Genomic DNA, 72,089 nt, shown 5'->3' with positions numbered 1-72,089 from the left:
CTCTCTTTTTTTTTTTCCCAACGTAAGGTATTCCTTGTGCACAGGCTACACAGCGCCACTGCAATCGCTCTAGATCTCCCTCGAGGGGCAGAAAGAGAGTTAGAAACGCATACCAGACGAGGGATATTGCCAAGTTAAAGGGCCAAATGACCCAGATACTCAAGCACTTACACTAGAACCGCCACGACAGGCATTTTGACGATTTTCACTTTTAAAATTTTAATTACTCTGCGTGTGTTAAAGATCTGCAGTTGTCTGTTCTTGGCTTTTCCTAAATACATGTATTAAATACCATGATGGCATTTTAAAGTCAGAATCACAAAAATAAAAAAAGTTATAAGCACTGCTACCTAGAACCGCCAAAAGTAGTCATTTTGACGGCTTGTTACAATACATGCTTTTATTGTTAATATAACCTACAATACACTATTTTTAATATTTACACAAGCCAGTTTGTTATCTCTACCTCCACTGAGTTTACAGCAGTATGCATTTGAATAGAATATTGCTCTTGACGTCTAGATATGTGCTAAGTGTTAAGCAGGCAGCAGGTCCCCCCTGCACCTGCCCCAGCTCCACTAGCGCCTGCCCCAGAGCATACCCCAGCTTTGACAGTGGTTGCTACAGAAGTTGAGCAACAGGACGTGGTGATGAGCAAGGAGGAACAAGATGCGCTCTCCCTAGCATTACACAGGGACTCATAATGCAAGGTTAACGTTTTTTCCCCGCGAATGAGTGAAAGGTCCCATTGAACATGCACTCATGAGGACGGAGACCCAGGACCCAGACCTCGCCTCGGAACCTGAGATTCCAGCGCCCTGAAACTCGGTCGGGCACTGATGGATGGGGCCGCCAACTTCCTCCAGGTATCCTGGAACACAATTTCTGAGCAGAGCAGGTCTGTTTTCAGACCAGCACAGACTTCGACTCCCCAGTCCTTTCCAGCGTTTCCGGACTTCCTGGAGGTCAAAACCTCTTGGCAACACCCGGCCTCAGTGCCCAGCCTGTCCAAGAACGCGGCTGCACTCGCCTCAATGGAGGGAGCAGAGGCAGTACGGCTGGCACAGTTCCCGCCGGTAGACTCGACCATAGTGGTCCTAGTGCGACCCCCCCCAGTAGGAGGTCTGTCCAAAGATCCTGTATGCCCTAACGGCCAATGCAGGATCAGGGAAGCCCACCTTAAGAAGGCTGAAGTGCAAGTAGCGTATCTGGCAAACACAGGAGGCCTCTTAATGGCCTACCTTGATGGTATGCAGCGCTCCTTAACCCTCCCCGAGCCGCTAGCTTTAGAGCTACGCGCGGTTTCCGGCACGCTACTACAAATCTGGCAGGTTTGATTGTGGCACGCACACAGCTCTGGCTGTCCCAAGCGAGGGTCCCAGATGCAGACAAGTCTGCATTATTAGATGCGCCTATCTCCCCTGGCCACACCTTTGGACAAGCAGTAGAGGAGATCTTACAATGCTCTCACAGAGAAAGAGAGGCGTCACGGCAGGTAGTTGCGATGCTAGCCTCCCATGCCTAGGCACAGGCAAGGGTGAGGTGTTGGCGGAACCGCTCCAGGTAGCCTCCACCCCAGCCTTAGCAGCCCTAGCAGGGGCCCTGAAGGCTCGTGATCTCAGACCCACCCGTTTGCACAACACCATCTGCACTACTGGCGCAGTTGCACACCGTACACACCGGCTACACACTGCATTTCCACTCGGGACCTCCTCCCTTTCACATCTGTGAATGACCAGGTCTTGGCTCTCAAGCAAGAGGTAGAAACACTACTTTGAAAACAAACTACCCATCTCATAGGACACATCTCTCAAAGACAGGCGTTCCACTCAGGGTATTTCTTGGTGCCAAAAAAGGACAGCGGCCTTCGCCCCATCCTAGACCTGAGACACCTCAACAGGTTCTTGAGGGAGAGGAGGTTCCAGATGGTCACACATCGCCACATGCTCCAGTCTATCCAGCCAGGCAACAGTGGTCCCAAAGGACGAGTATTTTCATGTTCCTATCCAGCCAGCGCACAGGAAATATCTCCACTTCGCCTTTCAGGGAAATGTCTTCAAGTTCTCTGTGCTCCATTTACTAACTTCCACTTTACATTGAGATGTTCCAGGCCGACCAAGCAGTCTGGATCATAGCTATTCTGTCAAAGGGATTTAAAGCAACTGCCTGGCCCTGTTTCAACTAGGGTCCACAGTGCAATTAGTGCTGTGTCAGAAACTACAGGGTACGATGGCTGCAGCGTCCTCAGCCATTCAACTGGGGTTTCTTCACATGTGCTAGCTTCAAGTGTGGCTCAATGCCTTTTGGCTATACCACAAGCGTGACAGACGCTGTCAACTGACAGTGTGTCGTCTGTGTTGGAAATGGCTACTCTGGTGGAGGCAAACCCCTCACCTGAGCGAAGGCATAAGGATGGGAGTCATTCGCAACCTTCAATTGGTGATGACAAGATGCATCCAACTCCAGTTGGGGAGCGGTCTGGGCAGGAAGAGGAGTCCGCAGATCCTCCTTGGACCGCTGGACATCCCTGCACATAAAAACGCTAGAGCTGAGAGCAGTCCACCTCACGCCCAAACATTTTCTCCTTGTGCTCCGCAACAAACGTGTCTTTGTCCGCATGGACAATGTGTCAGTGGTTGCGTTTGTGAACCACCAGGGAAGGCTTCGGTCTCCGGGGTTACACCACATGGTCTTTCGGCTACTGAACTGTACCCAGAGGCACTTCCTTTTCCTCCAGGCTGTACATCTCCCGGGAGTGGTGAACTGGGTGGCAGACCTCCTCACCTGTCAGAATGGCGACTGCACCCTCAGGTGGTGCAGCACATTTGGAATGCTTCAGGGAAGCCCAGGTTGATCTCTTTGCCACGGCAGAGACAGCTCATTGCCCCCTGTGGTTCTCCCTCCACAGCTGCCGAGGTCTACTAGGCATCGACACCCCAGACAACGAATGGCCCAAAGTGCTTTTATATGCTTCCCTGCCTATACCGTTGCTCCCTGCCTTCCTTGAGAAGGTCAGGAGAGAGAGAACAGCAGTCCTCTTGGTGGCCCCCAAATGGCCCAGGCAAACCTGGTTTTTGAACCTCTGCCAGCTGCTGCAAGGCCAGTCCTGGGAGATCCCGCTGTGCATGTCAGGCTAAAGGCACACTCTGGCGCCCAGAACCGGGCAGACTCCAACTGTGGGTGTATTTAAGTCATGGGCCCTCTTCAGAGGTGCCTTGTTGACTGATATGTGTACTGCGCTAGCTGGACTACCCCGCATACTTTTACCAGGTCCTACCAACTCAATGTCGTAGATCCCTCTATGCCTTTAATAGGCACTAGGGTTCTTGAGGTTGCAAACTCACACCACCAACACTAGATGGCGGTAGCGACATGTCCCTCAGATGCTGTCCACTCATTCTCCCTCGCGACGGCTCTGGTATACTTTCCCAAAAGTATTTGATTTGACGGTCATCTTTGAATTGAAAGGTAACAATAGGTTACGGATGTAACCCCGGTTCCCTGAAAGAGAAGATGACCGCCAACCTTGTGAGGTTGCATCACTAGCATTCACAGGTTCAATGCAAAAGAGACTGACGTCTCTGCATAATGACAATTTATTATGTCGGTGAGCAGGACCAAGGACATCACTCCGTGGAGGGGCCTACTGGCAGCTTTGATATAAAATGCTCAGTGAATACCTGACAAGCAGGCATATCCCAAAAGTATTCCATTTGGCTGTCATCTTCTCTTTCAGGGAACTAGGGTTACATCCGTAACCTATCATTTCTGATTCCAGGGAAGTGGCAAGCTGGCTTCCAGCAATTAAATTGCAGGGGAACTCCAGAAAACTCAAGAGAGAGGTGTTTCACACAGTCTCAATCACAGCAACTGGACAAGGGTGTCTAGCCTGGACTATGTGCAGTCACACAACCACGGCAGCGTGTCGCCTACAGAGCACAGTCTACAGGCAGAGGGCATTGAGGCACCGCGTGCACTGAGCACCCGAGGGTACTACGCGCACCGAGGTACTAGATACCTGTGTACTGAGCACCGTGTGCACCGCATTTGCACCAAGCACTACGAGCACCGAGAACCACTTGCACCAGGCACCGCATGCACCATCATATGCACACGCACCGAGCGCTGTGAGCAACGCGTGCACCAAGGCACTGTGCCACTTTTTTTTCTTTATAGTCCCGACACACCAGGATGGGCAGGCTGAGGTAGCTGGCGAGGTCTACTCAACAGCGGGGCAGGTTGGAACTGGTGGAGGAATTACATGGCTGACTGGCTGTTTTTTCTTTATATACTGCATTGCAGTAATAATTTTCAGTAACTCATTTTCACAGCACAACACAGGCAAATCAAGGTTGTGTGACAGGGTCAATTTCACGCATCAACAGTATAATAATTTAATATATATTTCACACAACTGCGCACACAGCAGTCGGCGAATCATTCAATGGCGGGGATACAGCAGAGCTCCCGCAGAGGAACTGTGTTCTCCCCAAGAATGTAGGCTGAAAAGACAACACACACTTTTAAATAATACTGCACAGGCAGTCGCTCACATACGACAAACAGTAAACAGTAAGACACCCTGCAACGCAAGCGAGGCAGGCTGTAAAAAAAGACACAGAAAGCACAAGAAGAGCTAGAATGGATCCGCTGATTCCAGAAAAGCCGCAAGCCAGCTTTCAGCACTAATGCAGGGGAGCTGCAGTCGACTCGGAAAAGCTCTTTCAAAATACGCTCAGTTAAACACAGATGTCTTACCTTACCATCTTGAGAAGCAAGAAGAGAAATGGCTTCCATGGGCTGACTATTTTGATCCCTCGGTAGGTGGAACCGAGGACGTTACCACAGGAAGGGGCCTATCAGCAGCTCTGATATAAAGAGTTCAGTGAATTCCTACCAATAGACAGGCATATCCCACAAGTATCCTGTTGGTTGTCTTCGAATTGAAAGGGAACGGAAATCAGCTCAGGCCTCATTAATGAGGTTTAAAATGTACAATACATAAAATGTCAAGCTCCATACCTCGCCTGAAATGCAAATCATGTCACTGGATGGGTGGAGTGATTGAAGGAAGTCTTTTCACTGCCACTAACCATATACAGGTAAGTAAATTACATTGAATTAATAATAATTTTCAAGAACATCACATAGAGGGGACATTAGCGAGAGCAGTAAAGAACAGAGTGTACAAACTCATTATAAAATATACAGGTAGCAACAAAGAGACGCATGAGTCCTTGGATAAAGTGGCAATTGAGTGGTAATGGAATACAAGTCAATGGTTTGCGTAATAGAGACACACAATCTGCTCCGATCTTGGGACCTTGTTTGAAGAACCAGAATCCTTCTTACAGTTTTTTTTTTTTTAAAATGTAAGCAGCAGAAGATCTTTTTGATGACTCATCTACAATACACATATTTAATTGTGTAGGAGAGGATACAGAGCCTTACAGTGTTACAGAACACCCTGCACATAGTTTACAAGGAACACAATACATTGCTGTCCCCCACAGCACAACATGAGATTTTCAACTGGGCAACACACTTCTCAACATTTACTCTGGAGCAGTTGCCCCAAGAAAAAAATAAGAAAGCCTTCTAAGGACAGCAGTGTATCCAAATCACGCTCCTTTCTGCAAAAATGCTGGTTTTCTGTTCCCACAATATGCCACTCATTTCAATCAGGACACCAGCTTTTGTTGCAGGAGGGAGCAATATCAGGATACACTGAATTATTATTATTATTTTTTTAAATTGTGATATAGACAACATGGAATACAGAAAAAAGTTACTTCATGTCTTTGTTGCAAACACTGCAGGGGGTTCTGCAATGCTTTAAGGAAGCATTCCAGTTGTCAAAGTGCTAACCCCAAGGCAATGACTGATTAACAGTGAAAAAGATTCCAATGATCTATGATGTGAACACAAATTGCAGGAATTAAGTTCAATACGTATTAGAATGTAACTTGTGTGTAGCAGCTCAGATATTTTGATTAGGCAAGAGAAACATGAAGTGATGCAATATGTGTGTATGTATTTATATATATGTATGTGTATATATATATATATATATATATATATATATATATATATATATATATATATATATATATATATATATATATATATATATGTGTGTATGTATATATATATATATATATATATATATATATATATATGTGACACACAGTCAGTCAAATGTCTTTTTTATTATTATTCAGTTTTACTGACATGGTAATGTGTGGAAGGTATGACAGTTGTCTTCTGGGACCCCCTTGCAAACAATATGGTCTGAATAGCTAAACCTTGGATCATAGTCTGTATATAGTAATGGGTTTTCAGTCGGCAAAGTGACAATTTTTGCACATCGTGCAAAACAATACCTCCTCATTTGATTTGGCTCCAATCTATCTTTTTTTCACTAGTGTCTTTAAAGAGTAAGTGGTGGGGTTAGAAAAATATAGCATTGCACATCCCCACGTGCTGCTACAACTGTTTAAATAACAGACCTGTCATTTTTATTTTCATTGGTAACATCCTGATAACTTTTTACACTTATAACTTTAAAGTCTGTTTCAAAGCTATTTTCAAAAGGGCTGCTCTAGTGCATGGATAGTGTAAGGATTACTGCCAACATTGTCAAACAGGTAACTCAGCAATAACGATCCACGATGTGGTACGGAACAGAAAAGCCAGAGCACTTCTTGTTATATTTTATTTATTTATTTTAATCGCTCTTCCTGCCCTGATTTAAAGGACAGATCTCAAACCCCAGTGCACTAAAGAGGCCATTTTGAAATGAGCCTTGAAACAGACTCACGTTATAAGTGTAAAAAGTTATCAGGATGTTAAAAATGAAAATAATTTTTACAGGTACATTATTTAAGCAGCTGTAGCAACACGTGGGCATTTAGAATGTGGCTTTTTAAAAAGTTAGGTTAACTCATATTTGTCATCTTTACATTCAGCCAGTTGTCTGAACAGATGCCTTGAATTAAAACAAAAAACAAAAAAGAAAGAATTGAGAGTGGCATTGAGCTCTAAACAAAGATATCTAACTCGTTGGTCTGCCTCATTACTAACAGCAGAAAACATTTGATGTTTCTTTTTTGTTCAGAGTGAATTGACTACCTCAAAGCACTCAGGGGGGGTGTAAAAGAGAAGGGGCAGTTGAAGGGGGGGGTTGTCATCCATTCAACATTTTGTGTCTTACAGACAGTATGTAGAAGAAGAAAAAGAAAATGCTTAAAAAATACTGCCTTTATGCTGCCAATCCTAGACGACTTCTTGGATCAAAGGTTTTTCACTTCTGGGGCTTTCTCTTCTAAATTTATTCTGTCCGAACACAGGGAGACAACAATGCTTACACTAATTATGCCTAATTATCTACTCCCTTTAAGTGTGACCAGCTTTGGCCAGGACCATTTGTTACATGGGTTTCTCACAACCTCCCCTTGCCCTGTCCAGTCCCCTAAAAGAAATGTCTTTTGAATACTGTTGTAATCAAATTAATGTTGCTTTGTTTTCAGTGTAAGCAGGGACTACTTGAGGAGACACACATTACATGAAGAATCCACACAGCACGTTAATGCTGTAGTTCGGATTTAAGATTACACAGTTTAAAATGGGTTCCATATTATTAACCTACACTGTCATTGCTCACTGCAGAATTCATATGCTGCTCTTTTATTACAGATTTTAATTTGTTTAAAGGACAGTTTGGAATGGGTGTGAAATAGTAGAATCATCTCAACTAATTGTATTGTTCTTGTTGTTTAGATCCACTTTGTATTCTTTTCTGGGCTCTTGGAATCATGTCCAATATATTTATTACACCAGAGCGTAACCAATAGCCTGTCCCCTGCAACACTCTGTTCCTCGTTGATGTAGGAAGTGTTGCAGGGGGACCGGTAACTGGTTACATTGTGGTACAGTAAGTGGAATACTTCCTCAATGGTCTTAAGGCTGCCACACACAAAATGTTCACAGTTCAATCATAGTAAAAAAAAAAAAGTTCCTGTTTAATATTTTAAAAACTTTCCATTGCCACTTTGTCAAAAATATGTGATGGACTAAGATAGTCGCAGGCTAAAAACCTCTTTAGTTAACTACTCTATTAGAAAAAAAATTCTCTTAACTACTCTATCAGAAAAAAATGTTCTATGATGCAAAATACTAATATTAATGTAACTTTTGAAGCATTTTACCAGGGGATCTGTCCAAGCTTTGTGAATGCCCACTAGTAACAGAAAGGACAGATGTGGCATGACACGATGACAAGTGTCCAGTTCAACTATTATTGCTATTATTATTATTATTATTATTATTATTATTATTATTATTATTATTATTATGAAACAGAAAATGAAAAAGTAACAGTTATCCAGCTAATATGACCCTTCCACTTCTTCATTACTTCCTATCATATTTTCATTCAAAGATTTGTTACTACCATGTAGCATTTTAAATGCAATAATAGAAGAACAGACTTGGGCTATAAAAGTGTAAGCAGTTAACAGCCATTCAATCAAAAATGTTCTTTCAAATAAATAATGTCCCGCCAATCAATGGTTAAACATCTCCTCTCTACTTCACATCGCTTTATTCCTTTTTTCATTCCGCATTAGCCTTTCTGCCTCTCCCTGCAAACCACTAATCACCAGGGTTTACCACGAGACCGATTCATTTTGGGGGGTTGGAACACCTCCTCCTTCAGAACAAGCCCTTTGCAGGAGCAGCATTGTGAAGAGCTGCTGTTTTCCCTGCAACCTCGTTAATACAAAGTCAATTGATAAGTAAAGACATCACTGGAGGATCAACCCTGGCACTCTAGCTCAGGTGACAGATGATCTGAGGTCACAAGGTCCTGGCTCTGACCTCCAGGCCTGGACTCAGCTCATTCACATCTTATAAAAGCTGAGAAAAATGGACTGGGCTCTGCTACAATAACCTTGTGTTACTAAAAACAGATGGCATGACAAAAGCTACATGGAAACATTCAAAAAGTGAAGTACAACACATTGGTTAGCATTTATAAAGCGGAGAAGGCAAGTAACTTCAGTTAACATAAAATACACACTTTATTCAACGCCGACTTAAAATCTATTTTTTATTTTAAATGAATTCCTGGAATACAGTTTTTACTCAACGTAACTTGTGAATTTGAATATCTACAGTGTTTCAAGGCTTATATTCATGAACTGGTGAAGATAGCATTTCACGAAGAACATATTTATTTATTTCAACTGTGTAAATTCAAGGTAGCAATTGTCTGATATCTAATTTGTACAAAAGACTAACAATATAAACATTGGGCTAAAAAAAGTTGCAACAACTGACAAGCAAAACACATTAATCTCCAGTTTTTTATTACATATTTAAAACAATGTGATTGTAGTGGCAATACTCTGTATAATGCCAATATTGACATGCATGAATACAATTAAATTGCAAAGCTGTGAAAAATTCAGTTTCTTTCGTAAACTCTAACTTGAAAATGTAAGCAGTCTATTATTTCTCATGATCGGCTGCCTCGTTAGCCTAATACCCTCTTAATTATGATCAGGAATGTATCCTTAGTACACCAGTGAGGATCAAAGAAATACTGCTCCAACCTTTATCAATGTCACAGTCAGGCTGAAAACACATTAAAAAAACATGACTTTCTTTACCTTCAGTACTGCAATGAATGGTACAAAGTTAGACCTCTGAAGACCATTTTTATAGAGGTCTGAAAGAGAAAATTGGAATTAGCTTTGCTACTTAGCATTAATAATGCAATTTATTGCCTCCCAGATTGACAAATAAAGCCGCTATTGATAAAAGACACATATAACAAAAGGGATGAACAAGAGTAGAAATTGATTTCTCTAAGAGCGACACATGAAATTCATTACATTCCCAAACAATGATTGCCAAAGAAAAGCTGCGTGCACAGAACACATCTAAGGGCTGCCAATTGAAAAGAGATCATAACTTGGCTTGTGAAACACATTGCATTTCAAACAGAGCAGTATAGACCAATAACAAAACCGCTACTCAAGCTGTTTACATCCTCTGTTGCAAATATGGACTACTTTTTAATGGAGCAGCCAGAATCCTTCTTTAAAATGAACTGAAAAGCAACACACAATCTGAATAGAAAAAAACAACATTATCATCATCCGGCATTATTAATAAAATAAAAATACATGCAGTTCTGAGAAATGAGTCCAGCCAGGAACTTCCTAATTAATAGGCCAGCTAAATCACAAGAGACTGTTAAGGTACCTTCACATTTTTGATTACACCACTGGCCCCCTGTGTGGGATTATGAGCTGTGCAGCTTACTTGAGATGAAACAAGTACCACTGTATGAATGGTTAAATTAGCTTTTAATTAATTGACATAGCATGAAGCAATCAATCTAAGCAAATGTCTTGTTAGTACTTTAGGTAAGCAGTATGGGACTACATAAACAGATTAAAATAACTCTGCAACCGACGATATATATATTATATATATATATAATATATATATATATATATATATATATATATATATATATATATATATTAAATTAAAGAGGAGAAACTTGAATCATGGTATACAAATGCATGTGTACATAAATCTGTCATGATATAAAATGAGGGCTTGGATATAAAAATGCATGCCAAGAACACTGCCAATAGAGTGCAGGTCAACCAGTATGAAATTCGGTAATGCAAAGAGCCAAAATGATCTGATAATGCATAAAGGGAATAACTGTCTACACATTGAATGATGTTTTTATTGTTTCACTTCTGATGACATAGTGGCTCCTGAACTGTAGCTGTAAGATTGTAGCTGTAAGATAGTTTCAGGAGGGGCATAGCACACACTCACTCCTATGTGACCCTGACACTTGACAAGGCAAATTCCCCGGGCCAGGGTATCGGTTTAATTACTGTAAATGTAAAAAATTGTATATTATTTTAAAGGTATACTAATTTATATTGATACGTCTGTCAAACAGAAATATATTCTTGCCCTCCAAATTTTTTTGCAGATCCATTTTTCAGAAATATCAGTATTTTATTATATAAAAATGATAATGACTTAGATATAGATATAAATGATGGTGAAACTCGATTGCCACAGGTTTCTCACAGGCGGAGGGCAGACACAAACCCAGGACCTCCTGCTTTGAAGCATAGCACCTTGCTGCTATTGTATATATATCTCGAAGAGCTGGGTACTTACCTTGCTGCTATATAAATATATATGGGTTATATATATAACTCCCTCTATATATATTATATATATATATATATATATATATATATATATATATATATATATATATATATATATATATATATATATATATATATATATATATATATATATATATATATATAGATAGATAGATAGATAGATAGATAGATAGATAGATAGATATTTCTCAGTTTGCATATCTATTGTAAGATTACATACCTGAAGCTGACACATTGTAGCTTTTTACTATCATTGTTAATATGAGTTGTCTCTCTGTACCTTGTGAAATGTCTTTAAGCCAAGAGCAACAGTTTCAGTGGAAGGAGCGTCTGACATAAGATTGCAAAACAAGACCCATCACATAGAACACATTCTGATCATATATGACATATAATAGGCCTAACTGATGAATAATAACCTCAACCTTATAAGGAATTAAACTAAGCTAAGGGAGCAAACAAAAGTACTTGGCATAACAGCACCTCTAAGGACTAGTTCAATTGTGACCATGTAATCCACTTTGGCTGGAATTTTGGAGCCTTTCATGTAATGTGTACCTTGTTATGAAGTTGTTATGCATTTATGCAAAATTTACCTAATTATCCAAAAAGCTCTTTATTAAGTTCCCGTAGTCTTTTTATTCATAAAGTGATGTCAGGGAAGCTTCTCTGAATTACACAGAGCACTGTATCACAGATGGGGCACTTGAATGACAGAATATTAGCATTCTCTAAGAAGGTACAATAACATTATCCCACTGTCTCTCTTAAATATGCATAACAGCATCCATGCATGACAAGAGGATATGATAATGAACTAGTGCAGGTTTGCAACCTTGAGTAGGTCTGTAAAGTGTACATTCAAGGTTGCCCATCTGTTGAGATCATGTTCTGAAATGACAACGGAAAATGAACTCAGTGTAAAATTCAGCGTGTAGAATGTGTCGTTTTAAAAAGTTGGAAAGGTTTTTTTTTTTTTTTTTTTTAAAGCCTAGTTTGTTTCCTGGTTTAACATTATTTATCTTAAAAAAAAAGTTAGTTAAAATAGTTAAAGACTGTAGAAGTTGTGGAAGTACAGTAGCAATAAATATGTGTCCCCGATCACCTCTTATTTTCTTTAATGATGGCTACATGACTCAATAAACACTTTTTTGATCTCACCTTCTGGAGGCCTAGTGGATGTTGACACAACAACCATTCTGTTTAGAAGCAGGTTTTCAAAGAGCTGCTTTACAATTATGGCATCTGCAGTGTCAGTGACCTGTGGAGAAACAACCAAAAAAAACATACGTTTCCTTGCTTGTCTCACTTTGCATTTTATCTCCTGCTAAATTATTTGTAACTTGAAACATCTCTTAAACTTGCAGTCACTTTCTTTACAGAAGCTGCTATTTCCTTTAAGGGTGGTTACGTGACTCAACATTACATTTTATCAACAAGGTTACAGGTGGGAGTTGCAGGAGACCCACCACCACTTCCGAGGACTAATGAATTCAAACCCGACACGAAGAACAGTATGCTGGCTGGATAGGGACCCTTGTGTCTGTGCTGACTGCAAATGGTCACGTAGCTGTTTTCCAGCAAAACAAGGACAAGTAGACAATATATGGGGGCTGAGATAATCAACTGCTATTGAAAATGGATTGATATGAAATGCAAACAATTGCACAATGGCAGACAAAAAAGCTCAACAGATGGCCCAATACAAAAATAAGCGGCTTCATTATTTTTTAAGTACCTTGTATTACTGTCAATGAATAATGAGGGACAGCGCAGTTCTTTTTTTTTGTCTGCACAAAAATACACATCTACAAAAGCAGTTTCAATCAAAACCGTATAATAGTGATCCTAGAGCATCTAGGCAGATGCAATTTGAACTATATTATAATAGTACTATCTATATACTGTATATAACACCTGTGGTATAAAGTAAACTCATTGTAAAGTAACCTTTTAAATATGATGTTTGTGCTAAGACAGTAAAAGGATTTAACACGTAACACTCCAAATGTAATTTTGGTTTTTGTTTTCCTTTTCTAATAGGGTTACCTTAGGGTTACACTTTAAAACAAGTGTTTGTAACAAATCAAATGTAAACTGTAAGTATGCATGGACTATCATATTTCCTATCCATATGAAGTTAGCATACATTCAATGCTAAAATAAAAATGAACAATATGTTTAAAGGTAGCATTTACAAGAACTTTGTAAAAATCACTGAGGTATCTTTTGCCACTCTGCTCAACATCTCATTATTATCTAAGACTGTCTTCCTTAACTTGACCCAGCGTATCTCATTTGGATTAGGAACTGGATATACAAAGCACAATTTCTAGGTTTACAAATGTGTTCTCTTTTTTTAAAAGAAAAAATGCACCAAAATAAATTTACGAAAAGAAAACAATATTTAATTTAAAAGTTTGTAAGTAATGTTTCTACTTTAAAAAAAATAAAGTTCTAGAATCTTGAGATTGATTTGGAGTTTAAAAGCTTTGAGGACACCGCCCAAATATGTTGCTCTTTACATGTGCAATACAGGGCTCCCTTGTTTTTCTTGACATACTAAAAAGTCAGTTACTGTAGGTAAGGGCACAGCAACGTGTAATACATAATGTAGCCAATTTACTAAGTAACCACATTTAATGATCAAACTGTGAAACAAGCAAGAACCACGGTAGCCTATAGTGAAGAGCTTTGAAATCAATGCACTCTAAGTGAATATTAATATTACACTAAATGAAGCACATGTATTATATCACTCTTTCCCCATTGCAATGGCATGTTATATTGGTAACAAAAAAAAAAAAAAAGTCAAATAGCCTGCTCAACAGTTGCAAATTGAATCAGTGGATTTTAAGATTTGCAATCAAGTATCTATGTCTTTCAGTCCTCACTACAAAGATTCAACACTGACTTAGCAGAGATCCCATTTTGGACTAATTGTACGATAATGAAAGAAATGGTACTGATAGCAATAGCAAGTGGTGTCTTCTGTTCTCTGTAAGCCAACTGATGAACAGATGGAAATACCTCTCCCACACTAATCCTAATGCATCCCCCCACCAAGGTCTTAAATTCACTCATTGAATAGACAAGGACTATGTGACACCACCATGTTAACCCAAAGGACCCTTTCAAATCCAAAGAGACCTGCCATTCATTATTTCATTTGCTCTGTGCCTACCAACACAGCTAGAAAACTCCTCGTTGTTCTGAAACATCCTGAACACTTCAACAGCAAACTTTGCTTTCAGAATCCCACCGGGGAGATGTTACTCTCACACTAACCACCCCATTTCTAACAGCATATTTCTCAAACATCATGTAATTACATCTATGCTGTTCATGTCTAAACTGCTTTTCGTGAGGCTTTATCGTATTTATTTGCACTCCCCAATCTCAACAACTTACACCAGTAACATCCATTCACCCCTCGGCACAGCTGCAAATGAGCTATCAGTATAATAAAGAGTTGATGACGGCAACATAGATCAACTGTATGTACAGAATAGTATAGAAGAAGAAGAAGAAGAAGAAGAAGAAGAAGAAGAAGAAGAAGAAGTAATGAAATGTTATGTACATACAACCATCTCCCCTATATCCCTTTAGCAGGGTAGAATAAATATCACAGTTTCAACTGTTTGAAAATCAGTTCCTTTGCTGAACATTCATAAATGTTTTAAAAAGTGACAGACAGATAAACAGTGATATTTTACACTTAAACAAGCAGCATTTTATATGTGCAGGAATAGGACTAGTATCATATTCACGATTAATATAATGCACGATTAATACACATATGAAACTTATTAAGGGACCAAGTTTATAGTAAAACCTGCCGTGGCTTAAATTGCTAAACAAATTTGTGGGCTGAAAATAAAATAGTTAACATTAAACTGCACTACCTATAATACTTCACTGGAAAATATTTTATATTCCCATAAGCTTTCCAAACTCTGAGAAGTTTGATAAAAGGTAAAATGATACTTTTGGCGGGTTAAAGGTTGCCATAGTCACACCTGTGTTACAAAATAATCAACTAACATTTTAAACAGCATCCAATCAATACAACAAGAGCCACTTTGTTTAGACAGGTGCTAATTCACTTTCTTTTGATGTTAAGCCTTTACTTACACAGCTCAAGAGAAGAAGAATTTTACAGGCTAACTAAGCAGATAACAATAGCTGAAGCATTTTCTTAACCTGGGCTCTTTCAATACCTAGAATTAATTACAAATTCAGACAAAAGACAAGGCTACAAATTGCTAATGAAGAGAATGGAGAAATGTCATTAGCATTAACAAGACAAAAAGATTTTTTGTGACCTATAGTAGCATTCCATTATGACTCACTTAAGAAGAAAAGAGAAAAAAAAACAAATTCTTCATTTACATGAGTAAGTGCTTGAAGCTTAGTCGACGCTTAATTTATATAAACGCATGTGTTTTCAGCAGTAGTATTAGCTCAAAAATAAGAGCCAGGTGATAATTTTGACTTTTAAATCACAAAAATCTTAGATTGGAACAACAAAATAAAACAAAAGCTTGCAATTCAAAGTTTTGCTGTGCATTTATGAAGATGCCTTTGATAATCTGGACATTGCTCTGAGAGAAAGAATTGAGCTATATTTACCAGTGTTAATAATAATCTTTATATAGTGCCTTTCATAGTGGAAAACCATCACAAAGCACTTTACAAGATATGAGACTAGGACGTGTGAACTATGCATCAGCTGCAGAGTCACTTACAAGAACATCTTGGCTGAAAGACAGAGCACAAGGTGATTAAATGACTTGCTCATGGTCTGAGCCTGGATTTGAACCAGGGCCCTCGTGGTTACAAGCCTGTTTCTTTAACCACTGGACCACACAGCCTCCTATAAAAGTGCCTGCTTTCTGCCGAGATACAGCTTCTACTTTGCAAACCTGTAAAACTACATTTCTAGGAGTAAAAGTACAATTGCATGAATGACTGCAGTATTCAACCAGCTATTTGTGAATGGTTCTTAGGGGACCATATGTGTCCCCCAACAGAAGCTATTGAGAACCACTGAAGTACCTTAAGTTGACAGAAGCTCCAATAGCAGCCTGAAAAATATTGACAAACTGGCTGGGAGGCCACTAACTTATACTCTCTCATTCTTCACATTGTACCAAACAACTCCCATTGTCTTATTGGGGGGGGGGGGGCATTGTTCTTTAATAATCACAATGTCATTGAGTCAGGAAGCGATTGCAATGCAGTACAAAAACAAAACAGGAGAAAAATGATACATTAGTTTATAGTTTATGAATTTTCTAAATGTGTATTAGTTGTACACTAAACTAGGTGGCAGCCTACATTGTGAAAAATGAATGCTGCTGTAACATGTCTCCACTTAGGAAATGGGTTCCTCTTCCATCCCTCTCTTGCTAAATTTAAATGATGAACCATTCTGCAATCACAGGCAAGTGGATCTGCCCAGAAGGCAAAAGTCGGGATTCCCGCGATCCCACACTGAAATTACTTATTTATAATTGAGCTGCTGTAGCTTTAAGAGAGGATGTCATGTGCCGCAGTGCTTGCAGGGACAGTGGAGGAGTTGTGGGGAAATGGTTGTAGTGCAAGGATGTCAGTGTATTACTTTGGCAGCTTCAAACATGCAAGAATATCAGTTCATCTTCATGTTTGTATAATCGAAAAGGGCATAATCAAGTTACTGTACATCCGGGAGACAGAAGAATAAATGTTACCTGAATTGCTTTCATAAACCTGTCTTTCACTGACTTGCCGGCTACAATAGCATTATGTTAATGCTTTGTATTACCTGTCCTTGTAATTCTTTCAATACCATTTTATATCACTAGCAAACAGGTGTGATTAATCAATTAATAGATCAGATGATTAATCAATCAATAAAAAATGTAAAAATTAAACAATACCAGCAGAATACCAGCAGAACTATAGTACTGTTTATGCATACCACCCGTTCAATGGTTTAAAGAACAGGATACATGAAGGGAAGAATGGATCAACCTCCCACTGGGAAGGGTTCACCCACACAAAAGCTGCACATGGCCCCTTTGTATGAAAACATCATCTAGTCATTTAGTTCACTTTAGGGGTTACCTATCACACAGACCCACTTAATTATCAATTTCAGATTATTAGTGCTAATTGTATTATTTTTAAAAGCATCATTAAAACACACAACATAAAATGTGTCTGTAAAACTAAAAAACTTCCTCATATAGTACACACATATACAGTAGAAAGAAGCCTTTTTAGGTTAAAAAGATAAAAATGAGGACCCTTGTGTGCTGGTCTTGCCTTGATTGGTAACTGCTCTGACTGCATTAATGTTCATTAGACTTTAAGCTAGCCTCCTATAGATGGCTATAGATTATGTTAAATGAAATATACCATTAAAAACAGGGTTTTAAACTGACGCCTTAAAAAGGGTTGCTAATTTAGGTGTATATTTAGTTTCATTATTTTCACTTGATCAAAATGTATATGTAAAGGTTGTAAAATTTAAATGAACTTACTTTCATGTAAATCTAACATAAAACCATGAAAATGTACTCTCTTTCTTTTCTGAAATTCTACATGAGAATAAAACATGTCCAGTTCCATAGTCTTCCCTGCACCTGAAATACACAGACACACACAATTATAAAAATACAACCTAATTCAACCTAATCACCCTGGATCGCATCAAACTGTGGTTTTCCCAGGATTGCCTTTACAAATAGATGGTTGAAGCAATCCAGGTGTATTCCCTTATCTATAAAAATGTTTACCAAACTATACACAGGCCTAACGCTTATAGTACATTATTTCTCTCCACATTTCACACAGAAAACACTAGATCACTAATAGAGATAATTTTAACAGGCTTGCTTCTGGTGTTCCACAATCATGTTTCCTTCCAAATATCACTGTTTAAATCAGGTTAGCCAGTTTATATACTTGTGTCTGCTTTAGAGACACAAGCTTCTTCCTCCACTTAAACCCTGCTTGGTACCCTGTCACTCTGTCAAGACAGATAGCTACAGTACTGACTTGTTACATTGAGTGCTAAATTACTGGTACATGTTCAAGTTCTCTTCCTAATGCAAACATCTGTGTTTGTTATTTTAAAAAGCAGAGAAATAGGTTATTGCTGCTCACTACTGCATTCTTCGTGTGCCTTGTTTGTGCAGTGGTAGACCATACAACAAGCTGCCAGCGGAATCAGAGCAAGGGGAATTTAGAGTTCCTATTTACTAACTGAGGATCAACACTGTTACAGCAACAGAACGGCTTTTCCCAGGGATAAATATACTAGGAACATCTTTTCCCAGGGATAAATATAATAGGAACAGCTTTTCCTAGGGATAAATATACTAGGAACAGCTTTTCCTAGGGATAAATATACTAGGAACAGCTTTTCTCAGGGATAAATATACAAGGAACAGCTTTTCCCAGGGATAAATATACTAGGAACAGCTTTTCCCAGGGATAAATATACTAGGAACAGCTTTTCCTAGTATATTTTTGGAACCGTCTATCTGCCAGTGCAGTGACTTGCCTTTGTCTTCCAGGATAAAAGGTCTATATATTGTGATCTCAAGGAGCCCATTAACCTCCCTTTATAGAGACGCTATGTTCAAGCTTTCAGGCAAGCAATCTTCAAGATTGGCCTGTGGATGAATCTGCTGCAATTAGAGTCACTTTTTTGGGGAACCACCTCCACTCACTACTCCATTCAGTAATGTTAAAGAGAAACTCAATGGCTTGCATTGAGTCAGTGAATAACTTACCAGCATCACCATGGATTTATGGTGATGCTGGTAAGTTATTCATTCAATGGTTAAATGAAAAGTAATACAAAAACTTTATGACATGTGAAATGTTAAACTGAAATCGCAAGCCCTTTTCTAAGTTTTACATTTGAAAAGTGGCAACAATATAAGTAACTAGTTGAAATGATTGTTGCATAATTAAATTGCATTTGCTTTTCAGGTGAATTGTTCTGACTGTGGATTTGTTAATCAACAATATATCTACCCCGCACTCCTCTTCAAAGCCACACAGCCACTTTTAGTTAGAAGATTCGTAGAATTAATCAATCACAGAAATATTTTAAATGGCACAAAAGTTTTCTGTTGCATTGCAGCTGAAACATAAAGTAATATGAATACCAACTTCATCCAAAAAAGAAGTAGAGAAAGAATGTATAGTTTAAATCAAAATCCCTATGCTTTGGAAATGTGTTATTGTTCCTCGTGCCAGTTAGGGTAGAATACATTAAAAACAACCAGCACTCATTAGACATGATCTACTAAACAGCCATCAAATGACAGTGGCTTCTGGTGACAGCCAACCTTGGCTGCAATGACAAGAGTCCCCACCACCACCAAATATTTATTTTCCTTCAATCAAGTATGCTAAAACAGGGTTTCCCAGTCCTGGTCCTGGGGGACCCCTGTGTCTGCTGGTTTTCATTCCAACTGAGTTCTCAATTACTTAATCAAACGCTTAATTGAACTATTCATTAGCTTAATTAGAAGCTGTTTAAGTGTTCTCAGCTTCTAAAAGGTTGCCGATTTCAAGTTACTTATAAAATTGTAAAGTTAACTTATAATATATATATATATATATATATATATATATATATATATATATATATATAATAAAGCATGTCACCTCTTGATTAATAATGTGCATGTCAGCCTAAGAGCTATGTTTCCTGAAAACTGTTGTTCGGAAATAGTTGCAATAAAATACTTAATCTCTGGGTGTCACTGTTTTGCCAAATTGGAGGGAGGGAGGAAGGGAGAGAGATTTTGATTGATTTCCAAGTACTTCGTGTGGTATTGGTTACTGTGTGTAATACCTGCATACTCGCATGGTATTTGTGTTCTGTTGTTGGACAAACAGCTTAGCTGTTCCAATGTTCCAACCTGTTAGTTAGGGCATTGTTGTGTTTCGTAGTACTCCAAGTGAAGTTAGGCTTTCTTTTGTTTCATTTCTTTTGTCTGTGCTAACGCACTGTAAGTAAATGAAGTCACTCCTCTGAGTTTTAGTGTACTTTACTGAGCATAGTGGAACTGAGAATACCCTCTGTGTTCAGATTGCATAGTGGAACTGAGAATACCCTCTGTGTTCAGATTGCATAGTGGAACTGAGAATACCCTCTGTGTTCAGATTGCATAGTGGAACTGAGAATACCCTCTGTGTTCAGATTGCATAGTGGAACTGAAAATACCCTCTGTGTTCAGCACACACCTCCGTAAACAAGCAGATGCCTGCTTTAGCACCCAAGCAATCTATTTGTTTTCTGAAATTGTAGTGCAAGTAGTGCAAAAAAACTTTTTAAAATAAATTAGACGTAAATAAATCAATTATTTTTGCTTTATTTTTAAATCTCTGTTAAATATAATTCTAATATATCGGAAGAGGAAATGCTAGCTGATATTATGAACAATTACTTTTGAATTACAAAGCAACATTCTGTTTTTTTTTTTTTTTTTTTTAATTGTATTGCAATGCATACAGTAAAGAACCTGAAACAAGCTGAAGAGCTACTTGCCAAAACATTTGTCTGCATTTTATACTGTAGATCCTCAAATTACTACAGCACTGGGAAGGGAAGGTGTTCATCAGTGCTGTATGTCTGTGAAACTTTAACTAAACTGAGCTAAAATAATAAGAAAACAATTGTTTAATTGGTAAAATTGCCTGCTCCTTCTGTCTTTTATAGTAGCCAGCAGTTTCAAATGTTGCGTTTGGTTAACCAGTTTGTATATAACATACCTCCAATCACAATTACTGTTCATTAATATAAACTCATTTGCATTTCAGTGTGTGTTACCTTAATATGCACGTAATGAGACTGCCTGTATGGCTCTATATGAAACAGTAATTATCAGTAAGCACATCGACACACAGGTTGTTTTCTGCAATATGTCTACAATCCAACATGCAAGACGTTACACAACAGGTCTAAGATCCCACAAACCATATAGTAAAGTTGTACTGAACATTGCAAGAACTGTATTCCTACCTCGCTGACACTATAATTAATCGACAGTGTTCCATTTAGTAAAAAAAAAAAAATCAGTCTGAAGTTCGACACCTTCCCCCAGTATAATTTGCGCAAGATGCTCAATTCCTGGATCAAATCGATTAGGAGAGAGTGATTTCTTTTAGCCTACAATCTTGGGGCTGGTTAGAGTACCTATTCAAAGCATGTCAGTCTACCGCCAAAGGAAATGATCAGGACCGATTTAAAAAATAACTAAAGACAGGCAGATCAAAACAAGACATTACCGTTAAACGGCTGTACAAAAAGCAAGCCCCTAAAAGGGGCCTGACTCCCAATCAACACCAAAAAACACCTTGTAAAGGAGCCAGGTTCGCACCCCCCCTCCGCCTGTGTGTGGATTGCCTCGCTCTGTGTGATGTGTCTGACTGCGGGAACCGAGATTGCTACATTGGTGTCAGAAGTGGATGCAGGTACCCCAGCACACACTCGTCGGCCTGGTGAGCAAGTCCGGGGAGGACTTGAGGCTGGCAGGGGTGAGCGTGGCGTGCACAGGGGGAGGCAGCAACAGGGCTGGTAGGTGATGTAATCACATACAAAGACATAAGCCTGATATACACTCCTTGCAAAGGAGCCAGCTCTTTTGTACAGCAGTATATCAGCGCTTATGTCTTCGATGTCTTCGAATACAGAAGCATACATAATGCAGTAGTCCCCGGGACGCAACGGCAGGGGACACGTGCGATGTGATCTAACACACCACACACACACACACACACACACACACACACACATATGAATATAATATATATATACATAATTTCAATGTATTTCAAGAGACTGTATTTTCTGTACATTAATTCTTAGAAATTTTGGGGTTTCTCGTCCTGTGATCGAGAAATTTTGAGGTTTCTTTCTTCGTCCTATGGTCGAGAAATTGACGACGACAGTAGGCTCGTTTCCACTTACTAATAAATACTAACCACTTATACGAGTTGACATCGTCTCTAAACGAACGAGACTGATCAAGAGGTTTGCTTTCTATACGTACCAAGTGTCATGGCTAACGACGTAATCATCTGTTACTGTTATTTATTATTCAATGACAAAAAATAATAAGGTAAAGGTCTTTGTACAAAAACCACCTACTTTCGTTGGGTCGTCACTTTGATGTGACTTTTACTGTCGTCGTATTGGAGTAAGATTCGGTACCTCATTCCCTAACGAGTTCTTGAACAAAAACGTGTCGTATCAATTCTTTATAACATGTCTTAACTTTCTTTACTGGTCTGTTATCTCCTATGAGTAATGGCATTCATTACCGCTTACACAGGTTGAAAAAAAAAAAAAAAAAATTCAAGACTAGAGGGCTTGTAAACAACAGTTCCAATCTTCCCTTGATGCAAGAACCACTTCAGGGCCATTTTAATAGAATATTTAATAGAATATTTCTAAACAATTATTGTTTCGTTTATAATGTACTGTTGAAAAACATTTCTTCCGAATAAGGCAAGGAAGCTTGCAGTTTCTTGAAATTAGGCTTTTGGGATACAGCAATCCCCCTATGACCCTACAAAAGAAGCTTGACAGTATATATGTTTTCAAAAATATACAAATATTTTCATTAAAAAAAAAAAAAGTAATTTGCTGTATGAGGACATTTGCTTTTCAAGCCATCGGCCACGCAGGTTTGAAGTGTCATTATGTGACTTAAAATGAAGTAGTCCAGCCACAGAGATAAGCACCATCAATTATGTGAGAGAAAATTAAGGCAATACTTATGAAAGGAAAAAAAAAAAAATCAATTTGGAGATCAAAATAAAAGATTGCAAAATAACCAGATTTGCAAAGCTATCCTTCTCTATTAAATCTCTCTCCCTCATCAGCCAAACTTTTTATGCTGCAGATATCTGAGCCACAATTTGCAGAACAAGATTATACGTGGTAGATTGCGCACAACCTGTTCTGTGCCCTAATAAGTAGTGTTTACAAGATATTCTCCAGGGCATGCTTGCTTGAACAACACTTATATAATTCCTCCATGGAGAGCATGTAGATCAACCAAAATGGCACCAGGTCACAAAGGAAGCTGGGCTGGTTCTCATTGGAAAAGAGAAGACTAACGGTACCACTGTGATGAGTACAGGTGGGGTCATTCCATGAAGAGCTCACTGGCTTGAATCCCTGTCATGCTGACTTGTTCATCCTGCCTTGGGGCCCTAAAGGCATGCTACACAGGTGTACGTTTGCCCACCTATTGAAGGATGTCCACCCATGTTTAGTCTTTAGGTCGGTGAGTGGGATGAGGTTACACCATGATTGGCCATTACAAATTGGGAAGTAAACTGTGGTAAACTCTAGTATGTGGGTATGTAGGCCATTTGTTTAAAGTTTCTGTTAGTAGTTGTGTTGAGGACGGGTGCATTTGGCAATGGGGTAACTGAAATCAAATAGGGAATTCAAGATGATCTATTAATATTTCTGAATGAATTTATATATGTGCAACAAGAATCATTAAAGGTAATTTACATTAGCTGACATCTGAAATACATAAATCATATTAAATGGAACAGTCAGCATTCAAGTATTCTCCAATATATAAAGCTGCTGGCAGATGTGACTAAAAGCAGAGTTAACTCTGTAATCAACTCTCTTCGTAATCAGAATTATTTGTAACCTGGATAAATGTAATCCAGCAATGACATTTTCTGAAAATCCGGATCAAAACAATCCAGATTACAAGTTTTTGGCAGGTGTTTATAACGTTTTCTAATCCCTTGCAGGTGAATATGCAATCAACATGTTAAATAATCCATAAATTAATGTGATAAATAACTGAGTGGAATGCCAGCCATACAGTACCTCCTCTTCCTTGTATAGTAAGCAAACTTGTTAAATTTGCAGACGACACAAAAGTAGGAGGAGTGGCAAACACTGTTGCAGCAGCAAAGGTCATTCAAAATGATCTAGACAAGATTCAGAACTGGGCAGACACATGGCAAATGACATTTAATAGAGAAAAGTGTAAGGTACTGCACGCAGGAAATAAAAATGTACATTATAAATATCATATGGGAGATATTGAAATTGGAGAAGGAATCTATGAAAAAGACCTAGGAGTTTTTGTTGACTCAGAAATGTCTTCATCTAGACAATGTGGGGAAGCTATAAAAAAGACTAACAAGATGCTCGGATACATTGTGAAAAGTGTTGAATTTAAATCAATGGAAGTAATGTTAAAACTGTACAATGCACTAGTAAGACCTCATCTTGAATATTGTGTTCAGTTCTGGTCACCTCGCTATAAAAAAGATATTGCTGCTCTAGAAAGAGTGCAAAGAAGAGCGACCAGAATTATTTCGGGCTTAAAAGGCATGTCATATGCAGACAGGCTAAAAGAATTGAATCTGTTCAGTCTTGAACAAAGACGACTACGTGGCGACCTAATTCAAGCATTCAAAATTCTAAAAGGTATTGACAGTGTCGACCCAAGGGACTTTTTCAGCCTGAAAAAAGAAACAAGGACCAGGGGTCACAAATGGAGTTTAGAAAAAGGGGCATTCAGAACAGAAAATAGGAGACACTTTTTTACACAGAGAATTGTGAGGGTCTGGAATCAACTCCCCAGTAATGTTGTTGAAGCTGACACCCTGGGATCCTTCAAGAAGCTGCTTGATGAGATTTTGGGATCAATAAGCTACTAACAACCAAACGAGCAAGATGGGCCGAATGGCCTCCTCTCGTTTGTAAACTTTCTTATGTTCTTCTTCTTCTTATGTACTTTTCTGAGCTCTACGACCTTTTACCTTCCAGCTTCTGATTTCCTAGGCCACCTTCAGTCCTCACCTTTAATAGAAAGGTAGATCTGTAGATGCTGTAAAACAATTCTCTGCTGCTGGTCATCCTTCTGATTAGGTCCTCAGAGTGTTCCAGTGATCCACTGAATACTTTAACTGTACATTTCACTTAAGGACATGTATTTTAAAGAGTTTGCCTTTATCTGGCTTTGAACTTTATTGAGCTTTGGGTCACTAAAACAGTCTTCTTCATTGCATGTAAATCATGTGACAGTGTGACTTTCCAGATGTGCTAGACTCACCTGGAATGAGAAAACCTGTAACTTCCTGCATTTAGGGTTATCTAGAGAGGCTTAAAGCCAGGTAAAGACATTTAGAGAAGAATGGTAACAATACTGGAGAAACAGAAACACTTAGAATGACTGCTAATTGTTTTTGTTCATAGTCTTTTATTCCTGGGTAGTGTGGTTACAGCTATGGAGAGGTACAGTGTGAACATTTCTTAATAGTTTGATTAAGAGGAGTATGCGTATGCTGATTTTCCTTGCATTAGACATTGCCATGCATGAGTGTGACTGGGCTAGCTACAGATAAGAACTTGTCTGTGTCCACCATTTCTTAACTGCTGTTTGGCATGCAAACTTTTTAAGTGTTTTATATAAATGGCTGAGGCAGTCATGAGATCAATAGAGTTCGGTCATCAGACTAACATGACTCCTCCTATAATCCCCATTGTTTTTTGTACTGTAAAACATGAAACATTGAGGGTATGGATTGGGTTAACTAGTCATGAAGCTGGTCCTGAATCATTTGGATGCTTTAAGACCCAAATGGATACAATTTTGAGATCAAGCAGCTACAAAGATCCATGCAAGCACAGATGGACAAGCAACACACCAGTGGCTGAGCTGAGAATGCAGGCCATATCCCTTGGTTTCTCGTATTTGGATCTAACCACAAGGGCACACTAATTCAAAAGAGTTTTCACTAAGATTGGTTTGTTAATACAGCAGTACCAGCCTCCATCAAACAACTAAGAAATCAGATACCAGTATAATGATTATAAGTATAATTAAATATACTTTAATTGTAGGACACTGCAGTTTTAAGCTTATAGCCAACACCCTTACCTAACTGTTATATATTACTTATTTGATTGATTTAATTCATTCTATAGTGATCTGGAGCCATACGGAGGGGGATTTGGCAGTCATAGAGGTCCTTGAGGGTTTGAAAAGTCCAATCTATCTACAGTATCAGGGGATAGCTACTGCAGGGCTATGAATAACAGCTGCAAGATGATCTACTAGAAAACTGTTCAGGCAGATGTTGAAGAATACATCAGCGCCCCCAGGTCAATTTAGAGAAGATTCTTACCTGAAGCCTGTGCCTGCATTGATGCAGCAGATTGAGATAGACCTTAGCTCCATGACCCAGTCTGAGGATGCTGTACACTGTATCTTTAATGACTGGGTAGGCCTCTGATGGATAAGTCTGCACAGAGTAGAATACAAACATGACTTATACAGATTATATACAACTGAGAGACAATTCAAAGATTTCAACATTGCCTACAATCAAGCAGAGGAGAAATCTAGAAATACTCCCAAGATAGACAAAAAGAATATTAGCAAATAACTTACTACAAATAGACAATAGGAGATAAAATACACTGAAAACATGCAAGCCACTGACCACAAGGTCCGAAATAGAACAGACACTGTAAAACCACAAACTGAACAAAGAGATGCTGCTCAGCAATTGTATGTGCAGACTCTTGGTCCAAAATCTTCTGACTTCATATCTGTAATTAGGGTCAAAACGTCAAAACAAATGGGATTGGTTAATTTCTCAAAAGTGTGAACATGAACAGCAGCTAGTGGAATTGTGACCATACATACTTTCTCATGCTGGTTTTGGATAGACTAACTCCTGTTGCACTGCTAGTAACCCTCACAGAAAAATAAGCAATCAGAATTGAGTCATTTAAGAAATGGATGATGGAAATCCACATGAAATACAGGAGTGTGCGGCAAGTGATATCAGTCCACCGCAAAGTTGCAGAAGTAAAAAAAATGTACAAGACGCGCTATATTGCATATGATACATATTCGCATACTATTTTCTTAATGGTGGGAAAATGGGATAAATTCAATGAAAAAGATGTAAAAGACCAGAAACAGCATAACATACCAGATAACGATTGTTGTTAGGCATGCAGTGAGCAAGCGCAGTGCGCTGCGTACCACTTTTTACCCACGTACCTGAAAGTAACATTACACCAGTCTGTATCACTGCCCGCTTTATTTCGCGAATTATGCCTGCACGGCAATCCTGATTTAAAGCGGGTTCATCTGTACTTCGTACACAAGTACTAACTGATGATGATATATAGCTAGTAACCTATGCACATTAATCATACAAAAAGTACAAAGCTTTACAAATCATTACATTAATACAATTTAGCAAAACTTTAACACCTACAGTTAAGGTAATGGAATACTATAATTAAACGTACCATATACCAAACTTTGAAAATCATCAAAGAATACAATTCAGTACAACTTTGACACATTACAAAATTTTAGGAATCATTACACTTTAAAAAAAAATCAGTAAAATGTTTCTATACTTACTTTGATACTTTCTGTTAAGCCATTGTAATAACGTGCAATTGAAAATGAATAAAATAAAAGTTCTTAGCTGCTCAATAACATAGACAGGATCTCCAGCCCTTACTTACAAAATAGAAGAAAAATCAAGAACGAGGTGACTGTTTTAATTTGTTTAACTGCAAATGCTCCATCTAAGCTTCTGGTCTGAATAATTCTGTAACTTTCATTTGCCTGTCTGCTGGTGTTTTTTTGGCAGTTAAATCTCGTAGCCATTATAGCAGCAGAAGTAGAATTTCTCGAAAACAAATTATAGGAAAAATCATTTTGTAGCAAAAGTTTTGCTTTTGTGGATGAGGAAAAAAGTTACAAGACATAGATGTCTACAATTATTTATTTCAGAATTTTTTTTTTTTTTTTTTGCAAAACTCCAAAAATCCTAATTCAAAAGTATTCATACCCTGACAAGGAACATTTAATTAATAGCTAGTGGAGGCACCTTTAGCAATAATAAGCTGTTTTAAACAATTACGATCTTTGTCAATGAGCTTTTGGCATGATTCTTTAGTGATTTTTGACCATTCTTCAAGGCAAAATGTTTCCAGTTCATTCAAATTCCGAGGACTTCTCTTGTGCACAGCCTTCAACTCATACCAAAGATTCTCAATCGGATTTAGATCGGGCCTTTGACTGGGCCATTCCAGAACCTTGACTGTATTCTTCTTTAACCATTCTGAAGTAGATTTTGATGTGTGCTTTGGATCATTGTCCTGTTGGAACATCCAGTTGCGCTTTAAACCAAGTTTTGTAGTGGAGGGTTTCAGATGATTGGCCAATATCTTTTGGTATGCCATGGAATCAATTTTATCATGTATTGGAACTAAATTTCCTATGCCATTAGAGGAAAAACAAACCCATAGAAGGATATTACCACCTCCTTGATTGACAGTAGGTATGATGTTCTTTTCCTTGTACGTCTCACCAGACTTTCTCCAAACGTAACGACTATCAGCGTGACCAAATAGCTCAATTTTTGTTTCATCACTCCACAAAACCTTTGACCAGTACTCATATCCATCATTCAAATGCAGTTTTGCAAACTTTAAGCGATTGTCCTTGTGATGTTTTCCTAAGAGTGGCTTTTTCCTTGGACTGGGACCATTGAGACCATCACCACGCAATACTGGACCTGTGATTGAAATGGAAACCCCAGTCCCACCTGCAGCCAATTCACTTTGAATATTTTTGGCAGTCAATCTGGGATTGTTATTAACCTTCCTCACTGGGGTGTGTGCAGGAATAATAATTTGAACGCTATATATATAATAATTTGAAAGAGTGTGTGGATATGGTTATATAAATAAATAGCATTACACTGACCATTTCAATGAAAGTCCACATGCTGTGGAGCTTTTTAACAATGAAACATCTTTCTGCAGTTGCAACTGTAGCAGGTAGTGTGGCCAAAAGCACCAAAAGTCCCAGGTCGTGTTCTCTAAATTGCACGCCAAAATAATAAAAAGTTCCCTAATCCCTCACTTCTTGGTCTTTGTCTCACTCTCCCTCGCTCCTGCACTGTCCTTTCTTCTCATACACTCGTTCTCAGCTCGTCAGACTCACTCTGTTCTTTCACTCCTTTACAGCTAAAGGCCTTCTCTCAAGCCTCTCTATGTCCCTCACAGTCTCACAGCAACCACTCTTGAAAGTCTGCACGAGTTCCCCTCCTTCAGGCCTGTCGTGTCCTTATAACTTATAACCTCTGGCGAAATTACGACATACTATTTACACAGTATATATATAATATATATTATTATATTATATATATATATATATATATATATATATTATATATCTATATAGTTAATATATATATTCTAATGTGCATTTTAGATGCAAATTAGAACTAATAATATGTTTTAATATTTACATCAACAATTATGTCATGCAGTAGGTTCAGATGATTACATCATAAAGATAAAAAAGGCAAATGTCAAACTGTTTTCTTCTACATTCCGAAATTATAGTATATTTCAAAGTATAACTTGAAGCTTTAAAACTACAATTCCCATCGGTCTGTGCGGTGCGGGAAGAGCTGCCTGTCAGCTGAACCTCATCTGATCGGAAACAAAAACAGACTGGGAGAGATCGGTAAGAAATGGCTGAGGCCATAGCCGATACAAGAAGGCTGATGGCTAAACCACAGGATTTGAACGACGCCTACGGACCCCCAAGTAACTTTCTAGAGATCGATGTGAGTAATCCCCAGACGGTTGGGATTGACAGAGGGAGATTCACCACTTACGAGATCAGAATGAAGGTGAGCACGGGACCTGGCCTGCTGGCGTGTGTGCAAAATTCATGCGTGAACCGGGGGAAATGTCGAACACGAACTGCAGTAATAATGCATTGAAATTACAACTTAAGTCTCAAAGCTAACGTTTCGCATTATTTAACCAACAACACATTACATGAACTTGTATTTTTGACATACTGTAATACAAAACTTAAGTTGTTGGTTCACTTTGTGACATGTCATCTTCGCCCTGCAACTGCAGGCTGTTATTGTTATTGTATTTTGTAACCAAAATAATAATGCACCAGCCTAAGTAAAAAAGGTTTCTATTGAAGTGGAGCAGCCCATGTGGCGATATAATAAGTTATAATACTCATCAGATGGCTGTTTGATCGTGTGCGCAGTTTTAGTCCTGTGAGGGCTGGCTAGACAGCTCATGAAATGTAACTTCGGATCGAATGCCACCTGCTGACAGAAGTTATAACCAGTGCAAAAACAATAAGGCAGCAAAGGAATTTCTGAACTTTGTGACCCCATACTGGCCTGCTCCCTGGAGCTGTCGCCCACTGGGGCCAAAAGTAAGAAAGCCTCAACCCTCGTACAAAAAGCATTAAGCTGCAATTCAAAACATGAAATGATTTTCTATCTGTAGCTGGCTTGTAACATTAACTGTAAAACTATGGCCATGTTCCAGTTAGCGCAGGGTTTAGGCCTAGTTTCTACTCTGTAATATTGCTAGATAGAAGTAACTTAGCCCAGCCCTGGCACGATTAGGTTAAGTATAGCACCAAGCCCAGCCCTGGCACGATTAGGTTAAATATAGCACCACTGTACTGATTTGTGTGTAGTGATTAGCATACATGTGTAAACAGCATGATTGTGTTGAGTGAAACCTCCAGTGACCCTACTTTACATATGACTGCTGAAAAGTAGAACATATCCCACAAGTAACCAAACCTTCCTGTCATTTAGTGCCAGACCAAAGTTTTATAGTCGTTTTTTTTTTTTTTTTTATGAGAAGAAAAACTTAACATTTCAAATATGTGAATTAAGTTTGCTTCCTGCACTGACACCAGCATGAGAATATCTAGCAAGCCATGAAACGGAACAGGCGTGGTTGCTTTTTACATAAACTCAGACTGCTGGAATAAAACAGCTTTTTTTTTTTTTTTAATCCTGTTCCATTCAGAATAAAGAATAATGAACAAGGGTAGGAGACCCCCCTCCCCCCCTCAGGAAATGCACACAAAAAAAGCTTCCCTAAAGAAATAACAGCTGTTTACAGTCACAGGGGAGCAGAGAGACAGCAGAAACACCTTAGTGGACTGCTTTGGTATTGTAAAGGGGCAACGAGATCAAGATCATAGCTTCCCAGGTCTCTGTTACTGCTCATCTTTGCTATGTAACTTCCATTTTCTAGACTTGAATTTACCTGCGACTCAGCCGAGGCCTAGTCGTTTAGAAGTACTAAAAGAAAAATCCAATAACCCCATTTTGACTGAGCGTCTTTACCAATTGTCTACAACGTTTTGACATTTTAATTTACATCGTTTCTAGGTGTACCACTGTTGAGTTTTTTAAAGTTATGGATGAGGCCCATTTGTCTCAGCAACGCACTGTGGGCTCTAATCTGTAGTACAAAGGCACATTTTCAGAGGGGGAAGAAAATACAACAAAAATCGATAAACGCTCTGCCCCTTGTCATGTGCTCTGCTGCATGTACTAGGACACCCCACCCCTCCACCTCAGTCACACCCATCTTACACTATATACCCCAGCAGAATCTACTAGCCCTTGTCTCTGATGGAAGACGTGCACGAGAACTAGTTGTGTGTTGGCTTGCTAGTAGTAAAAGAAGCAAACTTTTAAGAAGCTGTTGTGAATCATGTTTTTTTTTTTTCACTCTGTTCATTCTGTTGCTGGAAAAACACTCCAGTTATGTCTCTGAAATGCAGAAGTTTAGCACATCCACACAAAAAATCAAACCAAAACTATACTGACTATAATTCGCAAACCCTCAGTCACACACACTGTAGCAAACATTAACGCAATGATATTATTACTAATTTACATTGCATTTGTCTACAGTAGGAGTCCAGTAAAGTTTTGCTGCCAGCTCTAGGAAGAACATGTGATACAATTTCAAATTACAAAAAGCTTTCAATTGTTTATTTTTCGCACTGTAAAAAATAATCTTAGTGGCACCGACGGAGAATAGAATCTATGTTTCAGTGTTTCGCATCTTACGGATCAGACACTTTTTAAATAAATTACATTTTTCCATAACATCATTTTACTAACTTTTAAACAACACCGAGTCTTGAGTAATTAGAGTACCTTTGTTTCTTGTCTGCAAAATAACGCATTTACCTTAAATATTATGATACAGTAGAGATTAAAATGTACAGCAATTATGCAAACAATTGTTATCAGTTTGCAAGGTTTGATGCTTCTTAAGATTAAGGAGCCAGAATTTGAGGAGTACGACCACAGCAGAGCTACTGAATATTGGATTACTTCTGCTGGTTCCAAGCATTTGAAGGGCCAGAAGAGATTATTGTTATTATTATTATTATTATTATTATTATTATTATTTTGGTTTTGCAATGAACACAAATTAGAAGGGCTCAATTTTGTCAAGTTTGTTTAGACTCGATGGCTTTTACTTTTTATCTTTAATGCCATGAAGCAAAAATGGTTATTAGCCACTAATTGCTTGATTGTGTTCACTGCTAAATAAAAGCAAAACCCCTACTGTTCTACTTTCTTACTGTGTTTTTGTGCGATGGGGAGGAGGCAAGTATGTTTTTAAGAAGGGCACCTTGAACAAGTTTTTTTTATTTTATTTTTTTTATTTTAACTCCACAACCCTTATTTCCCTGCTTGTTATGATCTTGAGCTGTTTTAGAAATACACCTCAGTAAACCTGTAAATTTAACAGTACGTATGTATTTGTTGACCAGAGGGTCCAGCACTTGAGATCTTGTATGAAAGTTGTTTCGCCCATGTCATTTAAAATGGAAGACAGTGACACATTTCAAACCCCTTTCAAATTTTGGGGTTGTGTGTAATGCATATTCAGGAGAGCCTACTTAGCTAAAGATCTGTCTGTGTTTTTGCAGCATTTCCCCTTTGACCTCTGCTTAGTAATAAAACTGGGCAGCCTGTCAAGCACAGTCAAGTGTAATCCAAACTATACAGCATCCTTTCAGCCAACTGTTAATGGAAATAGGGAGCATATTGTATCAAGGGTAGCATAGCCTACATGAAATGACAGCATTAAAAGTAGAAGTGCATACTATGGTAACAAAGCAGCTTTCTGCTTCAGATTTGAACTCTGTTGAGAGAGTGCAGAGAGAGGCAAGGGGACATGGTTCTTTGTGCTTTTCTTTAGAATATGATGCGATGAGATGGCATTGCACTTTTGCCGCTATTTTTCATCCTTGTATTTCAAGGGGGTCCTTGACTTGGTCCTTGGTCTTAAAAGCTAGCGCACACGGTTGTGTGGCACAACCTTTTGTGTTTTTTAATGAGAGCTGGTATTGTTTCTACAGTAAGTGATGAAGTATTTGCATGCCAGACCAAACCCCCGTGGAAGCAGTGATGTGGTTGTTATTGAAAAGAGTCAGCTGGGGCTGGCTATTGAAGCATACTAAATCCATGTCCGAGTCTGCCAGCACTACACACAGCACTGGTACTGCTCTATAAAAAGGTTGTCTGTAGACTGGTTACTCCACAAGATGCCAAGATACAAAATTACAATGTATAAAAAAAGCTTGCTGCCCACATACTGCTGATGTACATGAAAGGACTGACTTAGGGAGTCTGGATATTGGGGAAGTGTTTAAATCCAGCAAAGGTAATGAGTGGACTGACTTGGCCCCCTGTACATACTAATCCTCAACATATCTCCGCTGCACAATTCAGAACCATTTGCAGTGTTAGAAGTGGCTTCTTGGGTAGGGAGTGGTCTCTAATTTGTATGCATTTGCAAAGCTATAATGCCTGCCAGTACCAGAATTGTGTTTACATACTGACAAGTGTATACCATTTAAATATCCCATCTTTGTGTGTGTGTGTGTGTATATATATATATATATATATATATATATATATATATATATATATATATATATATATATATATACACACACACACACACAATCATTCCAAACAATACAAGCGTTTATTAAAGGGGATTTAGTTTTTATTGTGTGTATCTCTCTCTTGTGTACAAGTACTTTAAACAGACTGGAAAACGGCTAGGTTCACAGTACTTGAGTGTTTGTGCTCACTTAAGGTAATGCTTGCTCATATTGAGAAAGCACACTCAAGTGAACACCAGCACTTAAGGGCTGATTTATAATATGGGGTTTAGATTTCTGTTGCATTGTTGATTTTAACGTTTGGGAATTTCATTCACGATTTTAAACTTTTTAGGACTGTAATTGTTGCCTAGCAAGAGCTCATCACATACGTATGTCTACACATTAAATTGTTAAAGTAAAACAAAGAGATACTTTATGTAAAACTGTTTTAGATTGGAGGTCATTGTCCTGTTGACCTACATTTAAAAAAAAAAAAAAAAGCCAAAGACACTTTTGGCTTACAAGTTCTAAAGAAACACTGTGGTCTCCAGTATATAGTAAGAAAGAATGTAGAGGGAACACATTTAGGTTCTTATCTAACAACAAGTTTAAAGTCAAAGACTCTTCAGAAAGGGATACAATAATCGTAATAGTAACAGGGGTAGAAATAGTGATTCTAGTTCAAGATCTGCAGTTAGCAAAGACATGGAACTCCAGGTTTGTCTCTGCGGCTGGAGCAAGGTGCCACGGTCAGGGGTTTGAAGATTCATCAAGGGAGAATGAAATGCTTGAGGGAGAAGGGACAAGGGCCTCTCATTGATCAGTACTTCTTACGAAGTCAGTCAGTTCAGTCGAATGAAATCCGGTGACAGGTAGTAAACCACAGTTCACAGGATATCAGCACCCCTGACATAGACGTGAGGAGGACTTGCGTGGATACAACTAGTGATGAACCTACTGATCCTTGTGAACCCGGTCAGACGAACCAGCGTAAGAGAGAAAAGAACCTCAATGGGCAGAAGCCTGGAGTTAAATGGCCAAGAGCTTGTGAGAGAACTGCATGGGACACAGTAAACACGGATCTCTGTTTTACTTTGGAAAGGTTAAATGGAACAGTTGAAAAGAAGCTGGATAAATTTGGGGACATCGTCTACGCATTTGGAAGTGAGAGGTTTGGAATTGATGAAAGGAAGGAAAAAGTACAAAGTATTCCTGGAAAGTCTGAATGGCTGCAGGAGCTTTGAATGCTTAGTTAGAGAAAGGAGGCAGTTGAGGAAGCAATGAAGAAAAGCAGAACAAAGTCAGGAGGGACTCAGTCTGTTACAAAGGATCATAAAAGATAAGCTTGCATCATTGCGCAGAGCTGAGCACCTACGGAAATTCTACAAAAAGAAAGAGTGTGCGAGAACTAACTTTTATAAAGATCCATTCAAATTTGTAAAAAAGATATTCACCAGTGAGAAAAATGGCACACTAAAATCATCTAAGGTTGAGCTGGAGAGATATTTGGAGAAAACGCATATAGATTCAAAAAGGCAGGAGCCTATGTCAGTTCCTTCAGACATCCCACCTATCAATCCATCCGAATACCAAATGGAGGACTGTGCACCTAAGTGGAAAGAAGTAGAGCAAGCTGTGAAAAAAGCAAGGGCATCATCATCTCCAGGGCTTAATGGAGTTCCATACAGAGTGTACAAGAGTGCTTCTGGAGTTCTACGAATCCTGTGGAAATTGGTGAAAGTGGCATGGGAAAAACAGGTTGTACCAAGAGCATTGCGCCGAGCAGGTGGAGTCTTTATACCAAAAGGAAAAAGATTCTACAAGCATTGGTCAGTTTCCTCCTATTTTCCTATTAAACGTAGAAGGCAAGATTTTCTTCCATTATTCCTCAGATATTGTCAACCTACCTATTAAACAACTGCTCCAAGTGACATTCCTGGATTTGGCTAATGTATATGGTTCAGTGCCACATGAACTACTTTGGGCAGCATTTGAGTTTTTTATCATACCGATGACAATAACAAATTTAGTGAAAGCCTACTTTGGAGAGTTGCAATTTAGTTTTTCAACTTCAGAATTCAGCACTACATGGCACTGCCTAGAAGTTGCTATAATGGCAGGATGTACCATTTCTCCACTGGCTTTTACCATGGCAATGGAAGTAATTATTAGGGCATCGAAATGGGTAGTGAGAGGAGAGCTATTGGCTTCTGGAATGCGACTACCACCAATTCGAGCATACATGGATGACATGACAACCATGACTACAACAGTAGCCTGCACTAATCGGTTATTGGGCAAATTAACCAATAACATTGAATGGGCTCGAATGCAATTCAAGCCCACTAAATCAAGGAGCATCTCCCTATAATTAAAGGTAAAGTAGTAGATAAAAGGTTTGGCATTAACAGTGAGGCAATACCAACAGTGTCTGAGAAGCCAGTGAAAAGTCTAGGGAGATGGTATGATGAGGACTAAAGGACACAGTTCATGTTTGACACAGTTCAGATTTGTGGCGCACTCTGCAACCCGGTTTCTCAGAGTTTTCTCACTGAATGTCAGGTTCAGTGGCGAAGAGTTGCGTGACACAGTGAAGAACTTAGGAGCAGCAGAAAGGACCAGCAACTGGCTGTGGTTGAGACGGAAAGATTCTGGATGGGGATCTCAAACACAATAGAAAGAAAGCAACGCTGATGTACGGGTAAGTAAGCTGGGCTGAGCTGAGTGGGGGATGGAGAGGGGTGATGCTGGGACACCAGAATCACTGTTGAGCCCTCTTGAGGTGTCGTGGGCTAGTCGACAAAAAACCGAGGACAGACAGTGCCCACTTGAAGACCCGAGAGATGTACCCTACTTCGCTCAATCCAGACAGTTGTCATGCTGGTGCACTGGGGAGACCGCACTGGGTTGATCCTCGAAGCCAGCATCGCAGCCGTTGTGTGTGCTGATGCGCTGGGGAGGCAAAATGAGCTGATCCCTGGAGCCAGCATTACACTTCAGCAATCAGCACCAGACAGAAGGATATCTACATCATCAGATGGATGGAGATGCAGATGGATCACATTAGTTTACTGTAAAGCTACGTCTAGTTGGTGCTTTTCTTGGCGAGAGCAGAGTTCAAATCAGCATGAAGTTTAACATCTACTCTCATGTTATGGAAACCTGGTTTTACTATGAGTGCAATAAGACACACATGAGCTTGTTACCTGTAAACTGTGGCTAATCAGGCTCCTAGTAAAACCTGGAATGGGTGGAACAGCTGTGCAGTAGGAGTCTTATTGCCATCCCTGACTGCATAAAACTAGCAATAAAGAACTTGGCTGTGGTTAGAAGCAGGTACATTGTTATTCAGACCAATCCCTGTTCAAATAGTTTTATTTCTTTCAGATAATCGGCCTTTGCTTTTGCTAAATAGTCCTATGTTGTGAAATGAAACCCTGGCTTTTATGGGCTGCTGAAAACCCTGTTCGAGGTACTGAGGTGTTTTTCAGTGAGTGTTTCAGATCATTGACCCAGGGCTATCTCTTGTTAAATACATATGGGGGTGCTCTTGAACTTGCCCTCCAGCTGTATTCTATGGGTCTTTTAAGTAAAACTGCTTTCTTTCAGGCATATTTTGTTTAATGCATTTACCATGGTTTACAGTGTTTTTTTTCTGTGCTTTATCATTCCTCAATCCTTACGCTTTACCGTGTCTTTACTATGCTTTTATTATATTTTGCTGTGCTTTTACTGTAGAAAAGTTTTATAAGGTATTTTTTCAATAACAGAGACTACTGGTTTCATGATATTTTTATGCGATCTAAACAGTGGTGAATTTGATCAATCTTGATCCATTGGCTGTTGTATTAGGATGTGTTAACAAGAAGCTGAACTCTGTGGGGGAAAATGCCTGAGCTATTCATATTGAGGAACTATTGTATTATAAAACACCCAGTTCTATTAAAATGTAGCTTTTGGTTTCTTGACTACTGTAATATACCATACATGTAATATCTGTACACCATAAATGTAGGTGGTTAGCTCAGCAAATCCTATATACCAAACCTGTCATACCGAGTGATTTATAGTATTAATATTCAACTAAAAATACACCCTCTTCAGAAGTCTGTGGAATACATTGTATACAATACTGTATGCTAATGGCTAATTGGGAACATTTTGTATTCAATCTGCTATTGATGAAATTGTTTGTGATCACAGAGCCGTATTGAATTTTTCTCAATATGAATTTTGTTTTCCTACAAAGTCTGAGGAGCATAAAGTAGCCCTCTCATGCTTAGTACAGTACATTGCTTGTAATTCGTGATTCTGTTTATGGTCCTGTGGGTGTGCTGTAATACAGACATAGGACTCTCTGTATTACTATTTGTTCTGTTATATCTTAACTTTGCAGACCTGCCATGCCTACAGTGTATTAAAGTTATTTTCAGTGCTGTAACTTGAATTCATTCAAGATGCTGGTGCCCTTCTTTATGTACTGGGGATTATTTTCTTACGGATTCAACACTTTGAGTTGTTAATGCAATTTAAAACATTTCTTCCTAATTGATACTTGTTCGATTTGTAATGATATTCAGTTGATTGTTAATTTGGTAATTGGATTTGCTTTTTGCTGTTTTGACAAGTTTATATCCTGACTAATGGTTCATATTGTGGGAATGTTGTCATGAGCTATTCTGGGTTTGAGTTTGAAATCCCACTTGCACAGACAAAAGTGTCTGTTGTAAGTGAAGATAGTAGAGGGGACTGTTTAAGCTGTAGAATGTGAAAGTGGCATTAGAAAATCAAAGGATTGTGAACCAGGAACGGAGAGTAAAGTTATTGATCGTTTTGCTGAACCTAAAACAGTTGAAGACCCAAGTGTCGTTGCCAGTGATTCGCTTGAGAAGAACTCGGGCAGAATATAAGTGAGCTGTGAGTTTGTTTGAACAGGTTAAATAAAAGAAACTCTAAAGTTATATGAAAGGCTAAACTGAGACTCCAAGCCCTTTTCTAAGTGTTTGTAATACTAGAATGAGCTCATTGTTCAAATGAAAAAAACATCAAGCCCTAGTTCTTTCTGTTTCAAAATGCTGTACCTGCATCTTTCTAGTGCCGATTTTTTTCAGCAGTTTTTCCTGCATTTACTGTCTTTACAAGTTTAAACTTTTGAATTCTGTCATCTAGGGAGGTCCTTTCGTGTCTCCACATTTTCTCTCTTCCTTTACAAGAGAGCGCTGCTGTTTTATTGATTATGAATAAAAGGCCGCTAAATGGTTACCGTATTCCTTTTGATTTAGGACGTACCATTTCAAGCCATATTATTCTTATAACAATAGCCCTGTGTAAGGGTGCTTAATACAGGTTTGAGTCCGTTGCTGGGTAAGAGACTTGTGGTCGCGGAGGCAGTGTGGTCCAGTGGTTTAAGTCCAGGGCTAAGTCACTGGTTCAAATCCCACCTCTGCCACTGACTGACTCACTGTGTGACCCTGAGCAAGTCACTTAACCTCCTTGTGCTCCATCCTGCAGTTGAGTTGTTAAATCAGTGTCCTATTATAAGTGACTTTGCATATAATGCACAGTTCACAGCCTACCTCTGTAAAGCGCTTTGTGATATGGTCCAGCATGAAGGGCACTATATGAAAATAAAGATATTATATATAATTTGTAGCGATCTCGGTTAATGCAGACAGGCACATCACACAGGGAGAGACAATCCACACACGCAAACCCGAACCCGGGACCTCTTGCACTTAAGCATAGTACTGATACCTCTTTACAAAAGAGCCAGCTCCTTTGCAAGGAGCGTATATCGGGCTCATGTCTTTGTGTGTGATTACGTCACCTACCAGCCCTGCTGCTGCCTTCTCCCGTGCACGCTACAATATATACATTATACAATATTAAGAACAGCTTTTATAGCATATATATTAAAATATTTAATATATATACACACACATTTGGAGGGTATGAGGTATTCTTTTAAGCATGTATATTATACCCACCTCAACACTTTTTTATTTATTTATTTTTTTAATGTGGTTTTGAATGGTCAAATCTTGTTTCTTTCCCATTCAGCTGCACTGGCTGTGTCAGGAGTTTAAAAGGGAATTGCAAGGCAAGTTGAAATGGATTAATACATCTTCAGCAGCTTATTACCTGTAACCATGATATGCTGTTTCAGGGATTAACTTGATAGACTTCCGTGCTGAGAGGTAAGAGAACTGTTGAGGGAGAGCTTTTCACAAGGCTGATCTTTACACGGCTGACAAAGAGGGAGCGTTAATCGGCTTGTTTCTGTAACCTAAGAGGAGTGAATTCAAAATGTAAAGTCTCACCTGATTTAAAAAAAAAAAAAAAAAAAAAAAAAAGCAGCATTGTGTAGGTTTATTTTCCCTCTTGTTGGCTCACAAAGAAGCTGTGATATTTAAGGCCAGGTAGGGCAAACTCCGGTAAAAAGCTAATAGGTGAAATAAAGGGTAAGCCAAGGCCAAGCCTCTGAGACAGCTAATCTGTCTACCTGGGAGACCTTCACATTATACCGTGTTGTGGGTAAGAATGCTGAACAAGAAAAGCAAAAATAAATCCGATGTTGTCTTTTGTTCAGTCCTGACTTTGGGATAATAACACGTTCAGTTAAGTTGTGTTTTGATTAGAAATCCACGCAAATAATTTTCCCAACTGTACTTCTGACATGCATTTCTCATTGCGAACTGAGCGATACACAAGCTTCTGTACAACGGCAGCAAATTTTGCTGCCAAGGAAACAATCTTAAGGCTGGGACACTGACCTTGCACTTAAGTTAAGCATTGGCATAGTGCAAGCACCTGCAGTGCCACTTCAGTGTGAAGTCTTGCAGGAGTTTTCTTCTTCAGCCAGGCAATATTCAGAATGGCTTTGCAATTACAATGTTTGCTCTACACATACCATTTACAACATTGTATTTGACTGTATTCTGTACCTTACTAATTATTCTGAAGCAAGAGTTGTGTAGTGTGTCTTATTATTTAAAGTGCAGCCTGGGCAAGAGGACCGTGAAGCAAAGCTGATCCATTCTGTCTGCTCAAACTGATGATGATTTCTCTCGGAGACACCTTACACGCTTCTTATTCTAAAAAACAAAAACAATGATTTTATTCAGCATCTACCATTACTGTTGTTGTTTTAACTTTAGAACTACGCTGTATGTTCTATATGCAGGATTGTATCTGTGCACAAGATAAGATGTTCCAGAATCTTGACAAGTCCAGGCCTACTGCTTGTTTAGTTCCTGCATAAATGACCTTGATTAAGGTACCTCTGTTGGAAAAGTGTCTCTGAATGTGTAGTCTTGCAGTAGTTACTTAGATAACTTAGCCGTCTGTATTGCTAATAGCCATTTTGTTTTGCACAGAAGGGAGTAGAACATTTTTTTGGGGTGCTGAATGTATTGCTAGTAAAATAATTGAATTAGATGATGCTCAATGTGTGAATTAGATTAAGGATCCTTGCAATAATGAGTTGTATGCTTGAAGTTACCTACCATCCACAGTGGGTAATGGCTTAGTCTCTGAATAAAGAGCACATGACAGGTGAGGCCAGTGTTGGGAAAGGAAAAACCCAACTTGGGCTGGACTGTCTAGTAGTGTCAGTGTTGTTTGATTTTAACTAATAGTAAAGACACGATTGTTTACTGTACCAAAAAGAGTAATATAACAAAAGTTGGTGGTGATCCACAGCTTTTTTAAGGGGGGTTACTGTGGGGATCGGAATGTGCACGTTGCCAATAGCATTAAATAAAGTGCCGCAGATCCTTGCAGAGGACAGGCTGATCAGGGACAGGGTTCTTTCAGAACGTTTGTGGGTACGTGCCTGTGGTCCTGATCACTGTGAAAACCTGTATCCCCTGGCAGCAATCAACATTCAGGGCAGCTTCCACAAGTCGACATCCAGTCATTTGAAGATTTTTAAACTATTCTTTTTTTTTGTTTGTTTGTTTGTTTGTTTCAGACAAATCTTCCGATTTTCAAGTTGAAGGAAACCTGTGTCCGAAGAAGATACAGTGACTTTGAGTGGCTGAGAACTGAGCTGGAAAGGGAAAGCAAGGTAATGTATCAACTGTCTGACTGATCACTAACATATGCATTGTGATCCATCAAGTACTTGAATTGAGTACAGCTAGTGTGGACCCTAGATCTGAGTGCAGTCCAGAAGAGGAACTGCAGTATAGTTCTGTATAGGACGTATTGCTAATTCTGCTTGAAAGAAGGGGTCGGTATGGGTGTGCAGCTTTTGAGGGTAGATTGAAGATGTGCAACTAAAGTGAATGGCAAGAGAAATCTCTCTTTACTTTCAGAACCAAGAGATTAACCTTGGGGGTCCTTAAAATGCAACTTGGCATTTTATATGAAAATCTTAACAATCTCTGTAGAAGCCACTGGAGTGCTTTTAAAGTTATGAGTTTGAAAAAAAGTCACTAGCATGCGATGACAGGAACAGAAAATGATCCAAAGCAAATCAAACCAGAAGAACAGTTTACTTACGGTAATGCTGATATTACATGCCCATACCAGGTTGCTCTCTTCAATACAGTAATGCTTCTTACCAGTGGTTGTGAATTTTAATTTGAAAACGAAGGCCCTTTTTAGGTTTTAAGATGTGTAGCACAGTAGACTGGTTATACAAGTGACGCCCTCTATGCAGATGCATTTTTCTGTGTATATTAAGTATGTTCTAAACACTGTAAAAAAGTCGTGAATTCACAAGTCGTGAGTACTTCATGAACACTTCAGATTGAGAGAAAAGAAATGCAAAAATATACTGTTAGGTCCTTTCCTGTCCACTTTCTACTGTGGAAATCTCATTTTAACTAGTCAGTGATGTACTTTAAAGACTGTTTCTGCTGCTGCTTCTCATTTTTCAGAGCAACAGAACTTTCTTGTGGAAATGGGTCTCCATCAGCGTTCCCTCTAAGGCTAAAAAGCGTGCATTTTTCACTGTAACTGGCAATGTTTTATACAGTGTTTTATGCAGTCGTGTGAAGCAATGTGATGCAGTCCCTCAGTTAAGCATGCAGTCTATATCTATGATAGTAACTGACAGGGCTGCATAGGATCGGAGGATGATTCAAAATCAAAGGCAAGAGTCTCAGTAAATTAAGTAAATTGTAAAATTGTTGAGGTACTTGTGTTGGAATATTGTTTCAAAATTGTATAATGCAACAAGAATATATTAAAAGGGTTAATGTGTGGCCGGAGTTTTCTCACTGATAATTTGCCCTTTCTCAGATAAAACGGCAAGTTTCTCAGTATCTAAAAAGCTTAGAGGGAACACTGGTCTCCATTTTACGCAAAGGAAGATTCTGAGCGCTGCAGAGAGAGTCTCACAATTCTGTTTGTCCAGTGAAATTCCACGGCTGTTCATTACAACAATCTATAGTTTAGCATTTATTTCCCAAAGTCACTTTCACTGACTGCTATGACACTCACAGTTAGGCATGTGTTCCAGCTACTGCTCGCTGCAGTAAGCATGCAAGTTTATAAATTACTGTGTATCTTGAAACTAAAGTGATATCTCAGGAAACAAAAAGGAAGTCTATGTTGTAAATGGTCGGGCATAAGGTACAAACATATTAAGGTAAGACTTTAAATGTTTTGGCTAGTTTCTTCATCAATGTTACGAGCAAAACGTGTCTGTCATAACAATTACAGTTTTTGATCCAATATTTAACTGATAAAACAACCCTGAAACAGGTGTTATCTTGCGATGGCCAAAAGAACACTAGAAGGATGCAGTGTTCTGTATTTTGTTGTAGTAAAGGTACAGTACTCTTATTTGATTTTAGTTTTTAAAATATCTCAACACTCCAGAAATTTAGGAAATTTCAAGAAAACAACAGTCAATTCCATATTCGGATGTTATAAAAAATAAAAAGCCACGAGGAAACTACTAGAAGTCTTCAGTAGTATTCAGTTGTTACTTTTGGTATTTCAAATTAACCTCTGAAAATCAGAACCCCCCCGCCCCCATTTATAACTTATGATTGAGCGTTTATATCAATACACTACTATTTTAAGATGTAAACTGTATGGGTCTCTTCATTTTCAGACTGGCAGATTGATTTTGTTCTGTTGTGCATTAGGTCGTGGTGCCCCCTCTACCAGGAAAAGCTTTCTTCCGTCAGCTTCCTTTTCGAGGAGATGATGGGATCTTCGATGACTCATTTATTGAAGAAAGGAGGCAGGGGCTGGAGCAGTTTCTAAACAAGTAAGTGGAGAAGGAAGAATCCCTTTTCTGTGAGAGGAACTCAAAAGCAACTTAGCAAGTGTCCGAATACACAACAAAAGCTAGTTGTTTGAGAAGGAGGGCTTCCAAGTCCTCAAGCAAAGGAAAGTGCTTGCAACTTAAGAGGAGTTAACAAGCATAATGCAGAATATCTAATTCATGTCTTGCAAAATGCAATTTTTGGGAATTACTTGAAGAATGGGTGCAATTGAGGAAAGGGTACAATGGAGTCTACCTGAGTTTCAAATGTGTTGAATTTTGCACGTGTAATTTATGTTAATTACAATTGAAATTGGAGTGCACAATTCTTTGGAAGAATGTTGCACGCTTCTGCGCTTATTTTTGATCTGAGGTGGCGTTCCTTTTCTTGCCCCAACGATAAATGTTATATTGTAATTATAATTATTTGTTCTGATTACATGCATGGCTATTATCTGTGTTTCATGTGTAAATGTGCCAAAGCTACCCTTGAATTTTAATCTTTAAAACTTAATAACTTGGCTGAGGTAACGCCATTAGTAATTCAAAAATTTTACTCCTCAGAAACTACTAATGTTTGCTGTTCTTTTTTCCAATTTATATAAATATTAAAACAAGTATTGCTGTCTCATTTACACATGAAACAATGACAGTATTCAGGATTGTAATCTTTTTAAAATAAGAACCTTCTTAAAAGAATTATGTACTGAAATTTCTGTCGTGCAACACAACACCGGTATTTTGAAAGTACCGTTTACTATTTTCTAATTGTCCAGCATTTTAAAAATAGTAATAATGTACACTGCTGTGCAAAAGTCTTAGGCATGTTGCATTTTTCTGCTGTGATGCATTATGAGTAGGGATCTACTTAAATCACGGTAAATTTATGTATTTTTCACTGGTAGGTTGCAGAATAAAATTTAGGATTTCGCGGACCTTTTTAAACATTAAATAAACCTAAGTAGACAGTATTTCAAAACATTATAAAGCCTAAAAATAGTGGTGCTTGCTTCCTTACTAAAACAGAGTGCTGTCATTTGTTAAAGGCAAGCATGCAGCATCCCCCTGCAGTTGACTTGCCCATACATGAGCCTGCGCGTTCTGCATCCACTCAATTGGTTGGAAGTTAAGGCAAAGCTTTGCCAAGTTACACAGATGTAAAGAAAGAAACAGCACCAAAACTCGGTTACCCAAGGGCATCTGGCATACTTTTAATAAAAGCAATGTATGCAGCACGTTCGTTGTCATGTTATTTGTCCCATCCAATAATTCATTTTATTGGTACCGAGTCAAAACATAGAGAACGTGGCTATTCGGGTCTAAAATTCCAACTGTGAAAAAGTAAGCAGCGAGGTGGCTGTGCTAGATCATTTTAGTACGGATTTAACTTGCAAACAGGAATACTTTTGGTCTGGGCTGACTTTCCAATTTGGTTTCTGAAAGCTGTTTATTTTACATTCTGTTCAGCAGCCTCTGTAGCCTTTTGTTTTAATGTGTGTTTCTAAAGCTAAATAGCAATCGTATTTTCAACAAAGACACATTAGGATATGCAAAACAATTACCTCAGTCTGCATTTACAGTTTCTTTGGGAAATATCTTAAAACGATCATCAGCCGAAATGTACTTTGCTTTTTTTGCCGTCCATTTCTACTATTTTACCTCCAATGCTGAAAACTAGATTTTAGCAACCTAAATCAAAACAATGCTGCACTGACTTTGTCCCACCCCCATGCTGTACAGTACAGGTCACAGAAAATGCACTGATAGGCTGAGTAAAACTTCGTTGTAATTTGAACAGTAAACAACAACGTTAACCGCTTTGGGGAATTTTTTTTGTAAATGTTTTTTGTTTGTTTGTTTTTTGCTTAAGTGCAATGCACACAGGACGGCGATGGAATAAAAAAGCGATCTATAGAAGGAAGATAGTAGTTTGCGTCGCTTGCGTTGTGCAGTTCATTTAAACAAGGTTTTTTTTTTTTTTTTCCTCTCCGTACTTGTTTGTATGCATTGGCCCTAAAAGAGGTGAATTTTGTGGCAACGCCTCAATTTCAGGTAGACCCCTAATTATGAGCATCAACAATTTACTCAAAGCCTCCACTGGTGTTTTCTGCTATTATAACAACCATGACTTCTGCCAGTTCTGTTGTCAATTCAACGCTTGTCTTCTTTCTATTCCTTAAGAGTATTATCTTCAAGTATTGCTCATCCTTGTTAGACAGCTTTTTAGGTCTTCCAGTCCTGGGTTTGTCAATTACAGATGATGTTTCTCTGCAGTTGACATTGAATTCTTCTAGTGGAGGCTTTGAGTAAATTGTTGATGCTCATAATTCATCATAGTAGTAAAATGCAACATGTCTTTTGCAACAAAAGACTTTTGCACAGCAGTGTGTGTGTGTGTGTGTGTGTGTGTGTGTGTGTGTCTATACATCAGGGCTCGCAAAATCGCTAGCCCGACGTTCCGGGACAACCAAAAAAATCTGTCGGACAAAGTTTTTTTTTTTTTTTTTTTGGATGCTTGCCCAACGGCAATCCGATTTTTTTACTCTATAACAAGATAACGTTCTGTGCTTTTAATCAAACAGCGGTTCCTCAATCGAGATTCCGCTCACAGATCATCCCGTTAAAACTTGTTTACGGGGATCGGTGTTTTTCATTGGTAATGCTGGAGTGATTTCTGGGGTGACATACACGTACACATTGCTTGTGACCAAATCCCGCGAGGATTGCCCTGTGTAATATCCCTGACAACTCAAGCAATCCTATCTAGTCGGCACATTGGTGTCACATGACTGTGTCTGCTCGAAGGGTAAATGGATACTACAACAGCCAAAGTAGATACTTTTATATTGAATTTTTTTAAACAAAGCTACAGTACTCTGCTCACCAAGGGGGGGGGGGGGGGGGGGGGAAATACGATAGTTATTATCACTGACTCGGATTTAGCACGTAGCGTGTTTACATCGCTTTTTTTATTTCTTTAATGTGATCAATAAAATGTACCGGTAATTTTATTTAAAATGTATGGTGCTGTGTTCTTCGAGTAAGATACAGTCAGAATACCAAATGCAGCACGCCACAAATAGGTACTGTACTTGTAATTCTACTTTTGTTCATTAGTATTTTTTGTATTGTACAAATACTGTAATAATAAAGAAAATCAAAGAATAAAAACAGTACTTATATTATTAATAGTTTAGCTAATGCCTTTATCCAAGGTGACCTCCTTAACTTACTCCAGCAGTTTATATTGTTCGTTTTGGGTTGTCCTTTTACTGTAGCGAACAAAAGGCTTTGGCCCCAGACAGGGTTGTTATAGCGAGGGTGTACTGTATTTAGTATTTGACTTGTATGTTTAATATACGACACTTGCACATTTTAATATATAACGTGTGCACATTTTTCACCTCCCATAGTGTGCAACATTTAACAGAGGGTATAAAGAAGTTTGGATCAGAATCCAATATCGTCCCTTACAAAAGAATAATATACTGCAAGTATACTATATACTATTGGCATCGTTATACTATCATATTTTGACACAAGTTTACAACTTTGTATATTCTTTTTGTAAATAATGCAACGTAGTTCTCAAATAGTGGACATTTCTTAGGTTGTATCTTCCTTCTCTTTTGCATGCCTGCATTGTCTCTTGCTAGATATGCACCTCCAGATTCTGACGAATACTTTTAGAAAACCAGGAGCAACTTCTGCTCTGGATCAAAAAGCTATAATGCTCTGCGGCTGTCCGTCTATGTGGATAACTATCGAAAAACTAGTAGAAACTAACTAAAACACAAGTCTTGGAAAAACAAATGGAAATCTGGAAAAAAGTATGGAATTTTGATGTTAAAGTGTATGAACCATGTGATTCAAAACTTATTTGTAAATAATTATTTTTAGAATGCTTGAGTGTAAACAAGGTTTGATATGAAAAGTAAAAAAAGACAAATATAGAATTATACAAAACACACACAACAGGATATTAAATAAACTGAGATATCCTTCCAGTGTAGCTGCTGTAAAGTATACCTTTTAGTATCAGAATCAAATTGATAACCTACACCAGTGAACAGCAAATAAGTATCTGAGTTTAGGGGATAGCACCAGGTTTTACATGTTCCAAATCAGAAACTCTGCTAATTACATTTTTTTTTTTGTTGTTTTGCAGAGTGGCTGGACACCCCTTGGCACAAAACGAACGCTGTCTTCATATGTTTTTGCAAGATGAGTCATTGGACAAAAGCTACACGCCTTGCAAAGTCAAGCAAACCTAATAGAGCAGGGACGGACACAGCACTAATACAATCTGTATTTTTATTATTTAGTCTGCAGATTTATGGCTGATTTTGTAGTATGCTTCAGACAATTAAGTTTATCAAGTATCAGTGATTTCATTCTTTTATTATCATTATTGTTAATTGCCTGGTGTTCCTGTTTTAGCTTTTAATAAGTGTGAACTCTACAGAGATTATGCAGATCAGGCAGTGCTGTAGAAACAGAACTAGCACGATATTTGTCAATAACACTGAAACTTAACTGATCTTAAAAATCTCAACGTCCTATCAAAACGTGTTCATCAGTGTACACAGCCATAGTAAACAGTTTTGTCATAGGTCTGTTCAAAATGTATGTTATTTTGGTTCCAATTTGATTTGTAATGAATGCCTTCCTTGCATTAAAAACACACACATGTATTTCTGGTAACAACTCTTTGAAGCCTATTTAAATTTTTCTACTGAGAAAGTACTGAGGGAACTACGTTTATACTCTGTAAATTCAAATTTGTTTAGTGCTATACCATTTTGTTTACATTGACATTTTCCAATAAAGAGTGAAACACAAATCTGTAGATACCAGTGATACGAGTCATGACTTTTGTTGCTGCTAACTCCTGCATTCAGACCTTTTTACTTTAGTAGATGTAGTAAATGTAGCTATCAAAACAGTTCCATACATTTTTGATGCCATGCATATCCATTCATTGTACAAGTTATAAATGTATAGTTTTGAAAGAAACACGCTTCAGCAAACATGCATTTTCATTTTAAAACATTATATCTCATGCAACACTAGGTTAAAGAAATATCTTTCCAGGCCATGCTTTTAGCCTTTCTTGTACCTCCCCACCCCTTCCCTACCTTAACCAATCAGCTGCTTTGACTATTGACTGACATGCTTTCAGCCAGTAACATGCTTTGAGCCACAAGATGCTGCTGGGGTGAAATGACCAAGGAGGTAAAGCAGTAACAGACCTGGAGAGCAAGGCAAGCAAAATGAGGACTTACTGTAGTACCAGATGTCTTTTAATTCAAATGAAAAGACATGTTTGTTTTTCAAAACTGCACGTTGGAGACTTATGTAGCTACTCCAGTGCAAAATGTGCAACATTTATGAAATAATTTTATTAGCTGCTATTACTTTAATAACATTTTGTATACTGATAGTATTTTCAGAAAATACTGGAGGTAACATACAAAATAATGGTTACTCTTTAAAATACATGTAGATGTAGTAACACTGTAGTTACCCTTAATGTTTACTATATGCATCTAGCACACAATTAAGTGTCTTTTATTAAAGCGATATCCCCCGTCATATAATTTTGTTAATGTCCATATTAAATAGTCTAACAAAATGTAAGTATAGTGTAATTACATTTTAAAACTATGGCTCACTGCACCTTTTATTTTAATTATCATCATGCGTATTCAGGATTATGAATCTTCGCTGGGAAAATGTTTCGCCTAAAAAATCTATTTGTTTCACATGTTCGTTTTTCCATGTTTAAAACGCCATTGGTTGTTTAAAGAAATGTGGCAGAATCAATTCATTGTGTTGCTGCTTCACCATTCTCTGTGACGTCACCATCAAAGCCAGGCTGGGTTAAGAAGCTGAGATAGAGATTGTGTGTACACCTTTTTTCTCTGATTCCTTGTCCAGTGTGCTTATCACATCAGTACATTAAGAGTCACAATCATTATTTTAGGTCAGTTCTGCTTGTTTTGTATGACACTGAGTAAATGGGATAGATATACCCCTAACAAATAAGCAAAATACCTGATGGGAATTACTTGAGATTGTAGACTGCATAATCTGGATGGTATTACTGTATTTCTTTTTCAGTTCTGATTTTAGATGTTTTTTGGAATGCATTTCAGAATTGAAAGTCATTTTTCAATTTGTTTTTCTTGTGGTGCGTCTGGATACTGCTTCCAGCTGGGGATGTCGTATGAGGTAGATTTATATCTGGGATTACAAAGCATTTTGTTAGCCAATCAGATTGCAAGTTTTCCAGCCACTGACATAATTATCAGTCTGATTTCTGGGGTGAATGGATGATTCGTTAACAACAAATGGTTATTTTTATAAAAAGGGAGGCCATGAAGAAATTTGTGACATTTTTTTAAATTACATTACATTGAGGAGGTGGAGAATTGACACTGATCCAGATGTGCATGTTTCATTCGTAGGGTTTTTTGGTTTACATTTTCCTTTCCACTTACCTAGGTATTCAGTTCTCTTTTCCAAAATTGGATTTATTTGGATATAAAATATAGACGTGGACACGCATGCCAATTGAGAGTTTACTATCATCCCAAAATCTATCAGTTCTGTAATCTGGCTAAAGTCAGACCTGCTCCCCCTGTCCACACCCACAACTAGTGTAGCTAACCACCCCAGGTAATTCTATAGGATTATAAATGACAGTACATGTTGTTTTTGGGAAGATTTTCAGTACAATTGAATTATTTTAAATGTATTATAAACTAAAAAAGTAACATATTTTGAGATAAATTTACCTTAATATTGACTTAATAAAACCATATTTGTAGATTAATTCTAGTGTATATTTCCGATTATTAAAAGGTACAACATGTTTTAAAGTATTTTTTCACAATATTGAACAACTTTTACTGCAAATAAAAAAAAATATGTCAATGTTAAGGTAAATTTAGCGTAAAAATACATTTTTTTTTTTTTTTTTTTTTACAGTGTGTGCATCTGTATTCTCAGTGGCAAACAGTTTTCTGTTAAGGACACGCTGTTCTTGTCTAGCTTCTATTACAGAATACATGCCCAGCAATCAATTTGCGTGACAAATGAATCTGTCAAGCACTCTTAGAAAAAGGTGTTCCTGTGATCCTTATTTTGCCTATGGTGTTTAATAATGAGTGCTTATATACTGAATAGCAGGGTGTTTCATAAAATTCAATAGGAAACTGAACTGTTCAAAATTGAATCATAAAGGGCTCTGTAATCCAATACCCTGACTAATGGTTCCAAATGTGAATAATTTGAGTCTGTCCTTCAGTACTTATTAATGGTTCTATAGAACCTAAACACGGTAAGATTTCTAGATAGTCAGAAATAGCCATCTCATTTTATATAGAATGCAGGGGACCTCTGTGTGTGAAGGACCACCCATTTGCAGAAAGTGTGTGCAACATGTGGCAGGTTTTTTTTTTGTTTGTTTAGTTTTTTTACATCCAGATTTCATGAGCATAGGTCTTGCTTAACGAACAGCACTCCCCTTTGCATGTTGACTCTATTATGCAGCTTTATTTTGCATTGCAGCACACACACAAATCATTACTGGAACTGACTAGCTTGTTTTCCCTCATCTGCATTTGCATTTGATTTTTCTGAAGTAATTGATAACACCTGAGAGTTTCTTTTGTCTCAGTAAAATGAGGTGTTTTTTTATGCAGGTTTTATATGGTTTCTTTTTTTCTTTTTTATATAGATACACAAGATTTCGGATCTGAATATACAACTTTATATTTACCAATAAAGTATGGAAGGCATAAAAAAACAGAAAAATTGAACAATCCTGGGATGATATTTTTCTTTTTGTATGTAAGAAAATACAGACAGTATAGTGGCAGAGTTATCAAACCCTCCCTTTTTTCTGTTCTTTGAGTTCAAAAGCTATTCTATTCTATTTGCCTGCCACAGATGAAACACAGGCCAGGGCAGTGTCTTCGGCATCTAATGCACAGCAGTGTATTACCAGCAATACAAAAATAAACCCAGTCCATAGAAATTTCAATAGTGTTGCATCGTAAGTAATGTAAGGCCATGCAGTGAACAAAAAAAGTACATTAGAGGTTTCCAGTTCAATATTATTTATTCTAATCATATACAAAAGTTCTCATTTCATGAGTCAGTTAATTCTTTACTTTTTGTACAACAAAACAATTTATCATATTCTATAGTCCACAAGTGCTGAATTTCTCAGTGCTAGTATCTACTGCCATTACAAGGCAACAGTGTCAGCCCATCACATCAGCACAATTTTCTTTTAAAGAAAAAGCAGTATTTTACCCACAGCTGCTTAATGCATCATTAAATGTGTCAAACTACTGAATGACGGCAAAAACAGCTGCGTCTTCCAGTGCCATCATGGACCATCCTATGTACCTGGACCAGCATGTGCTTATCCTTGATCCGAGGCGTTCTCCAAAAGTATCGCCTTTGTTTTCAGCACTGTGTCAAGGACAGCGACTAGCTGACGAACAAAAGCAATTCTACTTTATTTGGTTTCTTTTGCTGTATTTTATACACTGAAAATACACATTGATTGTAAAGCGTGTCTGTCTTTGAGATGCAAGTTAATTTTCAATAAAGCAAAGCAGGAGTAAGACAAAAACAAAACATAAAATTAAGTACAGCATACCTCTCCTCCAATCCAGAACTCATTGCCTCTTTATAATGTTATATCACAAACCTTACTGTTGTATCAGACAATAATTGAGTTATTCAAGGTAGATCAACGCAACACGTTTACAGTCAGGTTCAGCAATGTTCTGAAAATGAAAGAGTCTTCCTTTAAAAGAAACCGTTCCACGAGTCTGAAAACCACTCAACATTTTAAGTTTAAATGCTCTGAACTTCTGCATATTGTTACCAACCAGTCCTTCCCAATGTTCTGCTTCAGTTCGACAAACAGATCTGCTGTCTCAAATATCCAGAACAAATAGTGCGAGTGACATGTCTCTTATAGCCAGCAAAACCTGTTATGCTGTTGATTAAATGACTGTTATTGTCAACGCAAAAGGTTTGTCAGAAAGAGGCATTTATTATTTCTTCGTAGAGTCTCTGTTGATGTAAGAAACATTAAAAATTCATGTTCAAATGTCGCTGGATTTGTACATGTCAGACAGCAGCCTCGTGATTGGCACATTTCCTATCGTTTTCTTAAAAAATACCTCTTCAATGGTGGAGGTGCTTATTGATCTTAAAGCAGGCAGAAGTAACAACAGTTTCCCAAACCGACAAGGCTGTGTTGGATGCCTGCAAGAATTACAGGAAACACACACAAACACACACAAAGTGATGTTTTTTAAAGGTTAAAAAAAAACAAGTATAATTTATTTTTTGGAGCAATTAGCCCTATTGTTTTACCAAATGAGTGCTGAGAGTTTTAGAGTAGATTATCAGTTGCAGCAAATCATTTTGTATAGAAAAGTTCACTGAGAAATTGGCAGGGGTTGCCTTAATTATTGCTGTTAACTGTTGTAATTTTCTATTATTAACATTTGTAAACAATAATGATCCTACTATTATCAATAATAAGCCTACTATCATCAATGATGCACTAAACTGCAAAAATCATAAACTGTACATTATGAAAAGCAACTTGATTTTTTAAACGATAAACTCAAAATCAAATGATATTACCTTGTGTGTATATAGCTGTTCAAGGTCAGCTGTGCTTCATCCTGCAGTGAGGCAATAGCAGACGCATTGCGAAAGGTCCTTAGATCTGAACCGCTGTGGGAAGGCACTAAAAGAAATACGTGGCAAATAAGATCTTCACTGACACCATCAAAAAGTCAGAAAGTTATGGTTACTGTTGTTTTAAAATATTCGTGATTATCACAGTATCTGTGATATAAAGTACAGCACACTGGGCTACAATATTGTGCTTTAAAATGCATCCTACAACTTAACTACTGCACCATGGAACCAAATATTTACGAATCAAACATGAATTTGAAACAGAGTATAAACAAAGGGTCTCTTAATATTTTTAGAATTGTCTTTAGACTTGCAAAAATATGCTAACAAAATACATGTTACAAGTAAGGTACACAAATGCTCAAATGTGTTTATAGTAGGTTGCTAGGATAGTCTGTATTAAACACTGGTGTACATACAGGTACAGCAAAGTCTTCTTAAGCTCCTTTGTTTAATTAACCTGTATTATTAAAATGTCACATCATGCATGGGCATTCCTTTCTGTCTGTGCGCTGCTTCCTAAAACTGAGCTCCTCCCATATGTTTCACTTGTTTGCTTTGGCTTGTTTTGTTTTGTTTTGATGGCATTGACCTAAACTAGTGGTGCAAGATACAGCACTGGAGCTATCTGACTGCAACAGGTGCAAACTTACATTGCACTTGCAAATCTCCTCAATAAGAAAACTTCAAACTATGTTTAGAAGAGTTAAAAAGAAATTCCACTCTCCACAATGTTATTATACAGACATGATATTTTCTACCTTGACTCCTAAACTTCGCCAATGTACAACTGTCACTTATACACGCAGAACAGTATAAGCAACAGACGCTAAAGCATGACTCACACCACACCACTGACAGCATTGTGGCACTTTCTGTTTCATTGTCCAGTCACCGTAGACTGTTACTTACCAGCTTTGAACGTGACAATGCACTTTAAGCAGGCGAATTCTGTGGCGTCCATTCGAAGTTGTCTGAATCTGCCAACTACTTCTTGCAGGGCTTGGATTTCTGTAATAACTGTGTTTAATCTCTGAGAGTCCATGTTCTCCGTGCTCATGCCTTCAGACATAGCAGAAATTCAAGGTCACGATATGAACATTCCAAAATATGACAATAGTAAAAAGTTTTACAGTTCTGCAGTTTTATATATATTCACCTTACTTGATGTCAACAGAGAAAAGCACCACAGTTTGCTATAAATAATTGTAAATGCATTTAAATGCATATAAATAAATATAAACGCATTTCAACTAAAAATTAAAAACCAATTGATTAAACAAAATAGCATTATTAGCATTTAAATGTGATTTTATAAATGACAGGTATACCCTATTGTTCTGTGAGAATGTCTATTCTTCATGTGTTCCTTTTATAATAATGGATTATAACGTTAATTCCACATTTTAAAAAACATATCTCTTTCCAATTCTTACCAGAAACAGCCAGTAGAGTGTTTGAATCAATCGGGATGGCCCACTGTGCAATTCCTAGAACAAAAAGCTCTCTCCAGGCCTCTTCCAAAAGAATTAACTGTCAGAGATAAAATAATAATATAATATTAATAATATTCAAACATATTAGCCAGAAAATAATACAAATCCAATAAGTAATTAATAACTTAATTAAAAAATGTTTATTTTTAGAGGACACCATCAATATAACAGCAACTGTATTAAGGTAAGTGGGTATCTACTAATTAAATTGACCTTTTAATTAATTGTGGCGGTTGTATTGATGCCAAGACTAAAGGAATGTGTATTATTGTTTTAATAACTCGGATATATATATATAATATATTATATATATAATATATTTTATAGAGAGAGCTCTTTAATCTCCCTTCATTCTAGAGTTTTAAAATCTAAATTAAGGAACACTAAAAAGAACAAATTGAAAGAAGACAATTGGTGTTTGATGAAGATTGTAAGAATTTAAGAAAACAACTTTGACAATGATCAAATAAAAAAACACAGACAACTAGACAAGCAAGATCTACGCCTTAGTTATGGTGAGACAACAAATAATTACAAAGACACACTCAAAAAGAAAAAAACAACAACACCAATAAACTGCTGACAGAAATCGAGGAGTCCATTAACACAAACCAATTCTGGGAATATTGGAACAAACTGAATAAATCAAAACCTGATGAACTGACGTTTCAAAATGGAAACACATGGAAAGAAAATTTAAAAAAGCTATACAAATACCACAAAATTAACACATGTTAGACCAAAAAAATATGTATAAAAAACTAAAACAAATGGAATTGTCAATTAAAGACAGCCAGAACCATCTGGACTCCCCTATCACTGAGCAGGAGCTAAAGGAGAAGCCGCAGGCCCACCAGACTCGGAAAGCCAGCAGGGCAGACAGCATCTCCAATGGGATGTTGAAATACAGCAGCCCCAAGCTGCAGGAGGGCCTGCTCAGACCCCTCAATATAATTCTAAAGCTGGGTTATTTCCTTGACATCTGGAATCAAGGATTAATTACACCCATATATAAAAATAGAGACAAATGTGAACCCAGTAACTACCAGGGCATCTTATTCTAGGGAAGGTGTTCTGCAGTATCATTAACACCTGGATACTGGCCTTTCTTACTGAGCACAGTGTCCCGAGTAAGAGTCAGATTGGTTTTCTACCAAACCACCGCACCTCTGACCATATTTACACCATACACACCCTTATCAACAAACATGTCCACCACAACAATAAAGGAAAAGTATTTGCTTGTTTTATAGACTTTAATACTTTTGACTCAATTTGGCATGAAGGATTATTTTACAAACTTATCCCAAGCGGTGTAGGGGTAAAGTATGTGACATCATCAAATCTATGTTTACAGAAAATAAATGCGGGGTTAAGATTGGCAATAAAAGAACAGAATTTTTCTCACAAGGGCTGGGAGTGAGACAGGCCTGCAGACTGAGCCCAACACTGTTCAACATCTACATCAACGAGCTGACCACAGCGCTGGAGCAGTCTGCAGCCCCTGGCCTCAATGTACATGACACTTAAGTTAAATTCCTGCTTTACACAGATGACCTGTTCCTGCTGTCACCCACTGAACAGAGGCTACAGCAGAGCCTGGCACTGCTAGAGCAGTACTGTCAGACCTGGGCCCTGGCAGTAAACATGAACAAGATGAGAGTCATGATATTCCAGAAGAAAGCCAGATCTCAGGGAAATAAGTACCACTTCACTCTGGGCAAAAACACTTGATCTAGATCTAGAAATCAACCCGTCAGGGAGTTTCAACCTGGCAGTGAATGCACTAAAAGAAAAAGCACGCAGGGCATTCTATGCTATTCTATGACGATCCCAATTAAAATTTGGCTAAAAACTTTTGAAAGTGTCATCCAACCCATTGAAAAAGGCTGAAGATGATGATGATGATGTGATGATGATGATGATGATGATGATTGTGATGTGATGATGATGATGATGATGATGATGATGATGATGATGCAGAATTCTTTGATTCTTTGTTTTCGAGAAATTTCGAGAAATTATACATTTCCTTTGGGGTATCTAAACGTTTATATATATACACACACATCTTAATTGGCTGTAATGATAATTAAGAAATGCATGTCACAAATAAAACATGCAACTCGTTTAGTGAACTTGCGTTCACTGGTTCTTACTTGATCTTGTAAAGGCAGAGTAGAAAATGCTGGTACACTTTTTGCCCATTTGATGCTCATGAACAACAGCCTGGCCGCTGACTCGCACACTGATTCCGTGGCTACTTCACACAGATACATCGGTGCAGCGCTCACTTCGTGGGGATACTGAAATACACAGCAGCATATGAACAATACAATGACAATTGTATCTCATATCATTATATTTGCACATGTGCACAATCTTAATTGAGTTTTTAATAAAGCTAGTGTCATTGTAACAAGCTGAGAATAGTGCACTAACTTTGTTCAGCTTTATTTTCCATACTATAGTGCAGATTCATTCTAAATTATAGGTGCTGCATTAGCTAAGGTGGGATAAGCCTTGGTATTAAAACAAAAAATCACAATGCAGCCCAATTGCTTGGTACCAAAACAAAGATTCAGTGGGCCGCACTTTTCATCACTTTCCTAACATGGCCCCTTGTAAAGGGTGTGGCATCATTCAAGCATTGTAAAGCCGCATTAGGTAGTGCAGGTTATCTTATACTTGGAAGTTTCTCTTATTTCTCTTAACGCACCTGAAGATTTGCGTTTAAAAAACAACAACACAACAAATAAATGAAATATAAAATTGGTATTATATCATACCAAAATACACCAATCACGCCTATAGCTAATACAAATGTAAACGACAGTTTTTTAAGAGAACACATTGATGTTTGTACTTTTTATTATTATTATTATTATTATATTATTATTATTATTATTATTATTATTATTATTATTTTATTTTATTTTTATTTAAAGAGGCAGTAACCAAATACACAGTAAACCCTGTCTAATACTGACCCTAGTATGCACACATAATTTGTTTTTCAGAGTTTGTTTCTGATTAAGAAAGAAATTGTTCAAACTTTTGACAGGAGCAAGAACTTATTAATATATGTATTGCACATGCCAGATAGACACAGTCACATTGACCTCGTTAAAGTTTTAAATTGCTCAAAACTCAAAATGTAAATGACATGTTCTATACCTTAGGAGTGGGTTGCACTAGTCCCAAGATGGTCTGCCTTTCTGGGATGCTGGAAACTGTAGCAAGCTCCAGGTTGCGTGGTTCTATCTGGGTGACTGCAGTGAAGAAAGCTTGGCCTGGTATAGAGTTGGATGGAAAGCGAGATGGGGCGCCACTGATCTCTTTGTGCCCTCTGAAGTACAGTTCCACTTGCTTTCGTATAGTCGATGTCCTGGGACCCCTTTCATGTTGCACAGCTAAAAAAAACAAAAACACACATATGTACTGTATATGAAAATAAACGTGTTTTATTTTCATCGACAAAATGGACAGGGTTCTTTTTTGTTGCTTTTGTAAAAAAAAAAAACATTTTTAAAAACCAGAAATAATAATATCACAACTAATACTACTTATAGGTGAAAATAGATTGCATGCATTAAAATACATCAGTTTTTTTTTTTCTGAAATATCGAATATTCTCTTTCATTAACATTGTTAAATATAAAGTAATGCAAATGATCCTCGGTGCAGTCATTTAAAACCAAATAGATAATGTTAAATATTATCATTACTACTTTTTCTCCTTTGATGTCATGTATTAATAACTAGCTGAAGTACCCAGCATTGCCCAGGGAAATTCAATATTTCATGCATGACAAATAGAGGAATGGTAGCCTTATGGTTTCCTATAAGTTATCGATCTTGGGTGTCGCACAATGCTCTCTGACCCCTTTCCCTTTTTTAACTTTTATTATTATTATTATTATTATTATTATTATTATTATTATTATTATTATTATTATTATTGTGTTTGTTTTTTTTTTTTCCATTTAAAAAAAAAAAAAAAAAAATTGTGTTCTTTTTATTTATTTTGTTTTAGTTTTGTGGTTTTTTTTTTTATTTGAGATACATGCTACTGCAGTGATCCAGCAATGAGGTTACTAAATAAAGTACCCCAAGGGTCAAAATTCAGGATCCAAACACAGCCCTCACCCTTCCCCTGGATGAAAGAGGAGGCCATGCAAAGTTTGCTTGCACTGGCTCCAGTGGTCCAAATGCATATAAAGGAACAGACAGACAGACAAACTTTCTTCTGTACATATTAAGATATAATTGTAGGTCATTAACCCAAAAAAAGTATAGCTGATTCAATTGACTGCATCGTTTGGGTGAGGTCATTCACAAAGAACGTGCACAGAAGGGCAATGACTAGCAGATTTTGAGGGTGGCACGTTAATTGACAATGTTTTACGTTGTATACATTTCTATATACTTTATTTGGCAATGGGGTAACTGAACTCAAATAGGGAATTCAAGATAATCTATTAATATTTCTGAATGAATTATACACACACACACACACACACACACACACACACACACACACACACACACACACACACACACACACACACACACACACACACACACACACACACACACACACACACACACACACACACACACACACACACACACACACACACACACAGTACCAGTCAAAAGTTTGAGTACACTTGCTGGAAACTAGGTTTTTTTCATAATTGACAATGTTTTACGTCGTATACGTTTCTGTAAATACTTGAAAATGAAAACACATGTTACAATATACAAAACAAAACATAAGGAGTATCAAAGCAATGTTCAAGAAAATTGAAAATTGTCTCTAAATCTTGGATTCTTCAAAATAACCACCCTTTGCCTTAATAACAGCTTCACAAACACAAGGCATTCGGTTAACAAGTTTCAGCAGGAAATCATCCAGCATGTCTTCCCAGCTCTTCTGCAGCAATTCCCAGAGATGTAGGGCACTTGTCGGTAGCTTCGCTTTGACTCTTCTGTCCATAGACAAGTTTATACAGATATTTTATATATATATATATATATATTCATAGATATATTATTATATTTCTCATAGATATAATATATATATTATATATTATATATATATATATATATATATAATTTTCTTTTTATGTTATTATTGCTTTGGAGAACTTCTATTTATTTATTTATTTATTTGTTTGTTTGTTTGTTTGTTCTCGTTTATCACCGAAAGAAGTTTACTTGGACAAAGGTAACACATGCAACACAAGTTCTCCAACCGCCTCTGTGGCATAACGAAGCGCCGTTTTACCGTCTTTGTTCATGTTCGCATCTAGACACTTTTTCAATCGGCAGGATCTGCATTGATTTCTGTGCGTCTTATCCACAGGACAGACTCCCTGTAAAAATACATATAAACAACACACATTACATTGATGTGTTACTTAAATCATTGTACGATTATTAAACCTTAAATAAAACGATTTTACAAGTTTAAAATAAATGCAAGCAATTAAGAGACACGTAAAAACTTGTATAGGCAAATAAAAAAGTAACATTGTTTGACGCAAGGTTTGACTACAGTTCTTTCTTGAAGGCACTGAGAAAGACTTTTAGGTCAAACTTTTGTCAAAAACTGTTACTGTCTTACAGTATGATTGCATATTCTCCGATTGAATACCATAAGTAATACCAGAACAAACCACCGGCATTTTTTATTTTATTTTGCATAGTAGGTTTTAAATATGTAATTGCATGGGCGTAACAGTTATTATATTAATTCATTATATTATTATTAGAACTGGTTTTATTAAGCTCAGTCTGTTAAAATGGAAACGTGCAACTGTATAGTATACTTCATAATTTATCAATTACTTTAATAAAAAAAAAAAAACTACAATCTGTCCCCGGGAGATAAAAAAATGTAGAAAATTAATGTGAATCATAAAAAAACAAAAACACGAAGACATTTAAACTATCAAAAAGTTTCGATACTGGAAAACTTATGATGCACTTTGAAGTTAGCCTGGTTCAGCACCTAAGACAGCGCCACCTTTCTGCATAAGGGAATTCTGTGCGGCGTCCTGATATTTATACAACAGAATACTTTACCTGAAAGTTCACAATGCAGACAGACATACGAACACCTAGAAAAATACTGCTTAACATATTTACCTCTGTATAATATATCATAATTGGGGCATCTGTTTTAATATGTTAATACATATTTTAATAGTATAAGTTGTTATTTTGCAATGGAATAGATTCATGTAAATGATAGATTGATGGTTATTAAAAGAATAACACAACATATTCAAAACATTCAGCTGATCAAATATGCGTGTATACACACTGGCACCGCGCTTAATTACTCAATCAGTACATTAACAAACAGTCAAAGGCATGTTGCCTAAACTTACAAAATACAAATTCAAATTAACATGGTATTTCTACGCAATGCATTTCAAAGCAGACACATTTACCTGATTACCAGATTTGCAGATATACGTCCGATTTCTTCTAATACTTCGTTTAAAAAAACCAGAACAGCCGTCGCAAGCGTAAACACCGTAGTGTTTTCCTGAGCTGCGGTCACCACACACTTTACACGGAATGTCCAAAATACGACCTTAACAAAAAAAAAAAAAAAAAAAAAAAATTATAAACACGAAAATATGTCAATAAACCACCCGCAATTTAATACAGTCTCTTTCATTATCAATGTATTATATCTTAAAACTTTCTTTTATATACAGTTCAAAAATGTCAATATAAAAACTGATTTACATGACCATATACCCGAAAACGTTTGCAGCATTAAAAGGTAACACATTAAGTTTTTTGTTGTTGTTGTTGTTGTTGAGAAAAAACGCCCTCCCATTTTCTCAGAATTATTTTAGAACGAGGGAATGTCTGTTCTTTGGACTCAAATCAAAATAATATGTATAAACGCATTAGTAGTGTTTTTATTTTATATTGCGCTTAAATTTACAGGATGTTAAAATTAATTTATAATCCATGTAACACATAATTATTTAATATTACATAGCTTGTAGGCCTTTAACAGAGTTACACTTTAGCTAAGTTGTTATAAGAATGATTCTAAAAGCAATTTTAAAACAGTAAAACAGTTGGGCGTGTACCTAATGTTAACTTAAAGCCTGATTTATAGTTGGGTACAATGTTTCACACTTGATATACTGTCAATGGCTCTCGCTCTCTCTCTCTCTCTCTCTCTCTCTCTCTCTCTCTCTCTCTCTCTCTCTCTCTCTCTCTCTCTCTCTATAATAGTTTTGAACAATGGATTGAGCATTTGAATTCGGTGGTTTAAGGCTTGTTCGGAAGCTAGTGTCATATCTAGGACCCCTAAAACATGTTCGAGGGCAGACAATGGGGACATTAGAAAAAAAGTGTTAACTTCATGGTTTTCCCATTGAAGCTCGCCTGACTGCCTCGATCTCGACCAGCCGCCCGCTCCTTTCTTATAATAAAACTCGACAGCTGCTGTAGGGGCTCGTTTCTAGTTGTCTTTACAAAGGTACCGCCAAATGTTCCTGTCCGGACATTTCACTCTGATTGGTTAGCAGACATTTACATCGAGAGATCATCGGAAAATATATGCGCAATATCTTTGACATGGTTTCTTAATTTTATTATTAGTATTATTATTATTATTATTATTATTATTATTATTATTATTATTATTATGTATTGATATTGTTTTTATTAATATTATGCACCTTATTGTTATTGTGTAATGTTCATTTATTGATTCTGTATACATTTCTGTTTTAACCACGTTTAAGCGTTTTCAGATACTGTGGTATGAAAGGCGCTATACAAACAAATACAATATACAATGCAAATCGGTCAAGAAATGATAGTGATCCGGTCTTCTTCTTCTGTTGTTGAAAGAGTAAAATACATGGTAGGATTGCAACTATACGCTGACTTCCAATAGGGTAATCTTTCACATGAACACACATTTCGTTTTTTTTTTTTTTTATTTTACATTTCAAGTATACGATGTGTTGTGTTTATTAGTAATTAAACGTGAAGACTGAACGCATATCGAAACAAAACTAACTAGAACTTAAAAACAGCAATACACGTCTCTATAAGTTACTCGCGATGTTACCCGTTACTTGTATGTTACTCGCGATGTTACCCATTGTATTGCTATGCATGTCTACAAATAAAAACTGTGTGTGTGTGTGTGTACATATACACAACAATCACGTTTAATCATCATTAAATCCATCGTGTTTTTTTTTTCAATCATAAAAAAACGAAGTTCCTCTTTTAAATCCGTGAATAAATTAACAACATGCCTTGTTCTGTAACTAAAATGAAGAGAACAACCCCCCCCCCCCCCCCCCCCCCCCCCCCCCCCAAAAAAAAAAATAGCCTACTGTAATGAATCATAAAAAAGAAAATAAGAGAACTGCGCTGTAATCACTGTGAAGTCTATGGAGTGTGAAACGGTCTGTTCCCCTGGCTCTGTGTGTTTAAGCAGTGCCATCTTAGGTTAATTGGGTGTTTGCTTCTAATTTGATTTTCAAATGGCCTGTAGACCTTCAATCGACTGGTTTAGTCTAGGAGAACAGAGTAAAATAACCGCGTTTTATTGAGCTAGGGAAACCGTCTTTAACTTCTTGCTGCAGGGGGTTCATTGGTGCTTATTGTGTGTTATAATTGCTTAAAGATATATGGCATATTCTATTACTGTAATTACCATCAACCTTGGAGGCGGTTGAAAGAAGTTCGAGACTGGGGAAGTGCCCAGGCGCAAATAAGACACGACTGTACTTCTGCTGCCTGGCGCACATAATGAAACACAATACTGTGCTAAAGAAAACAGGTCACCACTATTCTATAACGATTGTGTTCGCACTTTACAAAACCTTTAACGTCGTGTACATGTATGGACAGCACGGAGCTCCATACCTGCAAAGCAAGTTCTTAACACATTTATAGAATAAAATAATGAACGAAAAATATTGCAATGGCGTTCCAGCTGATTAATTCACAACAAATAACTGATCACAATCACTTCGGTTTTGCAACTATTAACATAGGACAGCTGGATGTTACTCTCTGGAGATACATGTTGTATGCATATTTATCATTTTGATTTGGGGTTCCCTTAAAACATTAATATTGCACTTGTACGTTGTTAGATGAACACAACACTTTGAAATGTACATCTAAGTGAAAAATTCAAACATTATACACCGAACTGGACGTGTCATTCATATTACTGTTGATAGAAAATATTGAAGGTAAACTTGTAACTTCTGTACCATTAAAGTATAGGCCATAATTGAATATTCTATATATTTATTCAGTAGAAAAGGTTATTTGATTGTATTATATATATATATATTATATATAATATATATATATATATATATATGCGAGTTTACGTCTGCACCCAAAACAAATAGCACAGTGTTTTTGCCTAAAGGACAAAGACTTCTTTCTGAATATTACACAAAGTACAACCCCTGCTTTCATAATAAAATAGCACATGAACATGTAGTGTCCCAGTATGAAATTTACATATTTAACAATTTGACGCGTTTCTGTGTAGAACGCGAAATTTCACATTCACTTTTGGTCTTTTTGCAATTATTTATAGGGAAAGCCGTGACTTAAGTGCAATGCAAGCTAGAACCCTAACAACACAACAGCATGGTATTAATTCCTTGTTAGAAAAGAAAACGAATAGCTGAAAACGAGAAATGGTTTTACAGGAGTGTAAAAACAAAACCTGTTGCCGAGTTCGTCTGAGTAACTTTAACAAACTGCAGTAGATAATTGTAACAACTATAAGTCTTCCTGGATAAGGGCACTTGCTAAGAAAGAAATAGTAAATACATGTAATTCTGTTTCGGTTTTACTAAAGTCTTATATATATATAGAATATAAATATATATCTATTATATATATATATATAGATTATGAATAAGATATATATATAAGAAATATATATATATATATAAAGCTAGTATATATATATATATATTATATATATATATATATCATATATATATATATATTATATATATATATATATATATATATATATATATATTCAAATGCTACAATTAAAGCTTTCTAATTTTGTATTTCTGTTTCACGATATAATCTGAACCCTTCTGCTATAAGTTATTAAATGTTCTATTTAAAAATTCAGGGTTTAGACTAATGTGATTTTTAAAATTACACGTTCCTCTCTTTAACGAGCGTATTCTGTAAGCATTTTCTTCCTAACATGATTGAAATAAGCTAGAGATAGACACGTCAGCTAGTTTTATATTGCTTTCTGTAATGTATAACACAAATAATACTGTCACAACACAATGTGTGTGTGTATATATATATATATATATATATATATATATATATATATATATATATATATATATATATATATATATATATATATATATATATTATATCAACGTTATGACAAATTTATCCCCCCCGTACGTCTTTTTAGATTGTCAGAAATGCTAGTGATATCTATATATATCTATATATATATATATATATATATATATATATATATATAATATATATATATTACTTAATGAAATATAACTGTAGAGATACAGTAGACACGAAAGGCGGTATTTATATAGATAACCCACTTGTTGATCCTGCGGATTTGCTCATCATCTCTGCTGAAGCAATGGTGTAGTTTTTGAAATCTGTGTGATGAGTTGACAACAGGTCCTGCACAGCCCCAGATGGATGCTCCAATGCAAATCCGTAAATGTTGTTCCGATGAGTTGTAGTTAGGTACAACGCTGAGTTATATTGATATAAGATACTAATAATAAATTCAACAAAATGAAAAGCAAATGCTATGTTCTTAGTCCAGGGATTAGAATACACACATAACGCCTGAAGCAGCGAAAGATGCGCCTCGATTCAGCAGAAAAGATGTAAAGATCGCAGAGCATCTGGTGCCCTTAATAACACTGCCACACTTAAGTTAGCAAAACTGCAGAGGTTGCCAGCGAAATCTGGATCAACTTATTCAAGGGGGGAAAAAAGCTATTTCTAAGTACCATAGCCTTCGTGACTTAATGCTGTGAGTCCCCGATTTAAAGCTTATAATATATCTGTAAAGAATTGAGAGCGCCGAGGGGAGGAGTGTTAGAGTCCCTTTTCCACTTCGTTTTTCTCTTCTGTTTCCCCTAACTCCTGTTTGGGTATGACGTCACCAATCAGCGGCTTTAATAGGAAGGAGTGTTGGGACACTTGAGGAGGCCTTTAATTATGGATTTATTTTCACATTCCCTTGACTCGGGTTTTACGTTCAGCAGTCACACACACACACACGCACACACACACACACACACACACACACACACACACACACCACACGCACAACGCACACACACACGCACACACTAAATTTGACGGCCATGTCATGTGTTCAAAAGTTTCCCAGTTAGGACGTTCTCATTTAATTCTCCAATTGTTTCTGAGTGATGGCTTTTAATCAAACTCTTAGAATGACTCTGTTTCTGTTCAGTACAAATATAATATTATGGGGATCGTGTCGATTGTTTATTAGGTATTCATTTAATATTGCTATTTGTAAGGTATACGTGTGGCAGATAGATCGTGTGACTTGAAAGACAAGCTTTTCTTGGCGTGCCAACTATATTCGCCTTTTATAATAACTTGGACTTGCTCAGCAAAAAAAAAAAACTAACCTCCCTATAGGCTTCCCCTCTAATGTCTGCGGAGGGGGGGTATTCTGTCAGCCCCTGATGATGCAAGGGGCTCACGGCGTTGTTCTCGCTCGTTTGTAGGGGTATGTTTTTAGCCCCGGTCTCCACGTCTTTCGCTATGTTATCAGCACATTTAATTAAATCTGTTCCTACCGACATAACGAGTGGAGTATCTGCCTTCTCCCCGCTGTATGACATTTTGTCACGGTGTATTTATTCTCCGGGATTTGGAGCAAATCCTTTAGTTTGAAAGAGAACGTTTTGTTTGTGACTGACTCATATGGGATCCAGGTTATCAGATCTGTCTGTCCCATTGTGAAAGGAATGCAGTCTTTACACCCATCAAGTAGAGAATGCTGCATTTAATCTGGACAATGGCATGCTATAGGATGGCGCATTTAATCTGGAATCAAATGAACTATTATTTTTCTTTATTCCCATTTACAAGTACTTGCATACCTGTCTTTTTAATCTCCTTTGTAAATACGATTAGCCGATTTCCACATCACAAAGTCTTCACCTTAGTGTACGATAAAAAAAAAAAAAAAAAAAAAAAAAGTATTTGGCTGTTACTGCAGCTCTGACCGAGAGGCTCAATGGTGAATCGGTATACACAGGTCTACGCAGTTTGCTGTTCTCTAGAAATATAAGTACATTGGCATAAATTGTTTGTTTTTGTTTAGTATATTTGGTGTTGTCTGTTATATGAGACTCTTCAAACATCTGATTTCCAAACCTTCTCCTAGATTCAAAAAATCTTAAAATCCAACCGAACGACAAGACTGCAAATTTTAAAAGTGCAATTGCATTTGTTTATAAATGCTGTAGCTTGGTAAAACAACAACTAATTAAAAATGTGTAATGTGTACTACTATACTAATAATAATAATAATAATAATAATAATAATAATAATAATAATAATAATAATAATAATAAAGGCGCCACGAAGAATGGATCCACAACCCAAGACTAAGTGAAACCAGTAGTATAAGAAACGCAGGTTGTCGGCTGACTTACATTTTAACTGAAGTTCAGCATGCGGGTGTTATGTACTGCTGTTTAATCGCCATTGTTAACTTGCGGGGTTCCGGACTCCAGTAAATAATTTGGATCACTGCACTAAAGTTCTCTTCGCTTGCACTTGCTTACTGGCGTGGAAACCTGTTGTCCAAGCACCGCACCCGTACACACTAACATTTTCACCTTGACAGCTTGCTGCGTCTTTTTTGCTTGCTTGTTTGTGTTTTTTTTTTTTTTTTTTTTTTTTTTTTTTACTTGCACACCACAAAACTGTATTTTGTTTTTTTAATTGTACACATTTGCACTGAAACACAGACCACATGTGTGTGCATAATCAATATATTTACATCGTGGTTAAAAAGGCAGGTCAGTCTGAACTTCTATAATTCCAGAGTGACCGTGAAAAGGCTGTTTGGCACCAGGAAATCTGCAGCATTGAGAGCGCGCCATCAGTGCATGTGATGCGGTACAACCTAAAATCAGGGCTAATCTAACCTGAGCTAACCCCGTCCACCAGGGCTATCCCAGGTTTAATATCGACTTCAAATCATTAACCATTCCACTGCAACTCTTTGACAGGTCTATAATAATTTCAAATAAACAACACGTGCTTGTCCACCTTCCCAGATTTGCCTCTGATGGTGCTCTGGTGCCACATAACACATTTCACACAATATTTTATACCTCGGCACACAGAAATGGCACGTCCCACACTGCGCGTTCTAGTGCCCTATTAGGGCTTTTCTTTTGTATTTTTTGCGCGACATTAAACGTTTTAACTAGAAATGCAGGATTAATGTAAAGACTGGTACCTTGCTAATTAGAGGTAAAACTGCCACCCTGCAAACATATTTTATGCAAAACGGCAAAGATGTTTATACATTTCCTATAGTTTAATGATCTGTTGAGTATTCATAAGACACTCGTTTAAACTCGCATCATTGTTTATTTTACTGTAAAAGTTCAAATCTGGTAAATCTTAAGTTTTATCGGCAAATGTTAGCATTTACCAAGAAATGTGGTAAAGGTCCGGAATTATGAAGAACTATAATAACAAAAGTGGCTCTAAATACATAAAATGTTTTACATAAAAAACTATTTTATGTAGTGCTACATAATCTATACAATTCGGTATTACTAGACATTTGCAATATATATATATATATATATATATATATATATATATATATATATATATATATATATACACACACACACACACACACACACACACACACACACACACACACACAATTCTTTTGTCACTAATTTGATCATCCGGGATTAGATTTATTTCCTTTGGATTTAAAATTTTTTATATATATATAAATAAATATACTTTATTTATTTATTTATTTATTATAGGGAAATAGGCCATAAAGTCACGTTTGATTAAGACAAATTAGTTTGTGTTACAATTAACAGAAACAATGTTGTTTAATCAAAATAGCCATTTTAAAATTAAATAATTCCTAAAGGTAATGAATCAAGTAAATCTCTTTTAGTCAAGAATCCGATGGGGGTTGTGTTGTGATACTATCTCACTGCGACGTGTTGATAATCAACTGCATTTTAGAAGTATTACAATCCTTATTAAAAACCTCAGGTGCTTGGATAATAGGTCTTTTTTGTCACAACGTGGAAGCGCCTCTTTGCATGGCATTAGGTTAGATACAGAATAAGAGTAAGGTTAAAGGTTAAGGTTAGGTTAGAGTCCAATTAGAAATGTGAAGGTGCATTCATTTCCCACATTTTCTTTCTCATTCATTCACATCTCCATCCTCTATAGAGCTATACTGAAGAACATATTAGTCTACTTCACCATGCTGTCAAAACTGCATAGTTTACATGAACCTACATCGTTTAAGACGACACATTTGCAAAACAGAATTCAATGGATGTGTACAGGCTGTTTTTTGTTTAAACTCACAACCAAAGGGTGGAGATTTATTTAGATTTTTCCAGTTACTAATCCACTATTCTAATACAATAGACCATTACATTTTGCCTAAAATGGTGCATTGAGCTACCGTTAATCAGGAGCAGCACTGGATCAAAGGATTCATTTAACCCTGAGACTGAAAACCTTATTTTATAAATGACTTACCTTTAAGTAAAAATGTGCATTTAATTGCTGTTTAATAGACACGCTCACCCTATTCACTTCCTGTGTTTCAGGTAAAAGGTCCCCACTTCAATCAATGTACACTTTACTGCATAGCACGGAATGTGAGGGGGTCTCAGATGGGGTCCCAGGAAGAAAGCTTGTGATCTTGTAGCTGAATAAATGGGTTTAATCTGATGGCAAGTGGAAATACATAGAAAAAAATGAGGCTGTTGTTTTGGTACTGTGGTAACGCCTTCCTGTAGATAATAGTGATTTCACATATTCACATTTGATCTGAAGAAATCCATGTTTTATTTTCAATTATTGTGAGGGGTTCAAGAGCTGCTCTTCAGGTCAAATTGTAGGTGTATGTAACAGAGGCTGTCTTTACTCAAGTACACATCTAGTCACCAGCCACTTTGGATCAAGTTTCCTTGCATTACACAGCTGAGCACTGAATGGCTCTGGCACATACTCATTTAAAGACCCCAATCAAGCTTACATAACATATGTCTATGGCATGCAGCTTGAACAAACGAGCCACTCCTTTGTTTTAAACACGTATGCATAACCCCATATTCACAACTACAAAAGACAGCACATAGGCCTACTCTGTATTTCGAACAACACATCAGTGCTTATATTGTGTGCTGTCTCAATAGAAAAAGACCAATTAAAATTAACAGGACCATGCTTTCACGGTCTCCAAGGTTATTGGGTCGCTGTGAGTCTGACTCTAAACACAAGTGATCTGTCTGTGTTAACCAAGGTTATCAATAAGGTATATATATATCCTCTATACTATCAGAGCCCTGAAATGGAAATGATAGTTAAGTTCTCGTAACATTTGACCCCCAAAGTAATTGGCTTATCCCCTTCACACATTATTTACCTTTATTAACTACCAAATAAATTGCATACATATGTATTACTACCCTAGCCTACAGCCCTTGGTTGTGCAGTCATGACTGACAAGACTAGTGGTACCGTTGAAGTGAAGACTGCTTCCATTGTATATTTAAAAAAAAAAAAAATGAAATAAAGAGAAGGCAGGGAGTCAAGAACATGGTGGTATTCTTTCAATTTGGTGACACACATTGTCAGGTAATGATACAATTTTGCAATTAAATTCAAAACAAAATGCAACACAAAGAAAGATAAGAGACAGATTCTTTCAGTTTAAAATGTGCAACGAAACAAACAAGTAACTTCACACACTTTGACTTCTCCTAACTAATGCTGCAGCATTATCAGTTTATCAGAATGGAGCTAATATGGTCCAAAGAGTTTGTGTTATACAAGTAAGACTAGATCTGCAAAGACATTTCAGAGCTGCTTGCTGGTCTGTATCATTTACAAGCGACGTTACAGAAAGATAGCCACATATTGTTGAAGCTACAAGCCTCCAGATGCATAACAAAAGGGTCAAGACAAAATAGAGCACATGAGACCCTGAGCACAAGCTTTGCTGTGACCGTGTTTCTCCAGCATCTTCGTGCTAGAGCTAAGACACATTACACATGTTTGGGGTATGTATTTTTATTATTTTTATTTATTTTTTTTTTTTTAGCATTTTTGCCTCTGTGCAGAATGTTCTTTTATACAAAAAAAAAATACATATTTTTTAAAATGATCCAAATAACAGAGAATATAAATACCACAGCTATTTAAAGAATTAAAGGGTCCACCTTGGTACTTTATATATTAAAGGGACTGATATGCACCTTATTAAGA

General features: G+C 37.3%; 2 protein-coding genes across 2 annotated transcripts; one reads left to right on the top strand and one right to left on the bottom strand.

The window, feature by feature from the left end:
• The first annotated feature begins 29,754 nt into the window (after positions 1-29,754).
• On the top strand, positions 29,755-49,107 carry snx3 (sorting nexin 3). Its single transcript, XM_041251285.1, has 4 exons — positions 29,755-29,969; positions 42,006-42,101; positions 44,137-44,261; positions 48,427-49,107. Exons 1-4 carry the CDS (start codon positions 29,808-29,810, stop codon positions 48,530-48,532), a joined length of 489 nt encoding a protein of 162 aa, XP_041107219.1. The 5' UTR covers positions 29,755-29,807; the 3' UTR covers positions 48,533-49,107.
• A 2,876-nt stretch (positions 49,108-51,983) lies between these two features.
• nr2e1 (nuclear receptor subfamily 2, group E, member 1) lies at positions 51,984-67,425 on the bottom strand. The gene is made up of 8 exons (XM_041251518.1): positions 67,210-67,425; positions 60,789-60,876; positions 58,673-58,908; positions 57,655-57,801; positions 55,436-55,532; positions 54,912-55,061; positions 53,940-54,045; positions 51,984-53,552 (listed from the first exon to the last, which is right to left on the bottom strand). The coding sequence occupies exons 1-8, from the start codon at positions 67,423-67,425 to the stop codon at positions 53,390-53,392; spliced, it is 1,203 nt and encodes a 400-aa protein (XP_041107452.1). The 3' UTR covers positions 51,984-53,389.
• Positions 67,426-72,089: the final 4,664 nt, after the last annotated feature.

The sequence above is a fragment of the Polyodon spathula genome, chromosome 5 (genome assembly GCF_017654505.1).
Source record: "Polyodon spathula isolate WHYD16114869_AA chromosome 5, ASM1765450v1, whole genome shotgun sequence".
Lineage (NCBI taxonomy): Eukaryota > Metazoa > Chordata > Actinopteri > Acipenseriformes > Polyodontidae > Polyodon > Polyodon spathula.
This window is presented reverse-complemented; position numbering and strand designations above follow the sequence as displayed.

Bases quoted from the DNA above. Each gene is read 5' to 3' on its own strand.
- snx3 (XM_041251285.1), top strand. From the start codon at position 29,808: ATGGCTGAGGCCATAGCCGATACAAGAAGGCTGATGGCTAAACCACAG. The intron at 42,102-44,136 runs GTAATGTATCAA...GTTGTGCATTAG, and splicing joins AGCTGGAAAGGGAAAGCAAG to GTCGTGGTGCCCCCTCTACC. The intron at 44,262-48,426 runs GTAAGTGGAGAA...GTTGTTTTGCAG, and splicing joins CTGGAGCAGTTTCTAAACAA to AGTGGCTGGACACCCCTTGG.
- nr2e1 (XM_041251518.1), bottom strand. From the start codon at position 67,425: ATGTCATACAGCGGGGAGAAGGCAGATACTCCACTCGTTATGTCGGTA. The intron at 60,877-67,209 runs GTTAGTTTTTTT...GTATTTTTACAG, and splicing joins GAGGGGAAGCCTATAGGGAG to GGAGTCTGTCCTGTGGATAA. The intron at 55,533-57,654 runs GTAAGAACCAGT...TATCTCTGACAG, and splicing joins CTCTGCCTTTACAAGATCAA to TTAATTCTTTTGGAAGAGGC.